Below are 71,288 nucleotides of genomic sequence, written 5' to 3'. Positions count from 1 at the left end.
TCATGTTGGAGCAGCAACCATGCCTGAGCACCAAGAAACAGCTGTGGCGCTTCTTAGGGTTCACGGGGTACTACAGCAAATTCATACCCAACTTGGCAGCCGTAGCCACCCCTTTGATAGACTGCCTCTTGAAAACATGCCCGAATGTCCTCCAGTGGGGGGCAACCCAGGCGACGGCCTTTGAGGCACTCCGCACCAGCTTTTTGTGAGAACAAGTGCTGCAAAACCCGGATTTCTCATGGCCCTTTGCGTTACACACCGACGCCTCAGGGACTGGGATCGGGGCGGTACTGTCCCAGGGAGACCCAGAGGAAGAACGCCCGGTATTGTTCATCAGCTGCAAGCTTCTACCTGTGGAGTGTGCTTACTCCACGGTGGAAAAAGAGGCCCTGGCGGTTAAGTGGGCCATCGGGGCATTGAAGTTCTACCTAACCAACAATCCGTTCCGGTTGGTGGTTGACCATGCCCCCCTGCTGTGGATGTCCAGGATAAAGGATAGCAATGACCACATCCTCAGGTGGTACATGTCACTTCTCCCCTTTTCCTTCACAGTACATCATCAAGCCGGGGTTGACCACTGCATGGCAAACTACCTCTCCAGGCTCTTTGAGGACGATGCGGAGAAGCAAGAAACACGGAGGGGTGTGTGTCCCACCTGGCCTGGGTCGGGACTCCATGGGGGCCCCCTTGCTCGCCAGCCTTCTCCCCCGCCCACCAACACTCGGGGAGCTACCCATGGCGATGCAGGATGCCCCTAAAGCCGTATCGCCACCTACCTCGGCATCCGATGGCGAAGCGACGCCGCCAGCAACACAACCCAGCTCCCGCAGCCAGCGTGCCCGCCCTTGGGCGTGAGGAGACCGGCCGCCTTGCAGCGTCGGTGGCAGCCAGGAAGGAGAGGCGAGGAAAGAGCCCAGCGAAAGAAGATAGAGGGGTTGGCAGACCGAGCCAGGGCGGCTAGTGCTGCCGCACCCTGACGCTCCACTGGGGCCATGGGTGACCCAACAGCCCCAGGGAGACCAAGCCCCGGAACGCCTCTCCTTGGCATCCGGAATTATTAACAGGGGCAGAGCCAGCAGTGGGTGGGACCTGGAGAGAGGGGAGGGAACTGACAGAGGGATAAAAGGGAGAGGGACAAGGGGTCGGAGAGGAAGCTGGCTGATGTAAAAAGAGGCTGCCAACTGAGAGAGAGAGAGGAGCCCAAACACAGCTGGAGGGGAAAGGAGGCCTGAGGTGCGGTAACCCGGCTCACTCCCTTAATTCTGAGACCTCAGGGGGACACCAGCAGGAGGCCCAAAAAGGGACAGTCGCAGGCAGAGGGTCAACAGCCATGCCGGAGGGTGTCGCGAGGGGTGCCCGGGGCACGACAGGTATTTACTGTGATGTTATTGGATGTTACTGAGCGCCCTGCATTTCTGTTTGGGTGGATTAAGTTATTCATGCTGTTGGGTGGTGAAATACTGGATGCCTCTATTAGCTGTTAAAGGCCTGTTTGAACTGTTCTATCTTGCAGTCCCTGCGAAATTGTGGCAAGTCCCGCAGGGTCCTGATGTTTTAAAGGATTTTTAAAAATGAATTTTTAAAATTGGAGCCTGCACAGTTTGAACAGATTTTAGTTCCTGACATTCACTTGCATTTCCCCCCTCTCTGTATTATCCATATGTGTATGCACAGTGATAAATCACTGCAAAAGAGCAGCTCCTATGTAGTTATCTAGGTAGTGAGTTTAGTTATGGGTAGCTAGTTAGCATTGTGCTCTGTACAAAATTTGGAAATAAAAACCCCCAAAACCATGAAAAAAAGTTTACATCTGATATACAAAAGACCCTGTAGGTTTTCAAGATAAATAAGCAGCAGAGGTGGTTTGCCAGTGCCTTCCTCTTCAGAGTCTTCCTTGGCGGTCTTCCATCCAAGTACTGACTCTGTTTAACTTCAAAGATTCAACAACTCCATATCCTGTATACAATTTAGGAAATAGAATTGTAGGATATACTTATAACATCTGATCTCAGATTTCAGATATGCTTAAACTAGTCTAAAAGAAAATGTATTTTATTTAAAATTAAAAATATATAGTCACATTTAAACTATAGTCACATTTAAACTAGGGTATTATCTGCTTTGAAGTAAAGACATCCACATTTATAACATATTAATGCAGATATAGCCGGCTAGCTAAAAGACAATGCTGTTAAAGTGATGCACACATTATGTCAGCAAATTTGGAAAACACAACAGTGGCCACAGGATTGGAAAATCCCAAAGAAGGGTAATGCCAAGGAATGTTCAAACTACCGCACCGTTGCACTCATTTCACATGCCAGCAAGGTCATGTTAAAGATCCTACAAGCTAGGCTTCAGCAGTATGTAGAAGTTCAAGCTGGGTTTCGGAGAGGTAGAGGAACTGGAGATCAAATTGCCAACATTTGCTGGATTATGGAGAAAGCACGGGAGTATCAGAAAAACGTCTATTTCTGCTTCATTGTCTAAAGCCTTTGATATACTTCTAACATCTGATCTCAGATTTCAGATATGCTTAAACTAGTCTAAAAGAAAATGTATCTGTATCTCCTGAGAAACCTGTATAAGAGTTAAGAAGCAACTGTCAGAACAGGATATGGAGCAACTGATTGGTTTAGAATAGGAAAGGGGTTTCGACAAGGATGTATATTGTCACCCTGCTTGTTTAATTTATATACAGAGTACACCATGCGGAATTCTGGCCTGGATGAAGCAGAAGCTGGAATTAAGATTGCCAGGAAAAACGTCAACAACCTCAGATGTGCAGATGACACCACTCTAATGGCAGAAAGTGAGGAGGACCTAAAGAACCTGTTGAGGGTGAAAGAAGAGACCACAAAAGAAGGCTTGCAACTCAACATAAAAAAAAAACTAAGATCATGGCATCTGGCCCCATCACACCTTGGCAAATAGAAGGGGAAGATGTGGAAGTAGTGACAGACTTCACATTTCTGGGGTCCAAGATCACTGCAGATGGTGTCTGTAGCCATGAAATTAAAAGACATTTGCTCCTTGGGAGGACAGCTATGGCGAACCTGGGCAGTATAATAAAAAGTAGAGATATCACCCTGCCAGCAAAAGTCTGTATAGTCAAAGCGATGGTATTCCCAGTAGTAATGTATGGCTGTGAGAGTTGGACCATAAGGAAGGCCGAGCACAGAAGAATAGATGCTTTCGAGCTGTGGTGCTGGAGAAGAATCTTGAGAGTCCCTTGGACTGCAAGAAGTTCAAACCAGTCATTCCTAACAGAAATCAATCCTGACTGTTCCCTGGAAGGTCAGATGCTGAAGCTGAAGCTCAAATACCTTGGCCACCAAATGAGAAGAGAGCACTCCCTGGAGAAGATCCTGATACTGGGAAAGACAGAAGGCAAAAGAAGAAGGGGATAGCAAAAGATGAGATGGCTGGAAAGTATTACTGATGTAACTAACACGAATTTGAGCAGGCTTCAGAGGATGGTGGAAGACAGGTGGGCCTGGCGTTATTTTGTCCATGGGGTCACAGAGTCGGACTCGACTGTGCAACTGAACAACAACAACAATGTGGATTATAGTCCGTGTAAAGTGTGTGTGTGTATGAGTCTGGAGTAGGAGAATCACTCTTTCACTATTCTTGGGAAATATTAACTTGACTTACACCCCCTTCTATTTATAGCAAAGGTTTTCTGTTCTACTGCTAAGTATGTTTTAACTAGGGATGCCAGTCCCCAGGTGGGAGCAGGGGAATATTCCGATTTTGTAGGCTCCTGCCCAGTGCCAGCCAGCTGGCCAGTAGGGGAAGCCCCGTCTTCAAGCCCCACACCCAACAGCAGCCTCCTTTCTCCATCCCCTCCTGTGAGATTTATAGGGCCCTCCAGCTGATTGGCAGGAGCAAGTGGGCCCGCCGGTCAACTGGAGGGCCCAATCTTGCAGGAGGGGAGGAAGAGTGGTAGTCACTGGCTGCATGCATGAACTCCAAGCAGTGAATTTGTTGCTTGAAGTTCAGGTGCATGGCATCCTTGCTCTCAAAAAGCATTTAAAGGGTTTCTTTAATTCACTGCTTGGAGTTCAGGTGTGTGGGGTACCAGTGCCCCGCTTGCAAAAACCATTTAAAGGGAAGTTTCTGTGTGACATCATCATGCTGGCGATATCCCCACCCCCTCCAGGAATGCCACCTAAAGTCCCCCATTGAGGAGGAGTTAGGACCTGGAAAGGGAGTGGGGTGACAAACACGGAAGAATTAGATAGTGAGGGGATAAAGAAATGAATACATGCCGTGTTGGTTGATGAGCTTAGCAACATTACATGATAGGCAAATGTTTGCTTCAGCCTTGTAGTTTAAAAAGTTTATACCCATGGAGAGCTTTCTAAAATAAAATTACTGTTAAAAATGGCAGCAAGCAGCATTAACCTGGAAGTTAGAACAGGGGTGTCAAACTCATTAGTTATGAGGGCCGGATCTGACATAAATGAGACCTTGAGGGGCCGGGCCATGTCGGGTTGGGCCATGTGTGTACCTATTTAAGATGAGGTAGCAGAGAAATAAATTTTATAAAGAACACAGACAAACACAAATATATTTTTTTTAAAAACTTAAAACATATTTAAAACGTTAGCACACATTGGTCTTAAAGATGCATTCTTTGTATTTCTCCCATGAGATCCAGGGAACTGGGCAAAGGAAGCTCTGACTCTTTCCTCCTTCCCCAGGGACTTGGGGGTGGGGGAGGGAGCCTCAGTCAATAGGAGGTTTGGCTCAATAGCTCTGCTGTGTGATCGAGAGAGCCTGACAAAGCAAGCTATTCCTCTTCCCTTCCTCCCAAAGGGAGGAGCCTCAGCCAATGGAGAAAATAGAGGTTTTGCTCTGTAGTTCCTTTGCAATTGAGCAAGTCTGGTAAAGCAAGCTATGATGCAGAAGGGAGCAAAATATAGGGAGAAGGAAGCAGATGACAGCCAGTTGCTCGGGGGCCTGATAGGAGCCCTCCGGGGGCCTGATTCGGCCCCAAACTGCATGTTTGACACTCCTGAGTTAGAACATCTATTTGCTCTGTTCTACCTGTCTGTACCTCTAGTGGCTGTGGTATGGAACTGCACTAAAAATGCATTCACTAAGTTCAGGATAATTTCAGCTTCACCCTCAAACCGACAGGCCAGGAAAATTTTGTATCCCCGGTCCTCTGTTCAGCAGCAGCCCAGTACACTGGTATAGATCTGTAGGACAGGCTAATGCAGGCAGCCCTGAAAGATGGAAGAAGACTACTGTATATTCAGAGAACTATGTTAATCATAGTTGTTATTTAGTGATTTTTGACTGCAGTCAGACGATAGGCTTAGTGCAATCTGATCGTGCCTCTAATTAATCCAAGCGTTTTTTGTCATGAAGAGTTTCGATCAGACACTCCACACTTAACTCACTTCTCCATGTACTCACTCCAAGGCTGATTGATCATTTGTCCTCTGACTGTGCACATAAGCGCATATTGGAAGCAGCACTTCAAATTCCTTGCAGGATGGTGGTGGCTGGTGCCCATTGGGCTTGTTGGAGGAGACTGCTGGAATATGTAGTGCAGCGCGTGGAAATTTTTTTTGCAACTGTGCTGTGGAAGTTTTCTTAAGAAAAACACAGTCTTGAGAAGCTCCCATGAGAGAGAATGTCAGTAAAAAAAATATGCACAAGCAGTGATTGGTGACCCAGAGGTCACTTATGCAAACATCACTACCTGATTAAAAAAGGGGGGGGGGCAGAAACAGGCAGGAAATTTTGTACTCCTCAACAGGCATGAGTTTGCAACAGGGGAGTTCGGGCATCCAGAGTTATGCAGGATGAAAGTGCTGACATCTGTAAAGACCAGACTTTCCCCCCATGCCTAATAACTTTGATTCAAAGCTGGATCAGAATGGGATGCCAATAACTGGGGAATAGGAGGCAGATGTTGCTGTCTGATCATGCACTTTAAATCTGGAAGGGAATAGCAATAACATCGGATCACACTGCTCATCTGACTGCAACCTGTGTTTCTCCACAAGATTTTTTTCATCTTTTGTTAGAAGGGAGGGAAGTTTGCCATGTGATAGATTTTTTTTTTTAAATGAACACTTGCATTTTGGGAGTTGCATCTTATGAAAAATTTCTGGTAACAGAACTTTGTGGGGGGGATTTTAATTATGCCACAGTCCTCTGATTCCCTTTCCTGATGGTCCCTTGTTCTAGCATTTTAAGGATTATTTTGGACTGCAATGGGAGGGGGAGGTGAAGAAGTCCTGTTCCACTGACAGAAATCCTTTCTTCCAGTGGAAATTTTTTCCATGAGATTCAAACCACTGTATAGATTGTTGCTTGCAGAAGAAGAGTGATTTCATCCCTGTGTTCCCCCTCACTCCAGCCCATGACTCACACAACTTTTCTTCCACACAGATACAGTAACTGCAGTGTAATCTTTCTGGAAGTTGGGAGGGATTGCAGAAATGGAATGTGGGAACACTCCATATTCCGTGCACTGATGCTGACTGGGTACAGGTCACTGTATTGCAATCAACAACAACATAAAATTATCTGAGCAGTGTACAAACAAAGCTGTGTAGACTCACAATTCCTGCTCCCATATGTTAATTTATAATGCTGTGATGTTGCCACATTTCAGCTAGAGCAAGAATGGTAAGATTAAAGCTGAAAGTGATGCAAATTCATAAGAACAGAGGTGACAGAAGAGAAAAGAGGGTAGATAGCAAACAATGGAGGCATGGAGATTGGAAGAACCCAAATGGAGTAAAAGCACTGTTTATTTAGAATGCATGCCTGCTGCCTTTCCACAGAATTGTGCCCAAGCTGTTCATATGCAGTACAATAACTCTATTGCTCTAATAATCATATAATGATCCTGCTATGCAATGGAAGGCTGCAACAAGCTTGCTAACCTATATTGGGCAAAAGTGCTATACACAATATATATATTCCTCCATGTGGAAGCACTGGTCCAGTGTCTTATTCGCTTTAGCCTCAGCTGATTGGCCATCGTCCATTCCAATACTTCTTTCAGACCAATTCAGGCAAAATAGAGCTCATTGCGGCCAGCATATTAGTGGCATCTTATTCCATATCTCTGGGTGATTTCATTAAGGTGTTAATCACCATGGGGGCATGAGGGGACTCTGTGGTACCCCATAGCACAACTCCCAGGAGCCTTGGAATCAATTATCCTTCAGCTACGTAGGACCAGAATCACTGGGGTACATTTCTTCAGTCCCCATTTCAGCCAGCCAGGTAAGAAAGTTACAGGGGCTGATAGTATGGAAATCTGCAGATGGGCCCACTAATTTCACTCCACCTGTCTCTTTCTCAGCAAAGATTATCCATTATAGCCAAGGCAGAAAACCAAATTTAAATGGATCTGGATAACCAACCTCATCCAAGAAAGTCTGGTGTTGCATTGCCTTTTCCTAGACTCAACGAGGCAGACCCTTTTGGATCAGGAGAGAAGTGAGAAGCGGTGATAACACTTTTTTGTATCATTTTTTATTTCTGGTTAACATTTCCATTCTGGAGAGCCAGTTTGGTGTAGTGGTTAAGTGTGCGGACTCTTATCTGGGAGAACCGGGTTTGATTCCCCACTCCTCCACTTGCACCTGCTAGCATGGCCTTGGGCCAGCCATAGCTCTGGCAGAGGTTGTCCTTGAAAGGGCAGCCGCTGTGAGAGCCCTCTCCAGCCCCACCCACCTCATAGGGGTCTGTTGTGGGGGAGGAAGGTAAAGGAGATTGTGAGCCGCTCTGAGACTCTTCGGAGTGGAGGGCGGGATATAAATCCAATATCTTCTTCTTCAGTGCTCCTTGCTCACATGTTGTATGCACTGATATGTACAGTGTGAGTAGAATGCATTTTTCTAATCAGTGCTTCAGTGGTAGAAAGTGCCATCAAGTCACAGCTGACTTATGGCTGATTTCTGGTGACCCCCCGTAGGGTTTTCAAGGTGAGAGACCTTCAGAGATGGTTTGCTATTTCCTTGCCTCCTCATCACAACTCTGGTATTCCTTGAGATCTGACGCAATCTAGCCTGGGCTGAGGAACTGGGCTGTTCTTTAGTAAATTGGGGTGGCAGCAAGGAATTCATAGCATTTCAGCAAACATTCCAAAGCTTTAAAGGATTAAATCAGAGTTTCAGAGAGAGAAAAATCTTTCTTGAAGAGGGAGGGTGTATGCTTGTTCCATGATTAAGTGTTGTCTTCACACCAGATAAACATAAATTAGGCTTTCAGTCCTCCTCAGCAAGCTCAAACAACCAGCATAGTATATGAAGGCAAGATAAGCCTTTAATTACCTTTAAAAAATGATGTCATTAGAATTCCTTATAGTCGGTGATGTGTAAACCTGAATGTCAAGGAAAATAGTTGTTCCGTGCTTGCCGGTGAGCAATTAAGAGTTCACACATTTCATGATTTGTTTACACTAGTGCAGATATGTGGATGAAATCAGTGTGTCTTAATAACTGCCATAGTCTGTATCTTTGCAAGGTGAATGCAGTCACAGGCTGGGAGCATTCAGAGGTGTCCTGATGGTTACGATTGTAACTCAGATATTATATAATGAGAATATGCTGAACGCTTAGTCTTTCTCAGCCTCCTCACAGATGGGGCTCTCCATGTGGGAGCACATACAACCTGGGCTGTGGACGCTGCACTGGCTGCCGGTGGTATACCAGATTCACTACAAGGTTCTGGCTATTACCTTTAAAGCCCTATATGGCCGAGGACCTGCTTACCTTAGGGACTGTCTCTCCCCACATGTTCCCCACAGGGTACTTAGGTTAGGAACACAAAATTTGCTATCGATCCCTGGGCAAAGGGGAGGGAAGACTTGAGAAAGAACCTTCTCAGTCGCAGCCCCTCATTGGTGAAACACATTTTCCCCACCGGGGTGAAGGTGGCTCCCTGAGGCTGTGTCCAAGGGAGAAGGGAGCTTAAGCTTTCTCTCCTTGCATGCTAGGCTCCTGATTCGAATTGGGCCTGTGCACTCCTTGGGCATTAAGTACAAAGCACAGACCTCACAGCTAGAGGCTGAGATCCCCAGGACTACCATTGATCTCCAGGCAACAGAGATCAGTTCATCTGGGGGAAAATGGCTCCTTTGGAAGATGGACTCTATGGCATTATACCCCACCAAAGTCTTTCTCCATCCCAAACTTCACCCTTCTCAGGCTTCACCCCCAAATCTCCAGATATTTCCCAACCTAGAGCTGGCAACCCTATTCCCAGCACACATCGGATCAATAAGACCAGGGCAGAGACATGGGGACACAAGGACTCCGTATTGTATATATAGTTTGGTGACTTTGTTGTTGTTCAGTCACACAGTTGAGTTTGACTCTTTGCGACTCCATGGACAAAGTCATCCCAGGTCCTCCTGCCTTCCACCATCCTCTGAAGTCTGCTCAAATTCGTGCTTGCTACATCAGTAACGCTGTCCAGCCATCTCATCTTTTGCCGTCCCCTTCTTTTTTTGCCTTCTGTCTTTCCCAGCATCAGGATCTTCTCCAGTGAGTGCTCCGTTCTCATTTGATGGCCAAGGTATTTGAGCTTCAGCTTCAGCATCTGACCTTCAATGGAACAGTCTGGGTTGATTCCCCTTAGGACTGACTGATTGGATCTTCTTGCAGTCAGACTCTCAAGATTCTTCTCCAGCACCACATCCGAAAAGCATCTATTCTCCTGCGCTCGGCCCTCCTTATGGTCCAGCTCTCACAGCCTTACATTACTACTGGGAATAGCATCGCTGTTACCCACTGTAATAATCCACTTTAATAACTTGGTGGTTTTTTTCACATGAATCTGTCTTACATTGGATCAGGCCTTTGATCCATCAGCAACTCTCCAGGATCTCACACAGAGGTCTTTCAGCTGGCCCTTTTAGCTGGTGATGTCAGGTATTGAATCTGGGGCCTTCTGCATGACAAAACAAAGATTCTTCCACTGAGCCACGGCCCCAGAATGCTTAGAATTAGATCTCTCTATCCAGAAAATGCAATTTGGTCTATGAGATAGGTAGAGTGAGACAAATAAGAACATAAGAGAAGCCATGTTGGATCAGGCCAATGGCCCATCCAGTTCAACACTCTGTCACACAGTGGCCAGAAAACCAGGTGCTATCAGGAGGTCCACTAGTGGCGCCAGGACACTAGAAACCCTCCCACTGCCCCCCAAGCACCAAGAACACAGAGCATCACTGCCCCAGACAGAGAGTTCCATCTATACCCTGTTGCTAATAGCCACTGGTGGACCTCTGCTCCATATGTTTATCTAATCCCCTCTTGAAGCCATATATGCTTGTAGCTTCCACCACTTCCTGTGGCAGTGAATTCCATGTGTTAATCACCCATTGGATGAAGAAGTACTTCCGCTTATCCATTCTAACCTGACTACTCAGTAATTTTATTGAGTGCCCATGAGTTCTTGTGCTGTGAGAAAGGGAGAAAAGTACTTCTTTCTCTACCTGCATAATCTTGCAAACCTCTATCATGTCACCCCCTCTGTTGACGTTTCTCCAAACTAAAGAGCCTCAAGTGCTTTAACCTTTCTTCAAAGGGAAAGAGTATGAATGTATTAAATATTAAATACATTATTTCTAATCAGGACATGATTTAATTCATTTATCATCAAAAGTAATTCTCTCCAGCATAGGTAAAGGTAAAAGGTGCAAGCACTGGGTTGTTACTGACCCATGGGGTGACGTCACATTATTATGTTTTCTTGGCAGACTTTTATGGGGTGGTTTGCCATTAATTTCCCCAATCAGCATACACTGTGTAACAGCCCATCTCAGACATCATAATGCCTTATTTCAGGACAGTTATTAATTTCAGAGCAAAAATGCTGCTTCAGACCTCTCATTTTTTGTTTTAAAGAACATATCGGTCACCTGAAACCATCAAGAGTTTGTATTTGGGACCTCAAACAGTTTAATGTTCTTATCTCAAGCCATGCACACGATTTTTCTTAGCACAGACATATCCTACCAAGTACAGTACCACAATTTGGGAGGGTAATACCAGTCTACAATTTAAGGTTTTGTTATAATAATGCCTGTTATTCATTTTGTCTTCATTTTAAAAATCTATTTTTTTTTGTCCACTGGGATGAATAAAAAAATGTTGTATTGCTTTTGTTCAAGGCCATTTGAATAACATGTGCCTTAAAACCATCACATTAATTGGCCTCTGGAAAAAGGAGCTGAAACCACAAATTGTGTGTCAAATGAAAACAGGCCACCTTGTAAAACACTAACACACGAAACCTTGCCATTGTGCACTAAGGCTATTTTCTGCTCCTTGTTTTTAGAGAGTGTGTGGGCCTGGGGTGGGGTGTGGGTGTGTCTTACACAGATTTCTTATGCTGTTGTGCAAGACCTATTCATACAGTTATCTGTAGCATAACTTCTAACATTTTCAGCTCTAGTCCAAATATGTAAAGGGCTTAACTGTATACAGAGTTATTCAGGAACCCTGCAGAAGCAGCGAGTGATTTCTTTGTCCCACTTGCCACTGGATTGAAAAGCAGGCGGTGAACTGTGGAACTGTTGTCGTGATTGCTTTTTCTGCTAGAGAAAGCAGAAACTAACTGAATAAAAACAGCCTAAAGGGCAGCTGTCAATGTCTTGTGTCTTCGTTGACCTCCAACAAGTTGATGCTGCTGAGACTGGCGCCATCATCTTGATCCAGCAATTGTACTTGAAAGGTGTTGGCTGTTTTCTGAAGTTGGTGAGAAGAAGGCAGCTCCTCCACCCCATGGTTGTGGGTTGAATGGCGGCCACAGATGATTCTCCGCATGCCTGCATTGGCACAAATCCAAGAGTCAGATCTACCATCAAGGCTAAGGTCTTCCTTGTTGAGAACTTCCGAATACCAGCCTGGTTACAACTGCTGCTGAGTGTTAATACAGCTCGAATTTGGCCTAGATTTGTGGGTTCTTCTTGCTCGGGTGGATCATTTGTTTCATATGGAGACTTAGCAGAATTTGTGGTTGATTTCTTGGGTCTCGTAGGCTCTCTGCTCTCTTAGGCCTTTGCTGAAACCTCTAGATCTCAGCATGCATGACTGATAGATTTTCTAACTTCCAGGTGGGGCCTGGAGATCTCCTGGAATTACAGCTGGTCTTCAGACTACAGAGTTCGGTTCCCCTGGAGAAAATGACTGCTTTGGAGGGTGGACAGTATGGCATTATATCCCACTGAAGTTCCTGCTGTCCTCAAACCCCACCCTCCCCAAGCTGTACTGCACATCTGCCCTCCCTCTGCATTTCCACAACCTCTGAGGTCAATTTTTTTTCTTCCATAGGTGCCTTAAATAATTAGGATTGTCAAGGGAGAGTGCAGTCATCATCAATGTCATTCGTGGTGTTACAGTACCCCCCGCCTTTAAAAATGCCTCTAAAATATTGATATATAGATATTCCGTTGTATTGTTAGGTTAAGCAGGTTTTCTGGATTTTCAGCTTTCATTTAAAAAGAAAACTCTCTAGGCTCTGTCCTCATGGAACATGGCATATCTCTGCAGGGGAAAAGGTTAGAGACTTTTTAAAAAAATGAAAGCTGAGAATTCAGAGCACCTGCTTGACCTATTAGTACAATGGTATACCTCTATATCAATGTTTTAGGACCTTTTAAAAAATCAAAAAGGAGGAGGAAAGAGAGGGAGTGGTTTGGCGGTGATGACGGTGCAGTCCTCAGAAAGTGGACTGGAGGTGAATCAAAGACGGTTGGAAACAAAAACCAGCAGAAACATTCAATCCCAGGGAAAAGGTGGCTCAGAATCGGCTTCCAGAAAAAGAGGGGGGTAAAAGTGATCTGAAGAGAACTGGATAACAAACAAACACACATTCAAGCAAAAAGGAAAGGCTCAAAAATGTATGTGGAAATCGTGAGATAAACTGAAGCAGTATGAGTCCAGAACCAGCAACAACAACAAACCCATGTGGAAAAGCCCCTTATGGTGAAGGATTTTTGTGCTTGCTTTAAATTCCAGCAGAAATTTTCTGAAAATCTTGAAGTTGTGCTGGTATGATCTAATTTGTTCCAGGGTTACTGTTGTTTCTTCCGGCCTGGCTCAGCTGTACCGATTCAGAATTTTCTTCCAAGAAACTGACTTTCAACACCATTTTAAAATGCCCTCTTCTTAGAGGGAACTACAGTTTTCAGTTGGATCAAGCTGACTTCCAGCCATGCTGCTGTGAGCAGAGCGAGTAATGTGTGTGGAGCATCCCATGTAGAACTTGGGGTGCGGTCACACTTACATTAAATCCATCAGCAACCCATCTTTAAAGCGCCGTTATTTCGTATCTCAAATAATCCGCCGCATCCTGTTTCCCGATCAGACAGCATGGAGTTCCGATGCATGCCGTATTGATCCCGTCCCCTGCTCGATCACACAGCTCTACCGGAACTTCTTTCAGATGGCGGCAATCCGGATAAGCGCAGGCGCAGTGCTGGGCGGGTTCTCTATTTGCGCAGGCGCACTGATGCGTGCTGCAGTGGGTCCGCGTTTGCAATAGCGGGGTTTCCAGCTATTTAAACCTTTTTTTTTTTGTTTCCCCGGCTGCTCTATCGATATATCGATATATCGATATATCGGCAGGCCCTTTCATGTGGTCTGCTTCGAACCGAGGGCGGGACGTCAGATGTGGTCGAGCGATTCTTGGAAATAGCAACTCTCTCCGCCCCCCCCCCTCCCCGCGCCCCTTTTCGACTTGTTGGGCGGCTTAGGGGAAAGTTTCGTTGCCCGTCTGGCTCATCTTGCCATGCTCGGGCTCGGCCTTTGGTGCCCACCGGCGCCCTGCTTCCAAAACGCTGCCCCTCCCCGCCCGCCCGCCGCGGCCTTTCGGCCTCTTGAGCCTCGCCGTCGGTCATTTACAAGAGGCGAAAGGAACTCCGAGAGCGGGAAGGAAGTAACAATTTGTCGAGCAATAAATCTTGTGTCTGTGGCCATTACTGATATTTCGATATATCGATATATCGCTATTACGCAATAAACTAAATATTAAAAAAAAAAAAGGCCGTTTCGGAAGGCCCCCTTCCTTCCTTCGATGGCGCAGTGATATGCATTTTGTTTGTGGCTGGAAGCAGGAGGCAGGAAGCGCTGTTGCGACTCACCAACGATTGCCCGTTCAGATGCTCCAGAGCGCTCAGGAAGCGCTCAGGAAGCGTCTTGTTCCGGATTAAATGCAGTAGCAAATTAATCCGCGAGCAAGGCGCATCAGCGTGGGACGGGCACGGGCTAAGCACGCTTCACAGATGTGGGCGTGTGAACGTCCGGGTAAAATCCGACATGCTTGCGGGCTCAACTCATGCCCGTAGCGGGGTTTTTTGGACGTCTGACCGCGGCCTTGGTGTGGAATAGCTTTTGGGATGCAAAAGCTAAGAACTGTGGCTGTCAGTGTGTAAATTATTTATTTATTTATTTATTTATATTGGGATTTATACCCCGCCCTTCGCACCGAAGTGTCTCAATAAATGCTTAGAGGAGAATTACATGGAAGAAATAAGACAATAAATAATATCTCTGAAACATACAGACTTGGATTGGAATTGAAATAGCTGAGGGGCAATGAGAAGCACCAGCGTTGCAACTGTTAAAGCAGAAACATCCATCTGGTCAGATTCAAGGGGAAGTTGTAACTGGAGGTTTGCTCAAGGGACCTGTGGACAAATTCTTGGTCCAAACTGCTTCGTTAGGCAGTGGGTCAACCATTAACTTTTAATGTGTCAATCCCAAGGCCAGATTTGCTGCTCTGTTGTCACATTGAGTGGTCAACATTTCTTTGCAGGCTACCCCAGTATGGGGCAATAGCTTAGCAACAGAACATCTGCTTTGATTGCCAGAGATCCTTGCTTCAATACCCAGCATCTCTAGTTAAAAAGATCAGGTAGCAGGTTACATGATCCACTGCCTGTCAGAGTACACAGTACTCACCTGACCAATAACTTGGCTCAGTATAAGACAGCTTCATGTATGTTCAGGGATGGCCAAACTTGCTTAACATAAGAGCCACACAGAATAAATGTCAGATGTTTGAGAGCCACAAGACGTGAACAAATATCACACATGTCTTTATTAAAACTCTTAATACTTTCTATGCACAGAAAGAGAAAATATATATTTATGCACTATACAACGTGATTACTCTAGAAGGAGACTTTAAAAAAAAATCTGGGAATAACAGTCTACATAAGACCAGCATAGGGAAAGGTTAGGGAATTATTTTTTGGCACCAGTGGAGAAGGAGACACTCAACTACCATATAAATCACTGACTACCATTTGCATAATTACACATCTTTTTGCCTTGACACTAATGTTAGTAAATACAGCTCCTCCAAGAGCTATGAAGCTAAGGAGAAACCCTTCACTACCCTCTTTAATCCTTTCCCTCCTTCCAGTGGCTCCCTCAGTTCTTGTCCTCTCTTTCCCTGCTCTGGCTTTCTGGATGACCTCTGTGGTGGTGAAGAGCTTGCAAGTGTATCTGTTTTCTCCTCCTCCCCCATTTCACACACAGCAGAAATAGTCATCTACCTATGGGGTCAGCTCTCAGAGGTCCTGATGCCAAGCATACTTACTTAGAGTAAGTCTGCATTCAATTCCTCCTTGACCTTTGGGAGCCATACAAAATGTGTGAAAGAGCCACATGTTGAAGTTGAAGTTTGGCCTCTCCTGTGTATGTTCATCCTTGTACCCATTTTGAGACCCATGGAAAATAAGTTCTGATCAAGTAACACAAAAAACTGAACAGCCCTTCAGCTCCCCCTTGTGCTTATACTTGGGTACTGGATTTTATACTTCAAGTGATTTCCCTTTGCTACATTCTAATTTCAAGATTTATTTTCCCCTCTCCTGTCTCATGTACATCTGATTATAAGCCATTTAAAAGGTACTGGATGGTGTCATCTAGGCTGGGATACAACAGTACCAGTGTTCCCTCTAAGCTGAGTTAGTGTGAGCTAGCTCAGAGATTTTTAGCCTCCAGCTCACACATTTTTGTCTTAGCTCAGAAAAGATGACCTCAGAGCACAATAATTTATGCAGTAGCTCACAACGTTAATGCCAGTAGCTCACAACTTTAATGCCAGTAGCTCACAAAGTAGAATTTTTGTTCACAAGACTCTGCAGCTTAGAGGGAACATTGAATGGAACAGCAGTGGATATGTTCATGTGGGGTGGGGGGATTTGATTTGGATTACTTTCTACTGTGGGCATCCCCAATGTGGACACCTTGATGTCTTCCAACCCTTTTCCTGGCACACCCTCCCCCCCCCCCCCCGCCAAGTATTTTTAGAAAGTGCCCAGCAAGGTTTCAGAATGAGCATTAGAGATTTGTCTTTGCAGATTTTTAAATACGGTATGTTGCTTTGGCGGTGGCAGCCGCTATAGCACAAAGATCTTCACTATGTGGCTAAAGGTGAGCAGCAGCAGCCATTCTGTGGCTTACTCTGTCTCCTGTGGCAGCCATTTTGTGGTTGTGCCCAGAACACTGTATCCAAATTCCAAAGGCTCAAAAAACGTCGGGGACCCCTGTTCCACTGTTTTAGTGTTACATGCAGAGCTTTTGTTGAGCAGGAATGCACAGGAATGTAGTTCCAGCTAGCTTGGTGTCAGGTTGTGTGGCCTAATAGGCAAATGAGTTCCTGCTGGGCTTTTTCTACAGAAAAGTCCTGTGTGAAACAATGGTGACATCAGGGTGTGTGGCCTAATATGCAAATGAGTTCCCGCTGAGCTTTTTCTAGGGAAAAAGCCTTGGCTATATGCATTAAATATGTGGCTTTATGAAGATTTTAGATGGGATAGAAATTACGATCCTTTTGTTTGTGAGTGAAGAATAGTAAATAGTGGCCTGGACAGAAGGAGATAATATTGTGTGTGCACGTGAGTGTGTATGTGTGTGTAACCCACCAAGCCCCTGAAATGAGGACCCTCTGCATTATGGGTTGTGGATGAGAAAAAATAGAGACACGTCTAGAGTTTTGCATCTGCTGACTTCCCAGGAGTGCATCTGATTTCTTTAACAAGTACAGTGGTATCCCAGAACACCTTTTTGAGCAGCAGGTGGCACCAGCACCTAAGGAATTCATAATTTGAAACTGCTGTGGAATCTCTGCAGGTGTGCATTCTAAAGGGCAGGAGTGTTGAAATGCAGTTGTAGATGTACTATGTGTGGCAATCATTTGATTCAGATTGCGAGCGAAGGCCACACGTTTCTACAAGAACTCTAAACCAGTTGTCACGAAATGAATGTTTCCTTGTAAATCACACTTCAGACACGATATTTTTATTGTCATGCCAGAAAACAAAAGCTTGTTGAGAATGAACCAGAGAAACTTCCTTGAATCCTAGAAAGCAACAAAGCAGCAGGGAATGGAGGAATCGCCTTATCAGAGCTACCTTGCAGAATAAGTTTAACTTTAGCATGGCTCTTAGCCGAGTTTTCTATGCACAGGATAGGAACTTTTAAACCTTTTGTTACTCAAGTTCAGGTCCTTGCTGCCTTTTGATTTTTTATCTGAGCGCTGAGATTTCACATGCGGCAGATCTTTGTGGTGATGCGTGGGCCAGGTGGGCATGGGCCACAGGGCGGTGGGCAGACTGGACCACAGGGGACACAGGGGTGGGAGGGGCCAGGCATAGGACCACATGGGACACAGACTGGCCCACAGGGATTGACACAGGGTAGACTCATATTAGGCTCCATCATCTGCACCATCGGTTTGCACTCTGGTGGACAGACAGGAACACAGACTGTTTCTGGCATACAAACTGGCCGACAGACAGATGAACGGATGGTAGTCGAGTGTTCGGGGTCACAGGGTTGGTTGGGGAGCCTGGAGAGAAACAAACGTCAGTTTAGGTGAGGCAAAGAGGCCCATGGAAGAGGTTCCAAACTCGGATTTTTTAAAAAAGTAAAACCCCCAACAAAAGTCATGTAAATACCTTGTGTTAAGTTCAACCCAATAATATTAAACAATGTGTGAGTTTTTTTTTTAATTCTCCAGAATTTTTTTTTTGTCAGGCTGAATATTAAAGAAGGTTGTGGATTTCTGGCCTTGACATTAAGGTTTCTTTTCTGTGTCCTGTGTAATATGCAATGCAGTTTTGAACAGTGATGCTGGGTGGGGATGATTCCTGAGCTGATTCCCAGGTTCTGTAGAACTTGAAAACTTGCACATTGTTTTGTGTTGTTTTATTTATTATTTATTTATTTATTACTTTAAATTTCTAATCCGCCCTCTTCGCAAACGGACTCAGGGCGGCTGACAACATTCATATTCTCAAGTTGAAACCAATAAAAACCAATAAAAATAATTGCAATTACAATTTAAACTTTTAAAAACCATTTCGTGGTGCTGTGTCACTACAATATAAGCGAGTTCTTATTTTCTGACAGTGATCACCTAGAACTCTATATGATGTCGGGTGGCAGTTCTCTCCCGGTTAGATATCAAAGGCCTGTTGAAACAATTCGGTCTTATAGGCCCTGCAGAAAGTGGAGAGATCCCGCAGGGCCCTTATGGCCTCCGGAAGAGCGTTCCACAATTCTGGTGCTGCAACCGAGAAGGCCCTAGCTTGTGTCGAATGTAACTTAGCCTAGTTTTGATTGCTCTCCAAAAAGATATTGCATGGTTTTTGTTTTTAGATCTTACTTTGCATCAACTACCTGCAACCTCTTTTCTGTTTTTTTTTCAACCCATAGTCCCATCTGCTAGTCTAGGCGTGTTTGCTCTACTCTCCATATGGGAATTTTCATTGCTCTTTACAATCCCAAAATACAGTACTTGCTTGACCTTACAATTCCAGGATACAGGAGAGCAATTATGCTTACAAAATCAGGGCTTTTTTTGTAGAAAGACTCCAGCAGGAACTTATTTGCATATTATGCCACACCCCCTGATGCCAAGCCAGCCAGAACTGCATTCCTGCTCAAAAAAAGCCCTGTATGAGATTAACCGTGGCTGCAGTCTGCTATCTCTGAAAGCCATGTCTTAAGTATACCGTTTTTGGATAGTTATTGTGTGTGTGGGTTAGGGATCATAGAAACTGTGAAACACATTCGACTTGGAATGCTTGTGGCATAAGGTGCCTAGTGAAAAATGGATCAAACCAGAAAAATAAGCTTCCCCTAAATATTTTAGTTACCACATTTTTGATGGCAGCCAATATTCTTTTCTTAGCTAAATTCCTTGTCCAGGCCATGAGAGTTCAGGCAGCTTGTAACACATTATCTAATATGGTACAGCTTGCCCTTTCTGGCTTATGTTGTTCCTTTCTTCCTCTTTTTGGGATTGCTTGGCACTACTCAAGAAAGCAAGCAAGCAAGAAGGAAAGAAAGAAAGACGTACAGTACACATTAATAAAATCTACTGCATAAATAAATGGAAGTTGCATTGCTGAATTATCCCCTGGACAGGTGTTTTATTTGGAGCATAGTGCTATCTGCCTTACTACTTGTCACTTAATAAGCAAAGGGTTCACATTAAAGGTCACATTAAAGATTTTGTTAAAGGTCATGGTTTTGGTCAGTTTACTATCTCACTCTGCTTTAGAAGTCAGGCCAGGCTGGCTATTGCAGAATAGATGTATATTTCATAAGGAGGCAGGGAAGAACATTCATCTGTAATATGGCCAGGACTCTGCTCAGGTGTAGTGAAAAGACAGGTGCTGCAAGGATGCAAAAGCACCCATTTTCCTCTGTGAAATGTAATAAATTTAATTCCGTAGGCAATAATGGAAGTTCCTTCCTGACAGATGTGCCTGAGATCACAACAGAGAGGAAGTGAATACACCAAGCGGCAAATAAATCCCTTCTAGGCTGCACACACAACCATCTATTTCTGTACTTACTTGCAGTCTTCCCCTTCCAGCATGTTGCGGTAAGTGGCAATCTCGCAATCCAGGCGAGCCTTTTCATCAAGGAGGGTCTTGTACTCGCAATTTTGGCGCTCAATGTCGCAGCGGATTTCAGCAAGCTGGGCCTCCACATTACTGATCAGACACTGGAGCTGTGAAAGTTGGTTGCAGTAGCGGGATTCAGTTTCTTGCAATGTGTCTTCCAGAGCTGCTTTCTGGGGATGGGATGGGTAGAGAAGACAAAGTGTTTTATCACAACATGTCATCTAGTCATACTCATAAACAAAAATGAATGTTTAAAAGGCTATAGCATTTTGTGTTTGGGGTCCTTGAGATGGATACTGATGGTCCTCAGATTTGAGACTCCATATAAGTGAGCCACAAGATTTGGAAAGGAAACACCTGATTGTATAAGAAGATTGCATACTCTGAGAGGATTTGTCTCTGCCCTCTAGCAGAGGTGGAAACAACAGGACATGTCTTTTTCTGCTGCTCCTTCTATAAATAAATTTTAAGATAAGACCTTTCCTTTGTTGACAGTCCTGTGGTAGGGGCAGACCAAATATGCTTAGATAAATTATTAACCGATGAAATCTCAGTTATTACCAAGCTAACTGCTAGATTCTGTGTACAGATGATCAAAGCGTGCAATAAATTTCAGTACTGCCCTTTTGAGCCTCGACTTAGATTTTGTCACAAGGTCTACTATATAGTTCTCAGTTTTTAGATTCAAGGTTCAAATTTGAAATATGGTTATCTAAGATGTTATTTTATATTTTATTTCTACTATGTAATTTTATATAGATTTTTTTTGCTAAATTTTATATTTTTATTTTAACCGGAGTTTAACTTGAATATCTGTACACCTGATAATGTTTTTGTCTGGTTTCTGACCATAATAATAATAAAACTGGAACACCTATTATTATAGGTGCATATTATAGCTTTGGAAAAAGTCCAGAAAAGGGCAACTAGAATGATTAAAGGATTGGAACACTTTCCCTATGAAATAAGGTTGAAACGCTTGGGGCTCTTTAGCTTAGAGAAACGTCGACTGCGGGGTGACATGACAGAGTTTACAAGATTATGCATGGGATGGAGAAAGAAGTACTTTTCTCCCTTTCTCACAATACAGGAACTCATGGGCATTTGATGAAATTGCTGAGCAGTCGGGTTAAAACGGATAAAAGGAAGTACTTCATATATATATATATATATAATTTTTGGCCACTGTGTGGACTGGATGGACCATTGGCCTGATCCAACATGGCTTCTCTTATGTTCTTAGCTGGGGTGTGTGTGTGTGCATGTGGAAAATGATCTCAGGACTTGGTAGGGTTGCCAGGTCTGACTCAGGAAATATCTGGGGATTTGGGGGGCAGAACCATGAGGCTTTGGGGGTAGACCCAGGAGCAAGTGTGTCACAAGCAGGATTGAACCAGTTCTGGCCATCAGATTTAATGGGAACTCACTCCTTTTAAATGCCTCCCCTTCATTGGAAATAACTGAGGATGGGGGCACTTGAAATTTAGCAAGAACAATACATAAAGAAATCAATTAAAATGGCAGCCAATAATACTAATCATAAGTAGACACCCAGCAATACACACACACACACATATTGGCCACTATGTGACACAGAGTGTTGGACTGGATGGGCCATTGGCCTGATCCAACATGGCTTCTTTTATGTTCTTATGTTCTTACCTGATTGCTAATAGGCAAACTTATGTTTAATTTGTGAAACAGCTATGCATTTATTTCTTATTTTAAATTATCAGAAGTCAACCATGTACAGAGTTGTACCCACTATCCTCCAAAAATAAAAAAATCCTAAATTCTGCATCATATTATTTATTTATTTATTTTATTCAATTTCTAGCCTACTCTCCCTGCATAGCAGGCTCAGAGTGGGATACCACTAGTAGAAATGTAGACAATCTACATAGACCAATAGATCTATGACACAATTAAGAGATCCCAACCCAACCTATGAGCTCCATGGATGGAATAAACCAGGCAAGGGGGTCAGCCACAGTAGATGGAACAGGACAGGGGAAACCAATGTAGATGGTTTACTGCCACCTGAACCATAGCACTGGCAGAACATCTCCATTTTACAGACCCTGTGGAATTGCATTAAACCCCGCAGGGTCTGGATCTCACTTGGGAGAGTGTTCCACCATAATTTGTTTATTGCAGAAAATACATCATTTGTATTATTTACCCTTTTTCTGGTAGTGGTATGGAAGAACAAGAACCTAAGGAAGGGCTACCAACAGGAGTGGAGCCTGTGGTTTGGGGAGGAGAGGGATCTCTGTGGAATATAATGCCATAGAGTCTCTCTACCTCCCTCCCCACAAATCAGGCAATTTCTCCAGGTGGAGATCAGTTGTAATTTCAGGCCCCACCTGAAAGTTGGCAGCTCTAACCCTAAAGAGGGCATAAAAACCTTATGTATGCATTTTCATCAGGCTTTGCCCATACAGCTCAAGACCTATCAATTCCAAGCTGCATTTCCTACACCGATAGGAGAAAAATGGTGGGAAACATGTGGGTGGATGCTGTTGGTATTGCACCAGTATACAACATCACTTCAGGCAAAAACAGAAACTGATGTCATTACACCAGGGATGACACTCCAGGATTTATCCAAAACTCTGTTAGCTTTGACCACATGCTAGAGTATCACTCCCAATCTAATGACTTCACTTCTGTTTTTCACTGGATGTGTCATAGCACACCAGCACAACACTAGTGCACTTGCCTCCCCACTCTTCCTGGAGATAGCAAAGCTATGGCTGACAGCCCTATTCACGGACATATTGTGTAGTAATGTGGCTTGTAAAATAATGAAAACATATTTTTCAGGATGTTAAATTATTTGTACAATATAGAATTTCATAGATGTGCACCAAAATTCTTGAACTATACAAGATATCTATTTTAATTGTACATTTTTATATGTAAGGAGTCCTCATCAGGGCTTTTTTGGTTAAAAAAGCCCAGAAGGAACTCATTTGCATATTAGGCCACACACCCTCATATCACCGTTGTTTTGTGCAGGGATTCTTGGTACAAAAAGCCCAGTAGGGACTCATTTGCATATTAGGCCACACCCCCTGACACTAAGCCAGCCGGAACTGCGTTCCTGTGCATTCCTTCTAAAAAAAAAGTCCTGGTCCTCATAGGTTTGAGTTTTCAGTGACCTTCAGAGTCTTTTGAGCTAGAGTGTCTTATACCAGCGGTGGCCAAGGGTAGCTCTCCAGATGTTGGCCATGCTAGCTGGGGCTGATGGGAGCTGTAGGCAAAAACATCTGGAGAGCTACGCTTGGCCACCCCTATCTTATACAGTAGCACTACGCAAAGGACATGTGAGTGATGTAAGACTCAGGCCTATTCTGTGCTCACTGTGTATCTTTTTAAGGACAGATTGAGCTAAGAAAACAGTGGTAAATTGCCTTGAACCTCTTTGCCCTCTTTTCAAACAGCCCTTTGCATAGCTGTATAGGTGGATCTCTGAATGAGGTTGCTGTTGCAGAAGGAATGGGCTCAAAATATTAGGTAAAGATGTGATTTGCTACAATGCTGACACTTACAGATTTATCTCTGTGTTCTTTAGAACTCTTCAGAAGCAAGATACACATATGACATATGAAGCTGCCTTATCCTGAATCAGATCCTTGGTCCATCAAAATCAGTATTGTCTTCTCAGACTGGCAGCGGCTCTCCAGGGTCTCAAGCTGAGGTTTTTCACACCTATTTGCCTGGACCCTTTTTGGAGATGCCAGGGATTGAACTTGGGACCTTCTGCTTCCCAAGCAGATGCTCTGCCACTGAGCCACCGTCCTTCCCCTGCTCTCCAGGGTCTCAAGCTGAGGTTTTTCACACTTATTTGCCTGGACCCTTTTTGGAGATGCCAGGGATTGAACCTGGGACCTTCTGCTTCCCAAGCAAATGCTCTGCCACTGAGCCACCGTCCTTCCCCTGCTCTCCAGAGTCTCAAGCTGAGGTTTTTCACACTTATTTGCCTGGACCCTTTTTGGAGATGCTGGGGATTGAACCTGGGACCTTCTGCTAACCAAGCAGATGCTCTACCACTGAGCCACTGCCCCTCATTCTGAGATAGTGCAAACACGACTTTTTGATAAACAGTAATGATTTGGATATTCTAAATGTATACCCACCATACTTTGCTGAGCCTGCATGTCAATTTCCAGAGCCTGAACACAACGTCTGGTCTCAATGATCTCTGACTGGCAGCATTGCAGCTGTTCTCCACTGGAGATCACCTCCCTGTTTAGTTCTTCCATCTGGAAAAGCCCCAAAACAGGAAGTGAGAAATCAGCAGAACTATCACCAATGGAAACTGGTCTGGTTTGCATTGACTTAAGGGACACACCTGAGCACAGTACCAATCCTCAACTTCTTGACGATTCTTTTGAAGATCAGCCTCATACTGGCATCGCATCTCATCCAGGACCTTGTTGAGGTTGCAAGATGGAGCAGCATCCACCTCAACATTGATGCGATCACCAAGCTGGGAGCGGAGAGCGCAGGACTCCTAGAAGAAGTGGAGTAGGTTTTTATACCCTGCTTTTCTCTGCCTTGAGGACTCTCAAAGCAGCTTACAATCTCATTCCCTTCCTCTCTTCACAACAGAGACTTTATGACGTAGGTGGAGCTGAAAGATCTCCAGGAGAACAGTGATTGGTGCAAGGTCACCCAGCAGGCTTCATTTGGAGGAGTGGGGAATGAAACCCAGCTCTCCAGATTAGAATCAGCTGCTCTTAACCACTACGTGATGAGGAAGAGAATAAGTGAACATAAGTGATGATCACAAGGACTGTCCCTCATTTTGCACACAAGTTATCAAGGAGGAAAGGAACTGCTGAATTTGTTTCTTCCACTAACCCTGGTTGGGTACATTTGGACACTAGTGGAGTTTCATTATTTAGGGCATTAGTTCATGCTCTGTTTGGTCAAGACCAATTTATGCACAGTTGGTGAACAGTGTCTTTGTGTTATAGCAGCTGTTCTGTCCTAGGTGCTGGTAATGTTTTGTCCATACCTCCTCATGGTTTTTCTTCAGGCACATCATTTCTTCAGTTAAGGACTCAAGTTGGGCTTCCAGGTCAGCTCTGCACAGAGTGAGGTCATCCAGAACTCTGCGGAGGCCAGTGATGTCAGACTCATCCCGCTGACGAAGACTGAGCTCATAATCATATCTTCAAAGAGATAGTAGATATATAATTACAATAAAGTTGAAACAGCACAGTTTGAATCTTGGAAAGCTTGTAAAGGAAAATCTGACCATAAATCCCTGCTTTGTTATGGATCCAGAGGGTCATTAAAAAGCAATTTGTCCTAAACTCATCCATTAATGGGTGTTTATTGGAATTCTAGGCCTATTCTTTTCACCACTATTGACAAGTCAATGTTTCTTAACCTAAGTTTCTCATCATAAGAAAGAATAAAAGTATTGTGTTAACATGTTCTATGGTCATAGAATACCCAAATCATGATATGCCAGTTCCAGCATACTCAGGACCATAAATTACACTTGTACTTTATCTGCTCTCCTATACGCATGCTCACAGCAGGTGTTTCACCTGTTCTGGTCCGTGTGTAAAGGTTCTAAATATATTAATCTGAAAAAAATTGGGATGATTTTGTATATACAACTGGTTTGAACAGGGTTGAGTAGAAGTGTTTGAATATTTATTCTTCTGCAGTGTTTGAACACAGCTAGTGTATGGCAATCCCATAGGGTTTTCAAGGCAAGAGATGAATAGAGGTGGTTTGCCATTGCCTGTTGCTACATAGTGACCCTGGACTTCCTTGGACTTCCTTGGTTTTCTCTCATCCAAGTTCTAACCTTGGCCAACCCTTCTTAGCTTCCAAGTTCCGATGAGATCAGGCTACCCTGGGCCATCCAAGTCAGGATTTTGTGTGTGTGCACGCATGCGCATGTGTATGCTAAACACTGTATAGGGGGCTAAGCCATGAGCTTGACAATCAATTGTGATTCCCTAAATATTTATAAAAGAGGATGTCTGTATCTACGTAGGAAATATACTTTTAGAGTGCTCAGTGTTTTCATTTGGAAGAATATCCGTTAACATACATTCAAATGTTCTTAATGGAATATATATGTGTTATGTATGTGGACTCAAGGGAGAACTGAACTGGGAGTTCCTGCATGGCTCTTTGGAGCCAGATGCCCAGAGCTTGGGGACTTGGGAGCAATAGGCAGCAGGATCAGAATTCCTGCTGCCCTGCTCCAATCATGGGTCCCCTGCTGGTTTGAATGGACCAATAGAATGCTAGCGCGGGAACCCTGATGTGTATATCAGGTTGGCCCTGTGGGCTCATTCCTCAGTCTTACGCTTATGCCTTACTATGCTGAAATCAATAAAGAGCTGATGTTTCACCACCACCTCGCCTCTCCAGTCCATTGAACCCATTATATTATAATATGTTTCCTAAATGTTATGGATCCCTACAGAACAGAACCCCAAATTCAAGCATAATTTTGAAAATTTTGACCGGGAAGCCCCTAATTTATTCCATTCCTACTAGTGCCCACAACTTCCATCCTGATTTTCCCACCAGTTCTGGTACCCTGTTGGTGAGTTCCTTTGGGAATCATAGCTGTGCATACTGATATTAATGCCGTTGAGGGCAGGGCACCGCAGCATACAGGGCTGATGAATGAAAGCACTAGATCTTCCCCATGGACAATCTTACTTGGTGCAGTAGTCATCTGAAGCCATTTTGAGATTATCAATATCTAGACACAGTCTTGCATTTTCAGCCTTAGTGCAGCAAATCTGAAAAGCAAGAAAAATGTATTTTTTTAAAAAAATATATATAACACTTTTATTTTTATTTTTTGCATAATAGGTTACAATAACAACAATGCTCAAGCATCAACAATAACTATCAAGAGGGCATTTTAAAGGACAAGGAAACAATCATCTGGATTTACTAATATATAATTAGTAAACCTGTTTTTTTGTTTTTTTTAAAAAAAAGCAAATCTACAGCATTTTGGTCAAATGTACCATCTAATCTTCCAGATTAGGCTCAGTGGAAAAACAGTTATCAACAAGATATTAAGTGGGTTTCCCAGTCATGTATAACTAGCTGTTAACATATTAAGGTATTATAAGTACTGTATTTCTTTTTGATTTGTAACACAGGATCAAATGTGTTTTCTCTCCCCTTTCCTCTCACTGTTCATCATGGCCAAGCATAGTGCAAAAAGAGATGGGGATGGTGTAAGACCTTGTCTACTGTCTTGTTTGGCCCAACTGTAACCAGCATCTCTATCATCATTTGGCCACTGTGCAGAAGGGGGAGGACTGGGAGGAAACATCTACTGGTCTGCTTAAATCAGTTTGAATTTAATATTGGATTAATAGTTAATGATTTGTTATAAGCAGCCTACATTTGGACAGAAAAAGCACGGTGAAAAAAACCCCTAATTGAATAAATTTCTAATTATGCAAAGGCAGAATAAAACCAAAAGGTAAAATGTTCTGTACTTAAAACAGGTGACACTCACATGTACTTTTAAGCAGAATATAGAATTTATTGAAATACAACATATTAAAATTCAAATACTACAGCAGTTTGGCTGCTGCTCAGACAAATGATTTCTCTGTTTTCAGCATTTAGCCTTATTTCCTGTTTTTGTTTTATGCAAATATATACCCTCAGGATCCTATAACAGCATTTTACACCCCAGGGGCGTTTTCGCACTGACCTTAATCAGCAGCGACGCCCCTCTTCACCGCGCAGGATCGGCGCGCATTTTGCACTAATTGCCGCGGAGCACCCGGAAGAGCCGGAAAGTCCCGCGGCTTTTGCGGCGCAAATGGAAACTGGTTTTTGGCGGTTTCCGTTTGCGCCGCAAAAGCCGCGGGACTATCCGGCTCTTCCGGGTGCTCCGCGGCAATTAGTGCGAAATCCGCGCCGATCCTGCGCGGTGAAGAGGGGCGTCGCTGCTGATTAAGGTCAGTGCGAAAACGCCCCTGGAGATGAGCTGGGAGCCCATAGGATTTTCAAAGCAAGAGACAAACAGAGGTGGCTCACTATTGCCTGCCTCTGCACAGCGACCCTGGTATTCCTTGGAGGTCTCCCATCCAAATACTAACTAGAACCAACCCTGCTTTGCTTCCAAGATCCACCAAGATTAGGCTAGCCTGTCCAGATGTTTGACTTTTTAGCTATACATATTGACAAAGTATGCCACTCACACTTCCTGTGAACCTCCTCCTGTCTGATAAGCAAAATAAAATCTTGAGTCTGACATTGTACAATGATTTAATTTAATTTTTTTTTATTTATACCCTGCCCTATCCCGCAAGTGGGCTCAGGGAGGCTTACAGCAGTAAAAACAAACCTCAGAAACATAAAACAGTAGTCAGAACAGCAGAACAGAACAACAATGATCCCTATTTTTTTGCCAGGTGAGAAACAAGCCGTCAGTTACACCTTTAAAGTTTGAATTAAATGGCTCTCAAACAATGCTGGAAATGTTCCCACACTTCAATTGCTCTTGAAAAAGTTTGCTGCAGAACTGTATTGGATTATTGAAGGCCCCACGGCCATTACCTGCTGCTGGAGCTCATCAATGCTGCAGTAGAAAGGCTTGAAGTCAGTGCAGACGTAAGCATTTTCACATTCGTACCATTCCCGGATCTTACATTCTAGCTCAGCATTCTCCTGTTCCAAGCAGCGCACCCTTTCCAGGTAGTTGCCCAGACGGCTGTTCAGGAACTCCATGGTTTCCTTTTCATTGCAGTTGAGTATCCCTTGATCATAGCCAAGAGGGTGGCAGTTCAAAGGGCGAGCAGGTGGTGGGATGCAGGGTGGTGGGACACAAGTGGAACCCAGGTGGGAAGCAGGATGGCCAGTTCGGCAGTTGCTGCGAATCGATGGAGTTGTACGCCCTGGAGTAGGCAAGCACACGCTGGATCGCCTAGGAGGAAGGCCACTTTCAGGGCGGCAGTTGACAGAGACAGCGCTGTTTGGACGGCAGTTTGTTGTAACTTTGCAGGGACCCCTGAGGGACCGACAGGTGTGAACTGAAGTGGCAGCCATAGTGAAGTGGAAAAGCAAGGTTCCCGATTCAGCTAGAAGACCCAAGGTGCCCAAGTCTGAAAGCCACTTTAGTTGCTGGAGCTATTTTTATACCGTGAGCATTGGGTGTTAGCTCCCCTTTATGAGGCTTTATCCTTGTTAATACTTGTGGCGATTTGTGCAGCGGCCTTCTCATTATTCTGCTGTACGCTTGCTTGAAAAGCATTTCTTTGCTCATAAAATCCACCCCCCCTCCCCCATCCTTGGCTTGCGAAATCAGAACTCCTCTTGATGGCTGTCCTTGGAACGATAGTTTTACAATGCAGCATCAAAGCAGCTTTTCAGCATCGAGCGCTAGTCCTCAATAGCTGGGTGTGGGTATGCTGGGTGACATTATGAGCTTGGCATTTTACAGTAGGATCGATCTCTCTTCCCCTGTCCCTTCCCTTCCTCTGACCTACTTCGACCCAACAAAAAAGCTGACCTGCCAAACTGTTTCTCTTGGCTGCAGTGCACTAAGGAGGTTGTATGAAGTGAAGAAATTTCGCAAAATTGATAGAATCGCTCCTGTGTCCAAGTACAGCATCAGGGATGTGTGATGAATAGATGTCCCCCCCCACAAAAAGAAAATTCCATCAGGGAGTGGTAATGGATGGCTTTCATGTCACACTCTGAGCACAAGTGGTTGCCGTATTTGAGGACATGAAGGAAATTTCCTCCTGTGTTGTATCGGTGAGGAGGGTCAGGGTAAAGCCTGGTTGACTGGTAGCTCTGTCAGACCTCTGACAGCAGGTAGCCTTCCACCCGAATCCTTCTTGGACCTGCAATCCTGGCTCTTCCTGGGTGTAATGAGTAGCCTCAGTAGCAACATATCTTCATCCTCATAATATAAATAAATGAATTAGATGCAATGTATTAAACAATGCAGAAAACAGTATTACATAAGTAGAAGACAATGAAATGGGAACAGAAAAATATATATGACAGATTATTCATACTATATAAACAGTGGTCTAGCAATTCATTTATAAAATATAAATAGACTAATGATAATCATCATCCTCATCCACATACATGCTTTTGGACTTCTGATTCACCTTTGCCCTGTATGATGTTCTCTTTCTGCTTGGGCAGCCCTCGGCTATGGCTCTGATCATGATCCATGCATCGCTTCTAGACTGTATTCTGTGTACCACCTAGGGTTGCCAGCTCTGGGTTGGGAAATACCTGGAGATATTGGGGATGCAGGATGAGGTTTGGGGAGGGGAAAGACCTAGCACCACTTTGCTTGTTCCAATTCTCATATTTGACCCTCCTCTACTTATCTACCTTACTTGAGTCAGAGAGATTAGGGCTTTCATACTCTGTTAAAATAGAAATTATGTCAAATATTTTATATTATGTTGGTCTTTTACCGGCACTTGTTTCACCTTCATATAAAAGGTACTTGCAATTTTACCCTGGGGATTATGTGTTTATTTGCTTTATAGTCTGTCTTTCTCACTGAGACTCAACACATTTTATATTGTAAGGCAATGTAGTCAATGGGATGTGACAAGTAATAGCCAAATGTAATTGGACTAGAATTACAGAAATTTGAAACAGAGCTAAAAATTATTAGATGCAATGTATTAAACAATGTAGAAAACAGTATTACATTAGTAGAAGACAATGAAGTAGGAGCAGAAAAATATATATGACAAACAGATTATTCATACTATATACACAGTGGTTTATAAAAGCATCATCCTGAACCATTCCGTACACCTCTATTACATTTATAGAAAAGCCCTCCTGAACAATTCTGTATTACATGTAGGGCTGCCAACCTCCAGGTAGCAACTAGAGATCGCCTGCTATTACATTTGATCTCCAGAGGACCAAGATCAGTCCCCCTGGAGAAAATGGCTGCTTTGGAGGGTGGACTCTGTGGCATTATAATGCTGCTGATATCCCTCCCCTTCCTATACCCAACCCTCTTCAGGCTCCACCCCCAAAATTCCTAGGTATTTCTCAACACAGAGCTGGCAACCCTATTTACATAGTTTGGAGGAAGACAGAAGCATGGAAGCCTCCCTGACTTCTTCAGGAAGGCCATTCAACAAGGCAGGGGGCAACAACAGAGAATGCACATTTTATTGGAATTCTGTACCTGTCCTGCATATTTTTTGCAATGATCTAAATTCTAGTCATTATAGGGTTAAAATGTTTACCTGTTCTCTATTGTCTGCCTGACCTAGGAAGAGGAACTTGGCTGTCTGCCAATTAAGAGAAAGCCCGAGAAAAGAACTGTTTGTTTGTGCTATTGGTCAGCTAGTCAGGTGACTTCCTTTGTCTAGGTAGCAAATTAGAGATGTAACATTCATAGAATCATAGAGTAGGAAGGGACCTACAGGGTCATTTTGTCCAACCACAATGCAGGAAATGAAAATGGCACTAAACATTCATGAAAATGTTGAAGCCATGAAAAAGAAACTTTTGTTGTTGTTTATTTCTGGGGAGAGGAAACAAGACATTTGGGGAGGGGTTTGAAATATTTGATACATTGCACCAAACCTAGAAGAAAAGCTTTAGTTCCTTCCTCCTGCAGCAATGGGATCCTGATTCTTTATCCCTAACAGAGAATATTGTTATTCCTATATTGATTGTTTGCACCTAGGAGCCCCTTAGCGTGTGAACAATTTGGCTGCGTTGAGGCAGTGCAGTCATTGGCGAGGATGGGGCCACGAGCCACAGACTGAAAGCCAGGGTGCTAGAGGGTAGTTTTTTTAAAAACAGAAATTGTTTACTGGGAGACTGCAAAGGACTGGAACAGGCAGATGGACTGAATTCCCACATCTGTGGCCTCCTGTGTCTCAGGAGCAATTTCCCTCAAACTGGAAAACTTCCTGTTGTCTCCTCCACCCTCTGCTGTAAACTAGGGTTGCCAAGTCCAATTCAAGAAATATCTGGGGACTTTGGGGGTGGAGCCAGGAGACTTTGGGGGTGGAGCCAGGAGCAAGGTTGTGACAAGCACTATTGAACTCCAAGGGAGTTCTGGCCATCACGTTTCAAGGGACTGAACACCTTTTAAATGCCTTCCTTCCATAGGAAATAATGAAGGATAGGGGCACCTTCTTTTGGGGCTCATAGAATTGGACCCCCTGGTCCAAACTTTTTGAAACTTGGGAGGTATTTTGGGGAGAGGCACTAGATGCTATATTGAAAATTTGGTGCCTCTATCTCAAAAAACAGCCCCCCCAGAGCCCCTGATACCCACGGCTCAATTCCCTATCATTCCCTATGGGAATCGTTCATGGAGGTGCATGATGGCTCTGGGGGCGGGGCTTCCCCCACCGGCCAGCTGGCTGGGGGAGGGGGGAAGCCTGTAAAACCAGGGGATCCCCCTCTGGGACCTGGGGATTGGGAAGCCTACTGTAAATAGCACTGCAGTTTGTTGAAGGCATTTTGAGAAGGCTGTCCTCTCCATACACTTTGATTGGCTGTGGTCCCAGTTTATCTTCTGGTCCCCAGTGTCTCTGGCTTAGATATAAATACTTCCTGGTCATCTTCTGGTCCGTGTATGAACAAGTAATTTCATAACTTGAGGGTCTGCTTTTCTGTCTTCCAACATTTCCCTGTCCCAGTCCTGTGAAGATTCTTCTTCTGAAGTATCTGTTTTGCTCAGTTCCCCCTTAGCCCCTCTCCTTCCTACACCTCTAACTTTACTAGCATTTGATATACAAATTCTCACTTGGCCCATTTTACTGTGGACTGCTCTGTTCAATCATCTGTACAAACTTGATATCTTCTTCATAAAGGCTTTGGCACCCTCTGCTACTATTATTGGCATGTTCCCAAACTTCTGATCCCAGTCCTGTTGGGACTTACTGCATCCCATAGTCTGATCCACACAGGTCTGCCCACGCCACATTTGTTAACAAAGGGGATGGTGGTTTCACAGCCTTCTCTTTGGTTTCATATAAAAATTTATAGGCTAGGAAGCTGCTGGGCAGAGTTTTGCATGTGACAACACGGGCTTGCGTTATTACTTGGAATCTCATGTGGATCATAATGTTAACAGCTGAAGCTCACATTTTGGGGGCCTTCACCATGAGCTTTGTCTTCCAATGAATGCCAGCAGTTTAGAACTGTTAAATGCAGACCTTCAAGTTGAGTATCCAGGCATCTGTTGTCTTCACTGCAAAAGATATCAATGGTCAATCCCCCCACATCCCCCCCCCCCAGTATTTTTAACCCTTGTGTGATTATGTTTCTGGACCTACTGATAGTTCAGTTCAACGTAGAAAACAATTTGGCAGTAGAACTATTTGTTTTTAGAACTGGAAGAATTTGAATAGTTTATTAAAACAACCACGTGCTTCAGTTTTAACATTAATTTATATCTGTATTTGTATTTATCCTGTGAAGCGATTTTACCTGTATTGTTATATCATGATACCACATCATGTTTTTGTAAGCCGCCCTGAGCCTGCCTTCTTCTTCTTCTTCTTCTTCTTCTTCTTCTTCTTCTTCTTCTTCTTCTTCTTCTTCTTCTTCTTCTTCTTCTTCTTCTTCTTCTTCTTCTTCTTCTTCTTCTTCTTCTTCTTCTTCTTCTTCTTCTTCTTCTTCTTCTTCTTCTTCTTCTTCTTTTCTTTACATAGCAACTGAAGGCTTTTCCGTGTGGGTTTTTGTTGTTGTTGTCAGTTCTGGCTCCATGCTGCTTTGATTTATCCCCTGATTTCCACATGCATTATAGGGCTTATGTTTCAAAATAAAGGCTGGAGACAGATTATAGTGTTTATAAGAGAGCTGAGAGTGGTCTTTGGGAGGCATCCATTTCCATGATGTGAATGCATATTTATTTAGTCCCTGAGTCTTCTTTGCTTAAATGGGTTTTGCAGATTTTTGAAGCAATACAAAACCCTGTAAAATTTGCTTGCCACCTGCAAATGCAGGGCCTAACGGAGGACCTAATTTTTATTCACACTTTATATACTGTCAAAAATGGGGGCTGCCAACTTCCAGGTGGTTTAGCAACACAACAAGGAAACCACAATGTACCGTAAGTATTTGGCAGCAAGGAAAAAAAAATGTGTAACAATATTGTTACTATTAATTAAAAATTCAATAAATTGACATGCAACATTTGTGTAAGTTTCGTCTGTATTCTTTTTCAGTAATATGTTATTTTGTAACATTATACCATATACAGAGTAACACTAAAGTCAGTCTGTCCACTTTTGATTGCAGCGTCATGCTGTCAACTCCTATCATAGTGCAAGTGGTGTTTCAAACTAATGGTAGTTATAAGCAACAACATGCACGCGGGGTTGACAGAAGCATGTTTCTATATTGAATCTTCATCTGGTCACAGTACATTAATCAGGGGAACCGGTGCTCATAACCATTAATCTCGCAGTAGAAGAAGAAGAAGAAGATATTGGATTTATATCCCGCCCTCCACTCCGAAGAGTCTCAGAGCGGCTCACAATCTCCTTTCCCTTCCTCCCCCACAACAGACACCCTGTGAGGTAGATGAAGATATTGGATTTATATCCCGCCCTCCACTCTGAAGAGTCTCAGAGCGGCTCACAATCTCCTTTACCTTCTTCCCCCCCAACAGACACCCTGTGAGGTAGATGAAGATATTGGATTTATATCCTGCCCTCCACTCCGAAGAGTCTCAGAGGGGCTCACAATCTCCTTTTCCTTCCCCGCCCCCCACAACAGACATCCTGTGAGGTAGATGAAGATATTGGATTTAGATCTCGCCCTCCACTCCAAAGAGTCTCAGAGCGGCTCCAATCTCCTTTACCTTCCTCCCCCACAACAGACACCCTGTGAGGTAGATGAAGATATTGGATTTATATCCCGCCCTCCACTCTGAAGAGTCTCAGAGCGGCTCACAATCTCCTTTCCCTTCCTCCCCCACAACAGACACCCTGTGAGGTAGATGAAGATATTGGATTTAGATCTCGCCCTCCACTCCAAAGAGTCTCAGAGCGGCTCCAATCTCCTTTACCTTCCTCCCCCACAACAGACACCCTGTGAGGTAGATGAAGATATTGGATTTATATCCCGCCCTCCACTCCGAAGAGTCTCAGAGCGGCTCACAATCTCCTTTACCTTCCTCCCCCACAACAGACACCCTGTGAGGTGGGTGGGGCTGGAGAGGGCTCTCACAGTAGCTGCCCTTTCAAGGACAACCTTTGCCAGAGCTATGGCTGACCCAAGGCCATGCCAACGGGTGCAAGTGGAGGAGTGGGGAATCGAACCCGATTCTCCCAGATAAGAGTCCGCACACTTAACCACTACACCAAACTGGCTCTCAGTACAAATTGTCAGTATATCATCCAAAAACAAAAGTAACAATATTGTTACACAGTGTTTTTCCTTTTTGCCAAACCTCCAGGTAGTAGCTGGATATCTCCTGGGATTAGAGCTGATCGCCAGGTGACAGAGAAATGACTGCTATGGTCGGCGGACTCAGTGGCAATATACCCTGCTGTGGTTCCTCTCCTCTCCAAACCTTGCCCTCCCCGGGCTCTGCCCCCAAAATCTCCAGGTATTTCCCAATCCAGAGCTGGCAACCCTAGTCGAAAATGAGCCATCCTCTTCAGCAAATTGGAGGGGAGGATTGCCTTCTAAGAGGACAAATTGCGTGTCCATCTACAGTGAAGGCAGTGCCTCCTGAAGGCTGCTTTACCTTCTCCCTAGTGATCTCAGAACAGAGCCAGATCTGATTCACTGCGTATCATCATGACACCATTCCGTTTACTTCCCTTATTGGCTGGCTTGCTCACGTGATTATTCCCAGGGAGAAGGTGGTGCAGGAATCATAAAAGGGGGAAAAATAATACAGGAGTTCAGATCAGAGAAGAAATGGCAGCAAAATGATTTTTTAAAATGTGAACATTTTATACAACCTTTTGGATGAAAAATCCTTCCCTTCAAAGCATTATTTTTGCAAACAGTCAGCAGAGCCCAAGGCAAATGTAGAATGAATAACAGTGCACAGGGTGTTTTCTGTCTTTCCAGATGCTCCAGTTCTCTTTTTAAAAATTATTATCTATTCCCAGCCAAAGATATCAAAGGTATTTCCCTGAAAACTGGCCTGTAACAGGCTCCCTGAATTTTTAAAATAGCTGTACTGCTTATGCTTTGATCTGATTATTTAAAAAAGAAACTCAAATCTGTTTTTCTTGCTCTCCTTAATGCTAGTGGTACAATCAGCTTCCTGTTTCTCTGCACAAATATTATATCTGGTTACATATGTGTTTGTACATGTGTAACCTGTTTTGCATAATTTCTACTGAAGACTGAGTGTGGCGAGAAGCCATACTAAATTCTAGAACTGTGTATCCACACTGCCCTCTCCAGACATGTCTTGATAAATTCAAATTGAGTTTCGGAGCCATACGGACCAGAAATGTACAGGAAAAATGGAACATGGGATGCTGAACTATGTGCCTAGTACCAAATGATAGGATGGTAGAATACACAAAGCCCTGATATAACCTATGATCCAACTGTGTTATCGGTAGACACAAGTGGTGAAATTCTTCTGTCTCCCCTAATGCATACAAATATTCCACTGAAGGCAGTTTAACTTGTTGTGTACTTACATATATTCACTGACAAATGTCATTAACAATCTCAGCGAGAAAATAATCCTCATTAGGATCTCTCACTTGTCAGGATCATGTCACAAACAGGTCAAGACCAGTTCAAGGTACATGTACGTTCAGTTCAGTTTTTTAGAGGGGAATCAATTAAAAAAATGCTTTGAATCTTTATTATTTTTTTCTGAAGTAGAAGACTCAGTTTCCTGCATGGCAAAAGACTCCTAAAACCCTGTCCTCCCCAAGCTCCATCTCCAAATATCCAGGAGTTTCCCAACCAGGATCTGGCAGTCCTACACCTCCCATCCCTTGCCAGCAGCCACGGGGAACTGGCAACCCTAATGGCCATTCACAAAAAAATGAAGTTATTAGAGCAGGTTGTAATTGGCCAACCCTATATACCTGTCCAGCCCTACACCCCTCCCATCCCTTGCCAGCAGCCACAGGAACCTGGAAACCCTAATGGCCATCTATAAAAAAATGAAGTTATTAGAGCGGGTTGACAAACACATGCGTGTCCAATAAGGTCAACTAATCCAACATCTAGCAGTGGATTCTAAGCAAGAATTCTTGGAAGTCGGCACAAATGAACTGCAGCAGAAGCCAAATTTTCTCCATGCAATAGGAGGAAAACAAAAGACATTTTATTGAGAATGCGAACAAAAGAGCTTAATTGCATCTCATGTGTTGAGCAAAAGACACAAGTCTTTTATTACAAGGCAGTTTTAAAGCTGATATATGTGTGAAGGAGCTGAACAAGTGAAACTGGTCAAAGCCACCAGAATATTAGCAGCAAGATCCCCTTGGTATTTGTAACAATATGGATGAATGTTGATTTCTTTTTTCCTGTCATGCCAGATGGGTTTTTTGGTTTGATATTTTGCTGCAGCAGATTTTTAGAGGGGGACATGCTGGACTTGTTCTCGAGAGGAGATAACCTTTCCATCCTTGATCTCCTCTGTGATGGTGCGGATTTTTTTAGTGATTTGGGAGACCGGAGGGGAGCATTCAGGCACACCTGGAGTCCTGGGATACCTAAAGTTACAAAGTAATTTGGGATGAATATTGGATTAAAGAAGATGAAACTCAATGTAGATTAGTCCAGAAAACCTGGCCTTCATTCCCCCCACCCCACCCCACATTGTTCATTGTCAAGAAAGATATCTTATTAAACCAAGCTTGCATCAGTGTCTAGAACAAACAAATTCTTCTGGGTATTCATTTTATTAAAATTGGTGGCAATTCCTTTGGAAACCTGAATGCTACTTATTACAATTCATGGTCTAAACCTATTGCTTAGCGTCTTGCCTTCTTCACGCTGCGTTTGGATGGAACCTAATCAGAATACCCTCAATACATTTTGCTAATCTTAGAAAAACTCGGCTTGCTTTCCTCAGAACTCTTGGAGGTTTCACCCAAGTAGGAATCTTCAAATTCATCTCAAGGCTTCTCTTTATACAAAATTCAATGGCATCTTCTATTGCTATATAATTGAGAGACTTTCTCCAGCAGGGCATCATGGTATACTTAGGGATATCCCCCCACCCCAGTACACAAACATAGAGAAAATCTCACTAATATCACCAAAATGCTTCATTTTCTTCTGCGTTAGTATTTGGGAAGCATATTTAGATTCTTAGATTTGGGAAGAATTTTTAGATTCTTTTTGCAATTTCACTTCAGGTGAAATTCAGTAGCAGCTCTTGTCCTAGGTCTCCCTATTAAACCTGTCTCTGGACTGTACCACTCTAGACCAGGGTGGGGGTTTTGCCCAGTGGGGCTTCTGATTAGCCACTTGAGATCTGATTGGCTGTGCGGATTTTTAAAAAATAGTTTCAGCAGCGACTGCCCCCACAGCATGAGGATCGTCACTGCATGACTGAAGATAAGCTCCTGAAATTTTGTAGTTGGCTCTGACTAGTGGCAGTCATTTTGTGCTTGTGCTCACCATCCAGTGTCAGAATTCCAGAAGTGCCTGCAGATCAAAAAGGTTAGTGACCTCCGCTCTAAACTGTAAGTAGGGGGTTCTCATGATGAAATACTCTTGCTTAAAAACATACACTTGCATCTGCATATAGAAAGCTAGATGTCAGGAAATAGCCTAGGCTAGAACACTTCTTCCTGACATCTAATCTTATATTTAGATGTATTATTTTTATTGGGTTTACGGAACATTAGATTTTGTGGACTCCCGCCCCCCAACTGTAACCTGAAGTGATGTATATATGTCTACCAGCTCATTTACAACTAGGGCATTTATTCTTAGCTAAGATTTTATCCAGTGCCCCTGTGAGGTTACACATACTTGCAATCTTCTCCCTCCAGCAGACGTCGGTATGTTGCAATCTCTGATTCCAGGCGGGTCTTTACATCCAAGAGAATCTTGTAGTCATGGCTTTGACGTTCCATTTCACATCGAAGATCACCTAACTGGCCTTCCACGTTGCTGATCAGACACTGAAGCTGTGCTAATTGGGTGCCATAGCGGGCTTCAGTTTCTTGCAAGGTGCCTTCTAGAGCACCTTTCTAAAATCAATGTAAGAGATATTAAAATAAATGGCTAAGTGTTTGAAAGAATTTTAATATAATGAAGCAGCTAGAATACCAGTTTTCCAAAGAGTTCAGATCTCATTTGGGCATTACAATTAATGCTGAATTATACAAAGCAATTTAAGTAGACAAGGGCTAAAATGTGTAGAAGGTATTCAGAACATATTAGGGTGCAACATTATATGACCTCCCCCATGAAGAATGACCCTGTTGGCACCCACCATGTTCTGTTGGGCATCCAGATCAATCTCAAGGGCTTGGACAGTATGCCTCAGTTCAATAATCTCTGACTGACAAGACTGCAGCTCTTCACCACTGGAGACCACTTGCTGGTTCAGTTCTTCCATCTGAAATGAAAACAAACAAATAAAAGGAAGCACCCTGTTTTCAGGGGACACTACTGATCCTTTGCGGCCACCCAAAGATGTTACCTCAAGATACTTGCCTTGGAAGTGAACCAAGTCTCGACATCTTTGCGGTTTTTTTCAGCCAGGCATTCATATTGGCTCCTGATCTCATCCAGGATCTTGTTGAGGTCACATGAGGGGGCAGCATCCACCTCCACATTAACTCTGGCTCCAAGTTTTGAACGCAGGCCATTGGCTTCCTGCGGGAAGAAAGCCCGTGCAAGATAATGTAGATTGCTTTGTAAATGTATTTTGGTTTCAGTTAAACTTTTTTTTAAAAAGGCAAGAGACATTTCAGATGTGGTTTGCCATTGCCTGCCTCTGTATCGTGGCCCTGGAATTCCTCGGAGTCTGCCCATCCAAATACTAGCCAAGGCTAACCTTGCTTAGCTAAGCTTCCAAGATCTGACAAGATCAGGCTAGCCTGGGCTATCCAGGTCAGAGCAGCTTGGTTTCAGTTAGATTTAAAACCTTATCCCAATGATTTATTGTAGGTTACTATGGATCCATATAGACTCAATCAAAGTTGCAATATTTTTTATGCAAGAGCCTTAAGGTCCTGGGCTACGTGAAATGATAAGAAAGAGAATGCCTCAGAGCACATGCCTTTCTGTTGTCAGTGAAGGCAGTCTTATGCTTTGCAGGACGAGGCGAAAAACAGATGTGCAGGTGATTTGTGCACCTCTTCTTGCACTTTCAGAGTAAAGGGAGAACAGGGGACTCGTGAAGAAATGGTCAATATACTCCTCCATTTGGAGTATGTACAAAACAGCTGCAATATTTTGAACTTTGTTCTTACCTCCTCGTGGTTCTTCTTGAGACAAATAAGTTCCTCCTTGAGGGATTCTAGCTGAGCTTCCAGGTCAGACCTGCATAATGTCAGTTCATCCAGAATCCTGCGCAGCCCATTGATATCGGCCTCAACGCTTTGACGGAGAGCAAGCTCTGTCTCATACCTTTCGGATGGAAAACAGCAAATCAATAAGAGGCTGTTTTTAGATGAAGGTACCCTCTCCAGTAAGATATCACTCTGAGTAAGATGGCCTTACTTAGTCCTGAAGTCATCTGCAGCCAGACGAGCATTGTCAATTTCCAAGACTAGCCTGGCATTTTCTGTCTTGGCACACAAGATCTGGATAAGAAACCACAGAGCCATGAAATGGTCTTAAGAGTGATGGGGGAAACATGAATTACAAAGTTAGACAGCAATTTTTAAAATTGTAGATATCCTTTCCAAAAGACACAGGACGATTCCTACAGTAGCTAAGAATGAAAATACAGATGCTGTAAAACATCCCTCAAATGAAGGATTGCTTCCTGGCATCAACAGATAATGCTGAAATCAGTCCACAGCACAATGCTTTGTCCAAGATTTGTTTTGCAATTCTGAGCAGAGTTACATCCTGCTGAACCCATTGACTTCAATGGGATTCCAAGGCAGTTCTGATTAGGGTGAAGTTCTGTGGTTCCTAGTCAAATAAGACGTCTTGCCTGCACAGCCTTCTTTAATGAGAAAGTAACAACAGAAGGAGCATTTTAAGAGGAGGAGGATAGTTGGTTTGATGGATAGCAATGGACAATCTGCGTTGTGCTTAGAAAGTAGCATGTAAAAACACATGAAGGTAGGTATGGGAGAAAAGTACAAAGGAGGCTGACAAGAGCAAGTGAAGAGTTGGAATGGTCCAGCAACTCAAAAATTTCGTCCACTGCCTAGCCAGTAAATGTCATCAACAGATAAACCTCAGTATTAATTAACCTTGCCTTAACTGGACCCATAATGAAGTGTTAAGTATGTGTACCTGTTCACATTGACTCTTTGCTATCTTTCCTTCTTCTCGCCATCTGTTCCCCACTTTGTAATTTCATACAGTTTAATTAAGTATTTACATTTGTTGTTGATTTTGTAAAATATCATGTGGCATACGTAAATAATAACCAGGGAGGGAGGGAGAAAAAGAAAGAAAGAAAGAAAGAAAGAAAGAAAGAAAGAAAGAAAGAAAGAAAGAAAGAAAGAAAGAAAGAAAGAAAGAAAGAAAGAACATTACCTGGTGCTGGTGCTCTTCAATTATCTTGTAGAAAGACTGGAAGTCAATACATACATAGGGGACCTGGCAATCATACCACTCTCGGATCTTGCATTCCAGATTGGCATTTTCCTGCTCCAGGCAGCGCACTCTCTCCAGGTAGCTTGCCAGGCGGTCATTCAGACACTGCATTAGCTCTTTTTCATTGCAACTGAGGATCCCTTCATCGTGCCAGCCATAGCTTCCAACAAACCCAGGCCCAAAAGTGCTGTTTGGTGGGCAAACGCTGGGCATGCAGCTTCCAGATCCCAACTTGATGGAAGAAGATGAGACACTTCTGCTGCCAAAGGAGTGATTTGGTGCTCTGCATGAGCCACCAGAATGGACAGAAGAAATCCGAGTGTGACCTCCACTGTGGCCACCCAGTCCCCTGACAGAACCAGAAGAGATGGTATGAGCGTAGTATTTGGAAGCCATCGTGCCAGGTGACCTGACTACACCGTACTCCAGCAAAACAGCTAAGTGAAGGACAAATTATTGTAGATTGCACCTATCATTCCCTGCTACGGCATTTTTATACACTACTTTCTGGGTGTTGGCAAATTACATTAGCTGTTTCTCTTGGGAAAGTTTATGTCAGCTTTCCTATGTGCAGGTCACAGGCTGTTGTTTAATGACCCATCAGAGGGCTACTTACTCATAAAAATAAAAAGTTTAGATAAGTCAAGACTCATCATTAGTGATTCTCTGGCACCTCTAACATTCATTTTATAGTATCATCAAAGGGACTTGCCTCATAATAAAGCAGCAGGTTTTGCTAATGGGGCGTGGGGGATACTGGAATTAACAGTTGCACTCTTCTCTGTGTGTGTCTATTGCTTTTTGTCTAGATGTGTCTAGGTTACATTGACAGCTTTAACTACGGTATGTTTGTAAGTAACTAAGTCCTACTGAGTTTCATGGCTTGTTTGTTAGACATCCTCACGACCACAGCCAGAACATTTCTTCCCCTCCACGCCCAGTGTTTCATCAGCAAAGCAAAATGGACAGCTTTGCATCAGTATTAATTCGTTCCAGTTGCAAAACTTGAATTTCCATTGAACTTAGCAGGCATGGACTGGGCATGTGCAGGAAAGACAATGTAGGTAACTGAAAGCCTAATCATGGCCAGAGATGGAAGCCAGAGCTTTTGACTTTTAGTCCAAATCCCTTTGTGCACCAAGCCAGTAGAACTGTCACCAGCTAGAGATGTCCTTGTGCCTCATGGCTGGCTTGAAGCTTGTACTGGGTACCTGTTGAAGTGTGTATGATTTTGTAAAATGTATTACATTAACTTCATTTTGCAAGACATTTTGAGTCTCCCAGTGTGAGGGAGAAAATAGGGATAAAACTTCATCCTGATAAGACAGATCTCTGGGTTAGAATATCTCTTTTATCTTGGATGGGGTTATATGCTCCTAGAACAGCTAGGTTTGCAGCCTGGGGTGGTCACCTTAGAAAACCAGGTGGCTGTTGTAACTTAGAGTGTGTTTGCCCAGCTCAGTTGGTGCAACACTTCATCTGTTTTTGTGTCAGTCAGTTGTAGCAACAGTGATACATGCATTAGTTACATCTAGACTGGACTGTTGCAATGCACTCCACTTGGAGCTGCCCATGAAGTGTGTTTGTAAGCTGCAGCTAGTTCAGAATGCTGCTGTTAAGAGTGCTGGTTGGGGCCAGCTACAAATACCATGTGACCCTAATACTACAGCAATTTTACTGGCTGCTGATTTCCTCCTGAGCCCACTCCATGGTGTTGGTTTTGTCCTTAAATGCCTTATATGGCTTGGGATCCAGGTATCTGAAGGATGGTTGTCTCCCATACTTTCCTGCATGGGAATTACAATTGCAGGGGATGCTGTCCACCAACTGTTCCACCAGTTTGGTTGGGTACACGAGAGCCTTTTCAGTGGTAGCCCCACAATTATGGAACAACCTCCCCAGCAAGGTGCAGTAGGCCCCCTTCATTTTCAATATTTAGGAGGCACTGGCAGTTGAAGACTGCATATTTTGAACTGCATTTTGTTGGATTTAGCTTTTATTATTGGCAATCCTAATAGGAGTTTTTAATCTATGACTTTGATAGGCTTTATAATAGTTGTTTTATTGATTTTTCCCCATAATGTTTAATTATACTGTAAGTTGCCTTGAGTTCCACAAGGGGAAAAAGGCAGTTGACAAATGTTTTAAATAAATAAAATATCCTAGGAATATTACATTCTAGTGAGAGACAGGAAGGAGACTGTAGAAGAGATTCACCCCAACCAAAAGTCATTTGGACTCTGCACTGGAACTGAATGACCTATCTTTCACTGTGGACAGTGCAAGACAGATGTGCAAGGCGATGTGTGCTGTATTGCAGACCTGGCAAACTCCGTGCCTTTTGACCTGTGTCAACTAATCAGAGAAGAAACTACTGGAGGTTTGGTGGTTTATTTACAAAACTGGGACTATTTATAAAATGATTTTGGGGACTCTGGCATTAAGTCAACTGACAAAAGGCAAAGAGAGAAAGGACTGAGGGCAGCAAAACACTGCTTTTATAAAAGTGGTTTATGTGCTTCTCTTATTTTGATGTAAGAAGCCTCTTAAATCTTTATAAGCTTCACTCTTGAATTGCGTGTGCTCATATTCATTTCTTGTTTCTGCTGGGAGGGGGGGCACTAACAAGTGCTGAGAACCAAACTGGAGAAGAATCTCTGATTAATGGAGACCTAGCTGCTCAAAACAATCAATCTGCCACTGAACCCTTTTGTACGTCTGCTGTGATTCACCATAGGGACAGATTTTGTTGAAATAACCATTCTGCTATAATTCTCACTAGACAGTGAGCCTGTGTTTCAGCTGTACATTCGGTAGGCTGGAGCTCAACTAACTGCGCACATACATACATACATACATACAAACAAACAAAAAAATCCCATCTGAGAGAAAAACTAGATATCAAGAAGACATGCTTGTCTCTGATCTGTTAATGTTCTTTCTGTGATCTTCCTTCTTATTTCCATAGGGGAATATTCCATGTAAACCCCCCTGGACATTCTTAAGTAGTAAAGCCCAGACATAAGTTTATCACCTCCTATGAAAACAGCTTGGTAATGAACATTCTGGTACGAAGGGTGGTTCGTTTTAGAAGATTTATTTATTCCCCACTTTTCTGCCCAAAGAAGGCTTACAATGTGATTCTCTCCTCCTCCATTTTATCTTCACAACAAGCCTGTGAGGTAGGTTAAGCTGAGAGAGAATAAATGTCTCACAGTGAGTGAGGTAGCCCTTTGAGGTGCGTTCTGGCTGAAGTTTAAGGTTAGTGTTGGTGTTAGGATTTGGAGTAGGAATTTGTGTTAGAGTTAGCATGGCAGTTAGATTTACAGTTTGTGTTATAGTTAGTATTCTGGATTTGCAGAAGCAAGCTGCCATGGTGGAGTGGGAATCTGAATCTAGGTCTCCCAGTTTGTAATTTGACACTAACCACTACACAAAATAGCTGTACCAGTCCCATATTACTTACTGTTTACAGCTTTAGCTATTTCAGCAGACCAAAAAGACCTACGAGTGATCATGGTGTTTGCAGAGTAATTAACACAGCAATGGTGCACAACCTGATTAAAGAGCAGATAAAGGTTTATTTAGGAGTTTATATACTTGATAGGAAAGAGGAGAGACAGAGATAGGTTCCTAACTACATCTCTAGCATGTGATGCTTCTGAGAAGAAGGGAAAATTACCCTAGGAGCAGCAATCTGGAGACAGACAAGGAATGACACTTACCAGGAGAGAAGGTACTAACCTCACTATGCTGTCTTCTTGCTGCTCCTTGCAGGATCTTCTCTTCTTCTTTGTACACCAGACTATACCATTTCCAACACATGGACCATAACAATTCTCCCAAGTATGACTTACAAGGACGACATAGCCTCATTTAGGGAAAGCCACATAAACTGAAACACCTATTAATCAATAAACATTTCTCTCCCAACAAAGGCTTTCATCAGGTTTCTTTATAAGCAATTACCCTTACCAGCCTTCTTTTGTATATGAAGAAAGACAACTGTATCATGCTCAAGGAAAGTACTAAGTCTGTAGCCTCACGGATCCTTCAAAACCTTTTTATCCTGTGATGTTTGCTAGTTCTGCTAGTCTAGTATTATTAATCTTCATTGCTCTTTTTTTGTTGCTCAGATGCAATGTTGCCTTCCTTTACTCTTCACAACTAAATGTCTCTATTGTCTCTATATTGTCATCTGTTTGCCTGTTAAAATATAAACGGATATGCTCTCTTCCCCTTGTCCTTCCATCCGCTTCATTTTATTATTATTATTTTTCATCCACCTGTTATTATGTGTCACTTGACTTGATGCCTGTATAATTTAGATAGGTGAAGTGCTTTATTACAATCTTCATGAAGGATACTTTGCAATGGACACTGTGTGCTGAGTCAGGAAGGGTTAAAAAAGTACTATACAGGTAGCATTTAATAAGCTATAAAGCTGAATCTCAGCAGGCCCCTTGTTTGCACTGGGATTGAAGACGGATGGAATGGGGACAGTTTTCATTAGCTTCCCAGCAAATACCTTCTTATTTTGGAATATGCCAAGGAGAGCTGCCACCTTGAAAAGCTCCAAAATAAGGAAGATGATTGCTTACATTTCTCAGGACAGTAGAAGTGTTTTATTTGAATATATCATAAAATCTAAATTGCTATTTGTAATGGTGCATTTATTCCATTTCATGAATATTTCTGAAATAAACAAGGAACCATTCCTGAAATAAGGAACAGATGGCAAACCTAGTGCCAAAATTTCACCTAAATTAACACCATTTTGTAATAACTTTTTAAATGCATCAATAACTTCAAGAATAAAGCACCCCATTTCAATTAATCTGGCAACAACCAATTGTCTATTTACTTATTTAGATGCATGGACATTCCAGAGGGGATGAGGAATGATATGGTAGAGCCCAATCTCATCTAGGGTTGTCTGTCCCCCAGCAGGGGAGGAGGATGGCCAGTTCCACCTCAATGCCAGGAGAGAAAAAAGGGCCATTGGGCTAATGGTATGAAAAAAAAAAACCTGGTCATAACATCAAGCCTGTCTAGGAACTGGCAGAAACTCTATAGGAAAACCTGGCAACCCTAATTTCATCAAATCTTGAGATGAGGAATGGTATGGTACAGCTCAGTCACATCAGATCTTGGGATGAGGTATGGTATGGTATGGCAGAGTCCAATCTCATCAGATTTTAGAAGCTAAGCAGGGTTGATACTTGGATGGGACCCGACCCCCCCCCCCCAAGAAAGACTCTTCAGAGGAAGGCTTCTTACTTGCATTGAAAGCCTCTTGCTGGTATCATAAATCAGTTGTAACTTGATGGCACATACATGCATGCATATATGTGCTCCAGAGTTGGAGCTCAGCTGAATTAGATGCTTTTTGAATTAGGATTTTTGTCAATCGTTCCCTCCTGTGTATACAAGGAAGAGTTAACATGATTAGGCTGGATGCTCAGCTTTTCCACTGGTGAAAAGGGGAAGAGCCCCTCAAGCTTAACCATTGAATTATGGTAATGCATATGGACAAAAGCCAAATTAAATGGGAGATGCAGTGAGAAGGCGAAAATTCAAGCAGCAAATTTGGTAGCATCTAACCTGTTGCTTCCTGCACACCATGCTCACAGTTTTTCAGCATAGGCTGATATTTTACCATGCCTCTATCAACTTCCTTTTGGAAGCCCTGGTGAAAGTATGGTAAAATGTGGGCACACACTCTAGAAATGCGTATAACTGTCCGCTTTCAGGGAGAAATCTAGGAATGCCAGTCTCCAGATGAGACCTGGGGATCCCCTGGAATTACAGCTCACCTCCAGTTTATAGAGGTCCATTCCTCTGTAGAAAATGGATGCTTTGGAGGGTGGACTCTAGGGCATTGTACCCCAAGGTCCCTGTCCTCCCCAGGTTCTATCCTCAAATCTCCAGGAGTTTCCCAACCTAAATCTGGCAACCCAACCCCCTCCTCCCGCCCCCCGCTGGTGGCCAAGGAAAACCTGGCGACCCTAGAAATCTGAGGTCTTGCAGAATTCCTGTTTGAAAGTGTTTAGCTGCTGAAAAGAAAATAATTTGTAAATAATAATCACCAGGAAAGATGACGGAAAACTCGGCCACACTGTATTCAGGAAACCCACACACACTGACCACTATCTAAATAAGAATTCCAATCATCATCCTCGCCAAAAATGTGCAGTTGTAAAAACCCTCATCCACCGAGCATCACATATCTGTGATCCAAGCCAACTCCAGCAAGAGCTACACCACCTCAACCAGTCACTGCAGGCCAATGGATACTCCCAACAAGAAATTAGAAGAGCCCCCCATCCCAGGAGACCATCCACACCAAATCCCGAGCCACACACAAATGTAGGTACAGCCTTCCTGCCCTACATAAAAACTGTCACCGACCGCATTGGCAAAATTCTCAAACACCACAATGTGGACACAGTCTTCAAGCCCACACAACAGATCTGCCACATGCTGCGCTCTGCCAAAGATATGAGAGATCCACTTTCAACCCCTGGAGTCTACAAAATACCCTGCTCCTGTGGTGCAGTCTATGTTGGCACTACCCAACGCAGTATCAACACCCGCCTCACCGAACACAAGAGACACTGTCGCTTTTTTCAGCCAGAAAAATCAGCTGTCGCTGAACATGCACTTCAAGAAGGAGACCACGTCATCCACTTTGAAAGAACTGAAGTCCTTTCTACGGTCTCACATTATCACTCCCGCCTGAACAGAGAAGATATTGAGATTTACAAACACCAGCACAACTTTAACAGAAAGGAAGAAGGCATTTCCATCCACCATTCTTGGTATCCAACTCTGCAAAACACCCTACAGACTACAAATTGCAGAAGGTCACAGAACAACCAGCACATTCCAGAGAACAATCAGCACAATCTTCAACCATCTTCCTTATCTTCACACCCCTTCCAACCCTCCCAGCAATCAACACAGAACAATGGTCACATTCCACAGCCAGTTTCCTTATCACCACCCTTCCAGGAAGCCCCACCAAACAATGGGTACATTCACAAACCAATTGCCCTCTCACCACACCCCCTCCAGCCTAGAAATAGCAGCTCTCCAGCAGCCCTGGCCTCACTCAATGCACAGCAGTCAAGAAGGTCAGAACGCCTGCTCCGGCTGCAACGCCACTGAGGATGTTCTCCGCAGCTGAGAACGAAACGTCTGGAAGGAAAACTTTCTCCAGTAGAACACGGCACTTGAGCACGAAAGATTCTACAAACCCTAATAAAAATAATTTGGGCTTGCCTCTAACCCATAATGCATAATCCACTGCAGACTTTTATTAGATTTAAGTCCTCATTTTTTAAATGGAGCCTAGTAGATTATAAGTGTGGTCCGGTGCTGCCCTCTGGCTTCAGAGGTAAGCACTGATGCCCGGAGGCTGCACTAGATAGAGGATAGCACAGGTCATTGGTTGTATGGGACGAGAATGAATGTCAGGTCGCCATCTCTTTATGTTGCGTAGCAGTCAGCCAGTTTGAATAGAAGAGTGTAACCAGATGGCAGCTTTTCGCAGACCGTTGATCTGTGACAATTAAAAATCCCACAGCAAATGACAATGAGCTGCCACCTTGCAAAATGTTTGTTACACCCATTTGTAAAAAACAAAACAAAAAACCCTCCCAGTTTTATGGCCATTTCAATTAAGATTGTTTTCATTCCAGATTGGTCCCTGTTGTTTTCTTTCCCATTATAAAATAAATCAGGGCATTCAGTTCCTGTCTTTACAATGGGTGTTGTCTTTTATAGCTAGGTTTAGGTTCTCTGACTAAGTGCGGAGGGATATGGTCCATTTAACACACACACCTCTCTTCCTCCGTTTAAATAAGCACGTATCGCAGAAAAATAAGGTAATCAGTCAAATAAGTATTCATAGGTCTAAGGAGAAGATGAAGGAGAAGATAGTTCAGAAAATTACTTGTCTCACGCTATTACTAGTCACATTTTCTTAGGATTCAAACTTTGGTGTAAAAAGGGGGGGATTCCAGTGAATGGAAGTTTCTTGAAAAGCCTTAATATCTTTTAAAATGTATGTTTCCTGTCATTCACAGCCCCAGTTACGCTTCAGCATTGTTTTTAAAATTCCTCCTCCCTCTACAAAGGAGGTTTTCCCAAAGTCAGTCTGATCTGAGTAGGAAAAGTTGCCAACCTCCAGGCAGAGCTTGGAGATCTCCCAGAATTATATCTGATCCTCAGATTACAGATATTAGTTCCCCTGGAGAAAATGGCTGCTTTGGAGGGTGGCCTCTGTGGTATTGTACCAATGCTGAAGTCCCTCCCCTTACAACACCAGTACCTATATACCTATGATGAAGTGGCACCTGAATACTTGTTGGAAAATGTTCTCTCCCTAATAGAGAGTATTTCATGTAGGTATTTGTAGAATTGAGGGCATGAATGGTCACATAATATTGTTGCAGCAGCAGAACACCCTTTTATAGCTTCAGTGGTAAATATGTTCCTTTCACCTGTCTACTGGGCATTCATTAAAGGAAATATTCTGTCAACATTTGCAGAATGTCCTGGAATGTAGAAGAAAAAAATGTGCAGTTTTAAGCAACTCAGAATAGCACTAACTGATGCACTTTTGAAGTCTTCATCTATTCAAGTGCTTTCAGTAAAAGTCTTCAGGTTACAGAACTGATTGAAATATTTTACATCAGCCACCATCACGTCTCAATCTCTCAAGTATTTTTGGTATACTGAAGATAATCAAATGAAAGTGTATCAGTTAGTCATCCAACGAAAACAGTAAAACTCATTTAAAAAACCCGTCCATTTCTGCAAATATTCCAAAACACCACTGTGTACAACTAAGAATCTTCTTCCATAAAGTCATCCAATGAAAACAGTCAGACTCATTAAAAGAAACTGTCCATTTCTGCAAATATTCCAAAACACAACTGCGTATAAGTAAGAAACTTCTTCCATAAACAGACCAACTTCTTTCTCCATCCGTCTTTCTTTCTTTTCCTTAAGATCTCTTGTTTGGAATCAAAGGAAGGCTGCTGTTAACTATATCAGTCATGATCTACTACTTTTGCACAGCTAACGAGCAACATCAGGAATGTCCAGGACCCCTGTGGTTTCTGGCAGGGGGTGGGGACCCTATGCCATTGCTATGGGGCGGGAAGGAGTCAAGATTTTATGGCTCAGGTTCAGGGCCAGTGCGTGGGAGTAGGCGAGGTAGGTGGCCGCCTAGGGTGCCACCTCGCTGGGGGGTGCCCCTCCCCACTCGCGCCGACCCTGATACTCCACAAATAAAGTGGCCATTGCCCAGCCAGCTCTCTCTGATGCGGTTCTCGCTTGGCCCGCCCCTTGCCCAGCCCTCTCCCCCACTTCAGAGGGAGCTGGCTGGGCAGCGGCCACCCGTGTTCTTCTTCCTTTGCCCCAATTCAGAGTGAGGAAGAAAGACATGGCCATTGCCCAGCCAGCTCCCTCTGAAGTGGGAGAGGGCTGGGCAAGGGGTGGGCCTGGGGCAGCAGAACCCCTAGTGCCAAGGCTGCTCTGGTTGTGAAAACAGTAATTAAGAAATAAGGAGCAAAGCAGTTCACAGTCCTACGAATGTCCTGATACCACAACAATAAAAGAGGAGGTCCAATTCAAAATGCATACTAGGAAGTAGTGCTGGTGGCAAAATGGTAACTTCTTTTTTTTTTTTTTAATATAAAAGCTTTATTGGTATAAAGTTCAAGGTACAAAGGTGGTAGTACATCAGCAGATGCATAGCATATACCAATATATAGTGAGGAAGTGGATACATACAATGTTAACCATTAAAAAACTAATTACAACAGTAGTTGGCATGACATTAATATAGCATGGTGTGAGTCATTAGGGTTTCTGCTGTCTTTTGAGACTTTATCAATAAAGGGACGCCATTTACACACGAAGTCCGAGGAAGCGGTCTGGGAGGAGCAACGAGGATCTAAATCATAGGTGAGCTTATCTAAAACAAAATAATCCCATAGTTTCAGCCACCATGCCTGTCTCGAGGGAGGAGTTTGTTGCTTCCAAACCAGGGCAATTGCAAATTTAGCTGCCACGAACATATGTGAAATTAGTTCCTCCGCGTGCTCAGGAATGCGTGAGGTGCCTACAAGGTTCAGGAGAGCGTACTCCGGCGTGAAAGGTGGGGAGTATGAGGTGAGGGCATGTACTTCTTGGTAAATTAGCCTCCAAAAGCTTTGTATAACGGGGCAGAGCCACCAGGAGTGAAAGAATGTGCCTCTCTGGCCGCAGTTCTTAAAACAGAGGGGCGAAGTAGAGAAGGAGTGTGATAATTGCACCGGGGTCTTATACCAGCGCGTGAGAACTTTAATGGCTTGAAGTTGCACGTTCATTGCCTTCGTTTTATATATGGAAGAAGTAACTTCTCAACACTGGGGGACTATAAGGTAAAATAGACTCAGCCTCCCAACAAAAAAGGAGGACCATTTTTTTTTTTTTTTTTTAGGAAAAGAGTCCAAATGGGGTTGGCATTCTCCAGGTTTGGGTAGGGAATCCCCTGGTTTTGGGAGCTTCTGCTCACAGATGGCCAGAAAAATCCCATCCCTAAACAGCCCCTATGCAATGTCATAATGCAGAAGTGACATCATCACATTAGCATATTGCATGGTGCCACTCTGGTTTGGGGGCAAAACTCTATGGTTTTATGCAAGGCTTTTTTGTAGCAGGAACTCCTTTGCATATTAGGCCGCACACCCCTGATGTAGCCAATCCTCCAAGAGCTTACAGTAGGCCCTGTACTAAGAGCCCTGTAAGCTCTTGGAGGATTGGCTACATCAGGAGTGTGTGGCCTAATATGCAAAGGAGTTCTTACTACAAAAAAAGCCCTGGTTTTATGTCAATTTTACCAATTTTACATATGTTGCTGGATATGTTTTTAGCCACAGAATGTATTAAGATCTAAGTTATAGCACCACAATTAATTTTAATACAACTTGTAAATGGATTTGTCGATTTTATGTCGATTTTATAATTATAAATATAAGTTCTATGTATAATTTTATAATTTTATTGTATTGTATTCATATGTTGTGAGCCGCCCTGAGCCTGCTCTTGCGGGGAGGGCAGGATACAAATAAAAAGTATTATTATTATAGAGTTTTGCCCAAAAAGCCAGAGCATCACCCTGACGTTGCTAATGCAACAGTATCACTTCCCGGTGGCATCAGCATGTCGCACAACATCCCGTTCACTCCTGGAATGCCCCTAAAGCCCCCTGCCAGCACAACGAGGGGTTCTGGCAACCCTAAGCCCGAAGGAGGATGGACATAAAAAAAGAGAGGACACCTGGTCACCCTACTGCTGTATCTGCATTTTGAATTGCCTGTTGCTATCACTGGAACTTTTTCCTCCTCTTTTCCCTCCAATTACTCATTTCTTCTGATGCCAAACTAAACATAATTGTGGCCATCAATGCCATTTTAGAAGCAGTTGTGGTTTAAAAATTGCTGCAAGGCCCCAATCCAAATCCAAATCGGGCATGTGGCCCCAGGAACTTCTGCCCCCTCCTCCTCAAGCTCCCAAATAGCAGGGCTGTTTTAGGACGTGAAAATGCATGGTGGAAGAATAAGAGCCTCTGAGTCCACTGCATCACACACCCAATCAAGATTGGGGCCTCACAGCAATTTTTTAAAAAGAATTACAGTTGTTTCTAAAATGGCACTGGGAGCCATGGGATGGACCTGTGGCCACCATCACATTTAGATGGCTCTGAGGCTGTGCATAATGAGTGAAAGCTTCTTACTGGCTAGGTAAGGAATTAGTAGTTTACTAATCTAGGATGATCGAGGAAGAGGATGGGGGAGACAGAGAATGGCCATGCCCCGATGACGAGGAGGAAGATCCAGATCCCGACGCCCGGGAATTCCTCCAAATGGTGAGAACCGAGATGGCAGAGATGGCCAAAGGGCTGAGAGATGAGATGCAAGCTAATGCTACCTTCATGGCCCAAGAGATGAGGAGGCAATTGGAGTGAGTGCTGCAGCTGCCAGATCCAAGAGGGGGACCAATACCCCCTCCGGTAAGGCAACACCCCCTTTACCACTCATACCCCGTGATTATGGGAGAGGACGAGACCTGGATGCCACCTTTGACGGGGATCCCAAAGAGGTGGAGTACTTCTCAATTGAAGCGAATAGCTTCATGCATTATTGGGGAAATACCTTCCCTGATGAATTCAGCAGAGTGGATTACCTGGGGTCGAAACTGAAAGGAGTGATGGAGAGATGGTACGTGAGTTTATACGAGACCAGAAGCCCCGAGCTAGATACCATGGCCACATTCCTCCGAGCTCTACTGACCCAGTACAAAGATCCCTTGCAAAGAAACGAGAGCCCTCACCACCTTGAGGGATCTGCAGCAAGGGTCCAAAACCATGCGTGAGTACGCTGCCAAGTTCCAGGCCAATAAGGCCAAAATCCGGGGGTGGAACAAACATATGAAAATAGAGCAATACCAGCGGGGCTTGAATGCAAGCGTACTGGATCAGGACCTTCAACAAGCCCGCCCTACTACACTGGTAGGGTGGGTGGAACTAGCAGGTGAAGTAGAGATCATCATGAAGTGATTGGCCCTACAATGTCAATAGCAGCAAGGGGGTAAGGGGAGGGGTGAGTCTCGGTCGGGGGCAAAACCAGATGGGAAGAAGACCAGCAAAATTGTGGGAGCTACTAAACCAACTACACCCCCCCCCCCCCGATGCTGCTTTCAGTGTGGCTACTTTAACCACTTGGCTGCCAACTGCCCAGAACGACCTTGAGACACCCCCTTTACTCCAAAACCTCACGCACCCAAGGTGAAGAAGACGGAAGGTCGATCGAAAGAGTCGATGAAGGGGAGCACCGTGACCCCTCTAGGGGAGGAAATTATTGTCGTGGATGAGCTGAATGAAACATCATGGGATGACGAGCCGGCAGGAAAAGGGGACAAACTGCACTGAGAAATGCTGAGCAGCAGGTCACGGAATTAACGGCACCACTGAGGGTGAGAATAACTGGAACTTTATTTTTCATCCCTTTGACTTTACTAAATCATAAACTAAAGAGATTAATTCATGCCCGAGCTCTGCTTGACTCGGGATGTACTAGAGACATAATCACACCCAAATTAGTGGAAGCTCTGGTGCTCCCTAAGAGTCCATTACCTCACCCCATACAGTTTGAGCAAATGGACGGAACTATAATGAGAGGGGAGTCCTGCACTGAGCAAACCCAAGAAGTACCCGTGGGAATAGAAGACCATTAGGATACTGAGATATTTGTGATAGCTCCCTCCTCGTCCTTTGAATTGTACTAGGGGTGGGATGGCTAGCCAAACACGAACCTGACATAAAGTGGGGAGACCAGATCATAGACTTTAAAGACAAAAGGTGTGAACTTCACCACTGGAACAGGGACTGGGGTCCAGGACCACCCCCTGGGAATGAGAAACTATGATTAACCATTGAAGAAGTAAAATCAATCCCTAAGGAATACAGAGATTTAAAACAGGTGTTTAGTGAGGAGGAAGCCAATGAACTTCCCCTCCATAGAAATACTGACTGTGCCATTGAATTAATCCCAGGACAGGAACTCCCGAAAGCTAAACTGTATTCAATGGGGTGGGCTGAGAAAGCCGAATTGCGAAAAATTTTGGATAAAAATTTAAAAAGAGGTTTCATAAGACCTGCTACCGCACCCCATGCTGCCCCCGTACTGTTTCGGAAAAACGACGGGGGGCTTCGGCTTTGCACGGATTTTAGGGGGATTAATGTGATTTCCACTTCCAACGCATACCCCATACCATTGATAAAGGACTTACTCAGCACAGTATCAGAAGGGAAAATTTTCACAAAGTTAGACTTACGAGATGCCTACTTCCGGGTGCCCATAAAAGTGGGGGATGAATGGAAGACAGCGTTTAACACGCCTATGGGGCAATTTGAATATCTAGTCATGCCTTTTGGGTTGCAAGGAGCCCCTGGAGTGTTCATGAACTCTATAAATGAAGTTCTGCACAAGTACCTGTACAAAGGGGTAGTAGTGTACCTTGATGATATAATTATTTATTCTCAAGACACGCAATCCCATGTGAAATTAGTCAGAGAAGTTTTGAAAACCCTCTATGAAAATCAACTGTATGCCAAATTGTCCAAATGTGAGTTCCATAAAACAGAATTGGACTACTTAGGGTACCGAGTGTCTGGGAAGGGACTAGCAATGGACCCGGCTAAAATTCAAGCCGTGATAGATTGGGAACCCCCAAGGACACGTAGACAGCTCCAATCTTTTATAGGATTTGCGAATTTTTATCGTAATTTTATTCAGGGGTTCGCACACACTATGCCCCCCTTAACGGATCTCCTGAAAACAAAAGGGAAGGGTCCAGAGGCAAAATGGCCAGGGGCTAAGCTAGAATGGACAGCCAGATGCCAAGAGGCGTTCAATAAATTGAAAAGACTATTCACTAGCGAACCTATTTTAATTCACCCCAATGAGTTAAAGCCCTTTGTGTTGCAATGTGACTCCAGCGACGTCGCTGTGGGGGCAATTCTGATGCAACCTGATGAGTAGAGGGCATTAAAACCCTGTGCATACATATCCAAGAAATTTACTCACGAGCAGAGAAATTGGTCGGTATGGGACAAAGAGGCTTTTGCCGTAACCTTTGCGTTAAAAACTTGGAGATCATGGCTGGAGGGGGCGAAGGTCCCATTTGAAATTTGGACACAAAAATCTGGAAGCCCTCATGGGACGAAGGAAGTTAGCAGAAAAACAAATTTGGTGGGCAGGCTTCTTTGTTAAATTTGACTTTACCCTAAAACACATTCCCAGCTCCAAAAACTTTTTGGACTTAGACTCCCTCAACATAACAGTCAGAAGGAGGAAGTAATCGACTCTGTCATACCCCCAAGTCAAGTAGGAGGGGCAGTAATCACCCGCTCTAAAGCCAAGTGCGAAAAACTGGAAGAAAAATGGGGGGGGGGGGGGAGAAAGATTAATCACTGAAGTTGACAAAGAGGGAGAAGCCAGACCAGAGGGAGTAAAGAAAGGTGAAGGGGGCTTCTGGTACAAGAATGGTAAATTATATGTGCCAGAAAGCCTTCGCAAAGAAGTGCTACAGTTTTGTCACAACAAACTTTCGTGCCATTTCTATGTGCTGGTTTTAATGGTGATCCGCAGACAAGCCAGATACAAAGCAGAACACTCTTCGTGCCCTCTCCCCCCCCCCCCGCTTTCTCCTTCTAACCAAAGGGTGTATAATAAATCCATCTGGACCCAGGATGTTTAGAGTAAGCTTGTGCTAACAGTATAGAGTGCCTCTCCCCCATATTCACACAGCCAGATCTTATCGGTTCCCAGAGAATGTGTATCTGTATCATTCAAAGTTCAATGGGTGGGTAATACAGGAAGGAGTCTATTCTGCTGCAGAACTACATTTATGGAATACCTTGCCAAGGGATGTTTATCTTCTTGACATTTTTTATTGGCTTGCTTGGGGTGTGAGGTGGCTTTGGGGCTTGGATTTGTTGCTTTTTGTCATATTGCACATTTTATGGCCCAGTTAGGCATCAGTTCAAAATCAGTGCATGACAAGATTTATGCCCGTGAAGACTTGCTCTAAAGCAGTGTTTCCCAGTCCATGGATAAGGACCCTAAACTGGGTTGCAGAGCCTCTGAAAGTGTGTGCCCTCCCTAATGGTGGCTTCTGCCCTTCGAATCCTTCTCTTCCTTTTCTCCTCTCCAGCTTCTCACAGGGCGTTTTCGCACTTACCTTTTACTGGCGCGACCACCCTCCTCAAGCCGGCGGATCTGCAGGGATTTCGCACCAGAAGCGCCGGTGCAGCCAAAAGAGCCGGCAACTTCCGTCGCGGAGCCAGCTCAAACGTTTTCCTGCTTCTTGGCGGTTTCCGTTTGAGCTGGCTCCGCGACGGAAGTTGCCGGCTCTTTTGGCTGCGCCGGCGCTTCTGGTGCGAAATCCCTCCAGATCCGCCGGCGTGAGGAGGGTGGTCGCGCCAGTAAAAGGTAAGTGCGAAAACGCCCACAGTCTCATCTCTGCCTCTCTGTGTGACAGTAATGAGAAGGGGAGCCCATTGGGCAACTAATAACTTCATGGTGGTAGATGAAAGAAGGGGAGGGAAGGTGGGAGAATAGGTAGGAGCCATTCAGCAGGCCACAGAAGAACCAGAGGAGTATAGAAAGAGGTGTGTTCATTTGTTGGCTCTGTCCCCGTGCTGCTCCTTCAGTATCCCAACCTCTTTCCCAGCCCCCTGCCATGCCTAAATGCCCTCCACTTGCTGTGGGAGATGTCCAGCATCAAGCCCCTTGCTGCCAACATCTTTGCTGCCATCTTCACATATTCCTCAACCCAGCACACCCCAAGCATCCCTCTTCAAGCTCCAGCTCTGGACCAGTTGGTAGAAAAGGAGGAGATGAACTCCCATTTGCTTGGGGTTCATGGTAGGGGCAGCTGCATCCTTTGTGTGACATTAGTTGTTTTCTCAAAAAAAAAATCTACTTGGGCACTATAGAAAATCTGATACATTGGGTGCTGAAACAGATGAACGCTAAGGTCATGTTTTGTATGGAGCACCCTACAAACTTTGGACCAGCCCTGGATAAGTCACCATACCAAAAAGCAAATATGGATATATGGGTCACTGCACCAAAGAGTTTGGGAACCACTTCTCTAAAGATATCAGCAGACTGGTCATGAGGGGAGAATCTTGCTAGCATGGTGTTTGGTGTGTGGTATAAGGTTATCAGCTGGCAGAGGAGCTCTAGGGAAGAAATGGGGTCCAGAAGATGACATGGATCTTACTATCTCCCAGTTTCTAGAATGCCAAAGTATCAAGAAAGTTCTGCTGACCCCCATACCTCAGTCAACTGAACTGATCACTTTCTTGGATTGCACTGGATGTTTGACAAAATGGGTGGCCCACCTTGCAAAACAATTCTGGTTAGTGAAATAAATAACAGAAAGACCTGACAAATATTTATCTGCAAAAAAGCCTGAAAAGAAACTTTATTATCAAAAGCATTACACAGCAGTGCATCTACGTTGATGAGCAAGACAAAGCCAGTGAGAAAGTGCCGTTAAGGAAGTGACCAAGCCAAGGCACTCTTGGGCAACAGAAGGGATGTTTCTTAGAGCAATTTGTGTGCATGCTGAAAATGCTTGTTTTCCAGGAGACGGACGGATGTAGTTTTCAGAAGATTCAGTATCTCCTTTCTTCACTGCCAGCACGCGCTTTGCTGCCAGAAGTGGTCATGCTGCCGCCGCCACTGCTGTAGCTACTAGTGCTACCGTAGGTGACACTACCTCCACCGTGGGATGCTGGGGAAAAAGAAGGAACAGAACTATTAGGTAGGATGGGAGGCCACTGAACCCATTGCTGTGCAGTGACAGCACACTAGCCTAAATAGTTTCTACAGTTTCTGATTCCATTAATAGCATGCCAGCTTGTCCATTTTTCAGTCAGTTATTTTCCAGTTAGGTGCTGGCTGTTGCTCTGATGCCTGCTTCCATCTATACACTGAGAAAAAATTGCTTTAAAAAAACAACAACACCCTTTCTGTGTCTTTAAACTCTGCTTGTTTAATTGGTACCGTTCTTGCATACCAGCTGAGGATGTGCATTGAATTCAAGGGCTGCGTCAACCATATAGGTAAACTCGGCAATCACCTCGGGTGCCGATTTAGCTAGAGGTGAATTTCTTTTCTCTATTAAAAATTAACTTATCTGTAAACTTCTCATTTTTATCCGTATTGATGTGGGAGGTGGAACCATAGTTCATTAAAGGCCTCCAAAAGCTTTGGCCTGGCCCTGATTAAATTTGTGTCCTGTTTACACTCTATATGTCAGTTACTGATTTCTAGAACTTGAAACAAGTAGTCTGGACTACAGAAAAAAATGTGCGGTTGAGGCATGATTTTCATGAAGTCTAGTATGAAAATATGTGCTTAATATGCTAACAGAAGGGAGCTGAGCAAGAAGATGTTCTGTATCTTTTGGGGTTTTCTGAATTTGACAATCTACGCCAGCTAAAACAATGAGGGTCAGCTTCTTCATCCAGATAAGTTCCTTAATTTCTGGCTCTCTCCTTAGAGCGTGTAATGTGTTTAGCTTTCTTGGAAGGATTTTAAAATCCTGCTCCTGCCATAAAAATAGTGTTTTCAATAAGGAGCCTGCCCAGACCCCCCTTTATATCTAAGTAGAATTCTTCCTTACCATCTTTTGGAGACCATCCGGGGATTCTGTAAAAGAAAGGAGGGAAATAGAGTAAGTAATAATTAGAGGATGTAGTAGTGGTGATGAGGAAGAAGAAGAAGAAGAAGAAGAAGATATTGGATTTATATCCCGCCCTCCACTCCAAAGAGTCTCAGAGCGGCTCACAATCTCCTTTACCTTCCTCCCGCACAACAGACACCCTGTGAGGTGGGTGGGGCTGGAGCGGGCTCTCACAGCAGCTGCCCTTTCAGGGACAACCTCTGCCAGAGCTATGGCTGACCCAAGGCCATGCTAGCAGGTGCAAGTGGAGGAGTGGGGAATCAAACCCGATTCTCCCAGATAAGAGTCCGCACACTTAACCACTACACCAAACTGGCTTTGAGTTTTACCTAGAGTTGAGAGGATCCCCCCAATTCGGTTTCTTTATTTTTCCACCCCCACCCCACCCCACCCCACCCCGCCCCTGCATTGTATTTTACTCCCTCAGTTGTTGTGTTAACAAGAAGAGTTTCTTAATAAATTCCAGATCTGGACATTGGCAGTTAACCATAGTTTTCATTTATTTTAGTACAACAGATTATTCCCTCACCAGTTGATAATATGTGTGTGCCTACTGATAAAACATGGGGGAAAACAATCCATATAATCTTATGCACAATTGCATTAAGATCCTTTTTGGTAGTGTTTTACTGATACACATATGCACTCCTGTGTTCTGGGGGCTAGCTCAGCTAAGCAGGGTTGGTCCTAGTTAGTACTTGGTTGGGAGACCACCAAAGAAGGCCAGGGTTGCTACACAGAGGTAGGGCAAAGGCAAACCACCTCTGTTCATCTCTTGCATTGAAAATGCTGGTGGGTTGTCATAAATCAGTTGTGACTTGACAGTACTCTACTACCAGTCCATGTACACCAACTTGGCATTGTTATGGGCTGAAAATTAATTCTGGAGTTGTCAGTATTGGGGATTAATTTTTCAAAATGGCGTTTTTGGTGGCATGTTCAGATCTGACTAATGAAGGAGGATGCTTCAGACGAAGATCTGGTCTGCAGAGGAATTTTATTTAAAATACAGATTAAACGTATGCCAGTTCTATCAATGAAGCATAGTTCTCATGCCACATAGTGAAGCCTCAAACATTTACTTGTGTTCTATTATTAAGAGTTTCTTATTTGCAAAGGTAAGGCAGGTAGCAACTAAACAGGACATTTTCTGTGGTGGCACCGTGCCTTCCCCTTGAGGCTTATTTGGGTATCATTTTACTCAGACTTTTAATTTAGGGTTTTATGTTTTCAGCTGTTTTATGGTCTGCTTCTTGTCTGAGATCTGTTTTATTGACATATATACTGTTTTTACATAGACGGGATTGTTCTAACAGCTTGTTGTTTTATATTGATAATTTATTATCCATAATATTTGAAATAGATAAACAAACAGATACATAGATTATCAGCAGCATTTCAGATTAGTTCAATAGTTGATTGGCTGTCCTGTTTTTATTGCTGCCCTTTCTTATTGTTGCCCAGTTACGTACTTGGCATCCTGGCCCTCCAACAGGTTGCGATAGGTGGCGATCTCCTGCTCCAGGCGGGTCTTGATATCCATGAGCATCTTGTACTCATAGTTCTGGCGCTCCATGTCACTTCTCAGCTCTGCTAGCTGCTCCTCCACGCTGGTGATCATATTCTGTAGTTGAGCCAGCTGAGCACAGTACCGGCCTTCTGTCTCTGCCAAACTAGTTTCCAAGCCAGCTTTCTAATGACGGGAAAAAATAATCAAAGAATCTTGGTGTCTGAATGATTCAAATCCCCATGCACCTCAGGATGTAATCTCTACTTGAGAACACTGAGAATCAGCTTGCTTTCTTTAAAAGCAACTTGTTTCTAGCTTTCAAGAAAATTTGAATTGATCACCAGGTATTAAAGACTGAAATCTTGGGTTATTTATGACCATCTAGGCATGGTAAGCAACATCTTTGATGTTACCTATCTGGCAGGTGAAATGTCAACTAACTGTGCCATAGGTCATACCCTGGCATTTTTGTTCTTTAGCTCTTTATCCATTCATGGATTCCATTCAAAGAAGTAGCAAGAAAAGTGTCTTCGCTGCTAAAGATTTAGGAATCGATGAGCTTCTAAAGGTACAAAAGGAAAGGAAAGATGTAGCAACATACCATGCTAAGCTGCGACTGTAACTCAATCTCCAAACTCTGTATTGTACGCCTCAGTTCTGAAATCTCGCTCTTGCTGGTCTGTATCTGTTCTGTGTTAGTGGCGACTTCACGGTTTAGCTCTTCAGTCTAGAAGGGAAGAATTAAAAAGCAAAGTAAACATGATGGGAAATGTCACAGGTCTATATTGAGCAAAGAAAGGGGGATCTTGGTATAAAGATGTGGTTATCAGATATTCATTTACGTGCTTAAATTATTTAAAAATCATTTCTTTTTTGGGCAACTCTGGAAATGAATTCAGTGAGGTGGGACTAGAGAATATCTAACAGATAATTCTCAATTGTTATCAATTCCTAGGATTCCTGAGAAGAAGAAAATATTATAGTTAAATAGGTACAAAACTGATATATGTTTGAAGACTATAAATGCTTTCTGTACATATTTACATTATTTATAGCCTGCCTCTCTCACTGAGACTTAAGGTGGATTACACAGCACAAGTCAATATGATCACCGGCTGGGACAACCAGAAGAATGCAATAGGGTTTGGATTGCATTAGAACAAACATGCTCATCAGGAAAGGAAGACCCACCTTGGCAAAGAACCAGGCCTCACAATCTCTGCGATTCTTGTCAGCCAGTTGTTCATATTGTTCTCTCATGTCTGCCAAAACTTTGGTGAGGTCGATTCCAGGTGCGGCATCCATCTCAACGCTGACATTTCCGGTCAGCTGACTGCCGTATTCTTTCATTATCTGGAGGGATGAAAATTGAGATAATGAGAATTCCAGAAATGGCTACAAGTTCTATTTTTCAGCAATTGGTGTAGTTGAAGGAACTGTCATATTCACCTAAGGCCAAGCAGGGGTCCACCGGGGCCCGCAGATTTTGGCTGGGATTGGTAGCCAACTCAAGCAAAGTAAATGTGACCTTTTTCATGCCTACTGCTTAATAAATGGGTTTTACAGAGGATGAACGGTAGAAGAAGAAGAAAAAGAAGAAGAAGAAGAAGAAGAAGAAGAAGATGATGATGATGATGATGATGATATTGGATTTCTATCCCGCCCTCCACTCCGAAGAGTCTCAGAGTGGCTCACAATCTCCTTTACCTTCCTTCCCCACAACAGACACCCTGTGAGGTGGGTGGGGCTGGAGAGGGCTCTCACAGCAGCTGCGAGAGCTATGGCTGACCCAAGGCCATTCCAGCAGGTGCAAGTGGAGGAGTGGGGAATCAAACCCGGTTCTCCCAGATAAGAGTCTGCACACTTAACCACTACACCAAACTGATAAGTAGAATATATGCTTGAAAAAATCTTTCCACTCCAGCAAATGATACCAATGATGCTTTTCACCTCAAGATTCTGACTGGCACCATTTTGATGGAGACATTTCTGCCTTTGGGTATTTACCAGCAGCTTTTAAACAGATAGTTACTATCATCAGAATTAAACTAATGCTCACCATTTGGTGACATGGCAGCTGGTGCTGATGGACCACCAAGTATTTACTTCTGTGGGGACTATTTATTTTGTCTTGCTCAGGCATCTTTAACATATAGAGCCAAAGATGTTTGTTGAACTTCCCATGTTTCTTATCCCAAAACCAAATTCTAAATGTGGGTGTGAACAATGTTCCTTCTTAGCGGTGGAGTGTTGTGAGCAAAAATTCTACTTTGTGAGCTAGGGTTGCCAAGTCCAATTCAAGAAATATCTGGGGACTTTGGGGGTGGAGCCAGGAGACTTTGGGGGTGGAGCCAGGAGACTTTGGGGGTGGAGCCAGGAGAAATTGGGGGTGGAGCCAAGATCAAGGCTGTGACGAGCATAATTGAACTCCAAAGGGAGTTCTGGCCATCACATTGAAAGGGACGGCACACCTATTCAATTCCTTCCTTCCAAAGGAAATAATGAAGGATAGGGGCACCTTCTTTTGGGGCACATAGAATTGGACCCCCTGGTCCAATCTTTTTGAAACTTGGGGGGTATTTTGGGGGAGAGGCAGTAGATGCTATACTGAAAATTTGGTGCCTCTACCCAAATAACAGCCCCCCCCCCCGAGCCCCAGATACCTGCAGATCAATTCTCCATGATTTTCTATGGGAATAAATCTCCATAGGGAATAACAGAGTTCCCAGCAGACATTTCCCTCCCCTCCCCCCGCTTTCTGACGACCCTGAAGCGAGGGGAGGGCCTCCAAACCGGGGGATCCCCTGCCCCCACCTGGGGATTGGCAACCCTATTGTGAGCTACTGGCATTAAAGTTGTGACCTACTGACATTAAAGTTGTGACCTACTGCATCAATTAGCTTGCTCTAGGGCTATTTTTCCTGAGCTGGGACAAAACTTTGTGAGCTGGAGGCTAAAAAATTGTGAGCTAGTTCACACTAACTGAGCTTAGAGAGAACGCTGGGTGTGACTTGTCCTGTCTCTGTCTCTCTCTTTCTCTCTCTCACCTCCTCGTGGTTCTTGTTGAGGTAGGCCAGCTCTTCCTTCAGCCCTTCAATCTGCATCTCTATATCAGATTTGGACAGAGTCAGCTCATCCAGGACTCTGCGCAGACCATTGATATCGGCCTCAACGCTCTGGCGGAGATGCAGCTCATTCTCATATCTGCCAGTTTTAAAGGGAGAGGAAAAATGAGAAACTCAGAAGTGGGGGGAACGACGAGTACATAAATATAAACTTTGACCGTATTTCTTAATCAGCCTTTTCCCCCCTCCTCAAGACAATTTTTCTTCATTGGAAGAATAAAGATCCCTTCCATCAGAGAGATAATTTTAACTTGTTTCTCCTTGCCAAATCCCTTTAGTTTGCCCTTTGCCCTTTTCTTTCTCCCATTCTGTGAGACAGAGGCCTTGAGGAATGGGAAATAGGCAAGGGAAGAAACTTACTTCAGTCTGAAGTCATCAGCAGCCAGCCTGGCATTGTCAATCTCCAAGACAACCCTTGAATTGTCAGTTGTAGCATTAAAAATCTATCCATGGAAGTGAGGAGATTAAAAAAAAAAAGATGTTAATGACTGGCAAGGTATTGCTGTGTGCAAATATATCAATTCAATTTATGGAAGTTGTAAAGAGATCACTAGTGTGGTCCTAAACAGAATAACATCTTTGAATTACACTGATTTGAATAGATTTAGATGAAGTTCTGTTTAAGATTGCTTTGCATGACAGTTAATCCAGATTTGTAGTTGTCATTCAAAGGCCAAGAAGGAATGAATTGGGAATTAAATTAATACATCTTCAAACAATTCTGGGAGATTCGTCTGAGGAGAAATTAGCTAACCTAAATTCATTCTTGGTCATGTGCAAATTTCAACTTCAAACAAGTCATGATGGTATGATGTTTCTTTGCTCATCACTAGGTTTTTGTCATAAAACCATATAGCTAGAAGTCAAAAGTCTCCATCCCCTCCCACAGCAGGGTGTCCCATCTCTAAAGCACCTTCAAGAACTACCTGCCACCTTTTCCTTAGCAAACTCAAAAGGAAAGTTTTCTAGCAAAATTTTCAGGTAGAAGAAGAATGGTAGGAGTTAAAGTAGGAGATCTCTTGATGCATTGAAAAAAAAGTTTCATTTTTGTCTTAAGAACGTATCAGCTGTTCCTCCCCCCCCCCCCCTTCAATTTGGAAGTGGAAGTAAAATGTGTGTGGTCTTGTTCTTGGTGGAGTTTCATTTACAACACCATATTGGAGAACAACACTTGTATTTTCTCAGCACTGCACAGAGGTAGATGATATAAAGAGGAATATTAATCAATGATATCTTTGGGGAATGATTCCTAATATGGGGCAAGTTTGAGTAGGCAAGCTGTAAGTATGTTCCAGTAGTCTGACTATAGCAGACTAATTTAACCAGTTGTTATTATATTTGTTTATTACTTGTGGTGAGCAAATAAAAGAAGCAAGTAATAAAACCACAATACCACTAAGGAGTTCATTACCACTAAGGAGTTTAGTGTGATTGTAGACACAAACCAGTGTGCATGAATTTATACACACACGTTTATTACTTGATGGGTGCAAGATCTTGCAAATTAATTGAACGTGACATTGGGCCACCGTGGATTCAATGCTTGCCCATTCACCTTGCCCATTGCTTTTATACTGGCAATTCATGCACATAGCTGCACATAAATGAGCAACTGGTCATCTAGCCGTGAGATATCAAGTGATGTAGGACAGGTGCAAATCTGCCCAAATCCTGCGACCGATTTCTGATGCATTTCATCAAGTAGCAATGTAGCTGCCTTGCTAAACTTGTACAGAATTGTCTTTACTGCATCTCAAAGAAACCACAATCAAGCCTACACACATCTGGAACTCATGACAGATTTCCAGGTCTGAGAGATTGATCAAAATGAAGTTATTCATATATCCTGAGTCTCCAGGATAGGATGGAAAGTAATCTCAAATAACTGCTAGAAGTACACCAAATTAGTCTGTCAACTTTTTTTCAAATTAGCCTTGCTCCTATCCTTTTCACCAGCAGCTTTATGTGCACACATTAAGCATGTGGAGCACTTCCTGCTAGGAAGATGAAGGATGCTGTATTACTTATCTCCAGGCTACTAAAATAAATAGGCATTGAATAGCTGCTGACACAACTGAATTAAGATCCATAGTGTTTGCCTTTCCATGCCATAAACAGCTTATATTACATCATGTTTGACCTTATTTTTAGCCATTATTATCACCTTTTTGCTAGTTTGGTGTGATGTCTCCATTTTTTTTCCTCCTTTAAAAAACTATCAGTTATATTTTCCTTCCTATGTGCCCTTATTTTATTTTTTTAGTGTTTTCACAGAATAGCTCGAAACATTTAGCATTTAATCATTAAATTTCCACATTTTAACAAAATCATTGGCAAGTTGTTCATTGAGAAAGCGATCTAGCATCATCAGTCCTACCTTGTCACGAAGGTCCTCAATAGTCTTGTTGTAGTGGCTATAGTCCTTGGCTGGGCTGGTGGGAGCTTGTTTTTGATGCCAGTCTCGGATCTTGATCTCCAGTTCGGTATTGGCTTCTTCTAGAGCCCTCACCTTATCCAGGTAGTTAGCCAGGCGGTCATTGAGATTCTGCATGGTGACCTTCTCATTTCCAGTAAGAAGGGCTCCATCACCACCGGCCACAAAGTCAAAACCACCACCAAAGCCACCACCATAGCCTCCACCATAACCACCTCCAAAGCCTCCACCAAAGCAGCTACCATAGCCACCACCTCCACCAGAAACAAGTCCATAGGAACCGCTGCCAAAGCCACCTCCTACTCCACCTCCATATCCTCCTCCTGCTCCGGAAGATACAAACCTAGCAGAAGAGACAGACATGCGGCCACCAGCTCCCCCAAGACTGGGTGATCCTACTCGCATAGAGGACATGCGGGTGGAGCCGCTACTCCCGCCACCAAAACCACCACCATAGGAAGCAGATGAGCTCTGGTAATAGCTTGTAGCCATGGCTAGAAGTAAGGAAGGTTCAGACCCAAACTCTTACTCGGCTTGGTCAAGAAGGAAGAAGCAAATCTTTGCACCATAGCATGGTTCATATATACTTCTCACAAGGGCGTGTTCTCTGCCGCTACCAAAAGACAGCCTGCCAAAAGGAGTCTCCACCCTTCTGGGTGAGGCCAGGCGAAATAATGTTCTTGCCTGGAAATGTAGCTGCTCATCTCAAGGTGGGCTGAGGGTATTAATGTTAAGGTTCAGTTAAACAAAAGGCTTCATTCAGGTTTCTCCTCTCCCTGAAGCTAAAACACTGACATAAGTTTTGTATATTCCTTCTTTTTTTAAATATTCAAGTAAAAAAGGGGGAAAGCACACAAATGGATTGGAACGTATATCATAGTTGCATTGATTGAAAATCCCCCCAGCTTTTGTATAGACCTCCACCCTGAACAAGGTGGGGGGGAGTTAGCAACCCCCCTTTCTCTACACTCCCTCCCCACCATAACTTTTGGCAACCAGGTCACAGTGCTTTGACTCTGCCATTTTTATACACTATTGGAGTTTTTAAAGTTATGTTCACTGCTGCTTTATCCAGAAATGAAGAGTACAGTCATCCAGGAACACCTCATGTACAAGATTACAAACTCACAAGTAGCAATTTTTATTTATTTTAAAAAGGTGGAAATCAAAACAGAATGAAACTGTATGTTCACAGCAGTTTCTGAAACTTGTGAGATTTCCCTTCTAAACTTAAACTTTACCACCTGCATACTCTTCCAAATGGCAAACATTTTGTCCATGGATAACTATATGAACATCCTTATGCCTTCAGGACCTGTGAATTGGGAGGAAGGTACAGTGTCCTCTTATTTTTCAGCAGGAGCATTTCCCTCTTTTACCCCTCTCCCATTACAACCTCTCTGTTGCTTGTCTTAAGCTCCCCACTCACTTGCCCACAAAGTTTTACCTTGGGAATGAGTGAGAGAGCAAGACTGGCTGGGACCAGCCTTCATCCTAAGGGAAGGGTTAATCCTGCCTGAAGAGTCTGACTCTCTTTCCCCATGCAAAAGTGTTCTGTCCGCCCACTCTGGGAACCTAGGATGTTCAAAATATAACAGTGTACAGAAGATCAAATGGAACTAGCTCAAAGGAATAGTTGGACAAGGAATCTTGAGCCAAGAAAAGAAATTTGGGTTGGCCCAACCTTAAAGGTCCTGATGGGCAAAGTTGTCTCGGACGTGCCTGTTTGTGGAAATCGTTTGGCGCATCATAGCCCTGCATGCTCACTGGAGATGCTGCTTTCTGCCACATGGTAGATGTTGCCATGGTGGCAAACAAGGGTAAACAATAAACATACACTCATCAACCCAGGCCAGCAGTGAAGCACATGGAGGAACTCATGTGTGAGTAGCCTTCTCCAATTTCTCACCAGTGCGAAAAATCTCAGTATATGTATCCCTTTTATGCAGAGCTGCTGCCTTCTTGGAGGTAACTGAAATGGGAGAGCCTTGATGAACAGGAGAGTGTACAGTTCTGCACTCTAGAGAAAGGAGGGGTAGTTAAACTGTGGAATTCACTGCTGGTGGGTGTAGTGATGGCCGCAAGCATAGATGGTTTTAGATTCATGATCCATCTTCATGGTCCATCAGTGGCCACTAGCCATGGTGACTAAAGGGAACCTTTACAAGGCAACGAACCTCTGATTTCCAATGCTAGGAGGCAGGATCAGGGGGAGGTCTTGCCCTCCATACCCTGTTGTTTGGCCCTCCAAGGCAGCTGGTTGGCCATGGTGAGAAACAGCATGCTGGACTAGATGATCTGATCCGGCAGGTTCTATTTATATTCTTATGTAGTATTGCTTTTGAACATATAGATGAGTAAAAGTCTACTATCCTCTGCAGTGGGAAATAGGTTCCTTTGATCCCACTTAGACTTACCCCAGAATAGGGCCCTTTTCACACTTACCAGTGGAAACCGAAAGGGAGTCGGTATTGTGCCGCTTGCAGTAATCCGAGACAGGGATGGGAGTTTTCAGACACATGTGTTTTTTTCCGGTAGGGTTCCGTGATTGAAGGAGCCATTTCACACTGTTCCGCTCTTATCTCGCTTCCACCAGCGCCAGCCGTTTTTGCCTGCCGGCTTGCGATCTCCAGCTTTTTTTTTTGGAACGTCGGGCTAAGATCGCTATAGCGCTATAGCGACGTATCACAACAGCAGCACCATAGAGATGTCTAGGCTCTATTGAGATAAGTTACCAGGTTTCAGCGGTGGCGATATCTGGCATCTTAATGGAGCCCAGGCATCCCTATGGTGATGCTGTTGTGATACATCGCTATAACGCTATAGCGATCTTAGCCCGACGTTCCAAAAAAAAAAAAGCCGGAGATCGCGCGCGCCGGCGGGCGAAAAAGGGCGCGAAAACTGCTCCCGGGTTAGATACTGGACATTTCACACAGCACCCCATAGCGATTTCAACCCGGAAGGAGGGGTTGAAAAGTGGAAGAAGCTGCTCTTTGTTTGTAACGACTCAGGCACGCCTCACTACCGGGACAGCCGCGGGAGTGTGTAAAAAGGTGAGAGTATTCCGGTAGCAGCCAGTTACTGAATCGGGTCTGTCTGAAATGCCAGCAGAAACCCGTTACTGTTCAGTAACTGACCAGCTTCCATACCGGAATACATAGGCTGTGTGAAAAAGCCATAGAAAAGGACTGAGGAAGTACCTTCGAGCATGTAATAAAAAGTGTCGGCACAGAGTACTTTCCCATCATTATTGCAACAAGCTTCTCATGGCTGGAATTCTGTGGATTAAGCCTCCAGGCATACTTGAGCCCCATTGCCTACTTCTAAAGACAGTCCCTGAAACTTACTTTAATATTTGTTTGCTTTTGCAAATTTAAAGGGTTTTACCAAACAAAGGGAATGTGCCTTTCCACCCCCCACCCCCAAAAGTCGTCATTTGTATTTGTTAGAATAGGTGAGGAAAATTAGGTCATTTTCGTATTAGTCAAGGGCTGTACATCCTCACAGAGCAAAGCGTTTTACAGTAGCTTAGCTTAGCTGAACCTTTAAAATTGCAGTTCCACCCAGTAGAGAGGAAAGGTGAAACTTTTGTGCCCTAGTAGTCGAAACTTAGAGTCAGCCTCTTCTATTGGCCCATGACTTAAGAATGTGTACTGGCACCAGCTTTTGAGCAGCAAGGAAAAGTGTCTTCGTTCTGAAGTCCTGAAATACCGTCTCTCTGGAGCTTGGCTTTCTGCCATAGAGCATCAGCAGGCATGCCAGGGAAATGATTGATAGTTGTAAGGATCTTGCCAAATCTATATATCACAGTGGAGCTGGTATTTTAATAAGCAAGTTTAGACAAACCATTGCTAACTAGAAAACAAAAAACTTTCCATCAGACCACTTTATGTGAACATGATGAATACTAGGCTCGAGTTATTTTTCATCCTGCCCTTAAAAAAAAAGGAAGACTGGGTTAACCACTTGAGTGGAAAGTTCTTTCAAGTCAAAGCCAACTTAAGGTGACCCTACAGCGTTTTCAAGGTGCAAGAGGCAAACAGAGGTGGTTGGCCATTGCCTGCTTCTGTGTTGCAACTCTGGACTTCCTTGGCGTTCTCCTGTCCATGTACTAACCAGGGCTAACCCTGCTTAGCTTTAAAGGTCTGATGAGATCAAGCTAGCCTGGGCCATTTGGGTCAGAGCAAGGACTGGTCAGGGTTTGCCTGTCTTGAAATCAGCCAGGGATCAGGGCTAGGGTTGCCAAGCCCCCGTCTGAGGTAGGGGAAACCCCAC

At 43.8% G+C, this 71,288-nt stretch overlaps 3 protein-coding genes across 3 annotated transcripts; all 3 read right to left on the bottom strand.

The window, feature by feature from the left end:
• Window positions 1-17,529: 17,529 nt before the first annotated feature.
• On the bottom strand, window positions 17,530-29,025 carry LOC132584313 (keratin, type I cuticular Ha4-like). The gene is made up of 7 exons (XM_060256169.1): window positions 28,496-29,025; window positions 26,624-26,706; window positions 24,945-25,101; window positions 24,276-24,437; window positions 24,061-24,186; window positions 19,868-20,088; window positions 17,530-17,850 (listed from the first exon to the last, which is right to left on the bottom strand). The coding sequence occupies exons 1-7, from the start codon at window positions 28,982-28,984 to the stop codon at window positions 17,547-17,549; spliced, it is 1,542 nt and encodes a 513-aa protein (XP_060112152.1). The 5' UTR covers window positions 28,985-29,025; the 3' UTR covers window positions 17,530-17,546.
• An 8,418-nt stretch (window positions 29,026-37,443) lies between these two features.
• Window positions 37,444-42,061, bottom strand: LOC132584120 (keratin, type I cuticular Ha6-like). Its single transcript, XM_060255922.1, has 7 exons — window positions 41,570-42,061; window positions 40,574-40,656; window positions 40,324-40,480; window positions 39,563-39,724; window positions 39,339-39,464; window positions 38,873-39,093; window positions 37,444-37,602 (listed from the first exon to the last, which is right to left on the bottom strand). The coding sequence occupies exons 1-7, from the start codon at window positions 42,023-42,025 to the stop codon at window positions 37,464-37,466; spliced, it is 1,344 nt and encodes a 447-aa protein (XP_060111905.1). The 5' UTR covers window positions 42,026-42,061; the 3' UTR covers window positions 37,444-37,463.
• A 16,602-nt stretch (window positions 42,062-58,663) lies between these two features.
• Window positions 58,664-67,574, bottom strand: LOC132584273 (keratin, type I cytoskeletal 13-like). The gene is made up of 8 exons (XM_060256122.1): window positions 66,957-67,574; window positions 64,940-65,022; window positions 64,502-64,658; window positions 62,646-62,807; window positions 62,056-62,181; window positions 61,417-61,637; window positions 59,885-59,910; window positions 58,664-58,990 (listed from the first exon to the last, which is right to left on the bottom strand). Exons 1-8 carry the CDS (start codon window positions 67,503-67,505, stop codon window positions 58,872-58,874), a joined length of 1,443 nt encoding a protein of 480 aa, XP_060112105.1. The 5' UTR covers window positions 67,506-67,574; the 3' UTR covers window positions 58,664-58,871.
• Window positions 67,575-71,288: the final 3,714 nt, after the last annotated feature.

This window comes from Heteronotia binoei, chromosome 15 (assembly GCF_032191835.1).
Source record: "Heteronotia binoei isolate CCM8104 ecotype False Entrance Well chromosome 15, APGP_CSIRO_Hbin_v1, whole genome shotgun sequence".
Lineage (NCBI taxonomy): Eukaryota > Metazoa > Chordata > Lepidosauria > Squamata > Gekkonidae > Heteronotia > Heteronotia binoei.
The sequence above is the reverse complement of the archived record's forward strand: the minus strand, read 5'-3'. Positions and strand labels throughout refer to the sequence as shown.

Bases quoted from the DNA above. Each gene is read 5' to 3' on its own strand.
- LOC132584120 (XM_060255922.1), bottom strand. From the start codon at position 42,025: ATGGCTTCCAAATACTACGCTCATACCATCTCTTCTGGTTCTGTCAGG. The intron at 40,481-40,573 runs GTAAGGCCATCT...TCCATCCGAAAG, and splicing joins GCAGATGACTTCAGGACTAA to GTATGAGACAGAGCTTGCTC. The intron at 39,094-39,338 runs GTGGGTGCCAAC...CATTGATTTTAG, and splicing joins TGGATGCCCAACAGAACATG to AAAGGTGCTCTAGAAGGCAC.
- LOC132584313 (XM_060256169.1), bottom strand. From the start codon at position 28,984: ATGGCTGCCACTTCAGTTCACACCTGTCGGTCCCTCAGGGGTCCCTGC. The intron at 26,707-28,495 runs GTAATGGCCGTG...CTTGCTTTTCAG, and splicing joins TTGATGAGCTCCAGCAGCAG to ATTTGCTGCACTAAGGCTGA. The intron at 24,187-24,275 runs GTGTGTCCCTTA...GGGCTTTTCCAG, and splicing joins AGGATTGGTACTGTGCTCAG to ATGGAAGAACTAAACAGGGA.
- LOC132584273 (XM_060256122.1), bottom strand. From the start codon at position 67,505: ATGGCTACAAGCTATTACCAGAGCTCATCTGCTTCCTATGGTGGTGGT. The intron at 61,638-62,055 runs GTATGTTGCTAC...TCCCGTCATTAG, and splicing joins TACAGTCGCAGCTTAGCATG to AAAGCTGGCTTGGAAACTAG. The intron at 58,991-59,884 runs GTAAGGAAGAAT...CTTTTTCCCCAG, and splicing joins CGGATGGTCTCCAAAAGATG to CATCCCACGGTGGAGGTAGT.